Source organism: Tachypleus tridentatus, chromosome 1 (assembly GCF_004210375.1).
Source record: "Tachypleus tridentatus isolate NWPU-2018 chromosome 1, ASM421037v1, whole genome shotgun sequence".
NCBI lineage: Eukaryota > Metazoa > Arthropoda > Merostomata > Xiphosura > Limulidae > Tachypleus > Tachypleus tridentatus.
In genome coordinates, this window is record NC_134825.1 from 25,177,025 (window position 1) to 25,246,593 (window position 69,569).

The 69,569-nt window shown below is 32.1% G+C and overlaps 2 protein-coding genes across 3 annotated transcripts; both read left to right on the top strand.

Moving 5' to 3' along the window:
- Positions 1-9,555: 9,555 nt before the first annotated feature.
- On the top strand, positions 9,556-30,939 carry LOC143244667 (cytochrome P450 3A8-like). Of its 2 annotated transcripts, none has more exons than XM_076489767.1 (14): positions 9,556-9,789; positions 11,624-11,720; positions 12,043-12,095; positions 13,378-13,474; positions 13,939-14,073; positions 15,112-15,352; positions 19,826-19,965; positions 21,034-21,184; positions 21,520-21,583; positions 22,245-22,386; positions 22,647-22,738; positions 26,368-26,508; positions 27,831-27,993; positions 29,793-30,939. In XM_076489767.1, the coding sequence occupies exons 1-14, from the start codon at positions 9,734-9,736 to the stop codon at positions 29,877-29,879; spliced, it is 1,659 nt and encodes a 552-aa protein (XP_076345882.1). In that variant the 5' UTR covers positions 9,556-9,733; the 3' UTR covers positions 29,880-30,939. The 2 variants fall into 2 exon arrangements, with proteins under 2 accessions (XP_076345882.1, XP_076345888.1); XM_076489773.1 differs by having other exon boundaries at positions 22,245-22,350; positions 29,793-30,150.
- Positions 30,940-50,610: 19,671 nt separating this feature from the next.
- LOC143232268 (cytochrome P450 3A19-like) lies at positions 50,611-56,712 on the top strand. Its single transcript, XM_076467459.1, has 7 exons — positions 50,611-50,731; positions 51,067-51,130; positions 51,886-51,991; positions 52,288-52,379; positions 53,085-53,225; positions 54,641-54,803; positions 56,626-56,712. The coding sequence occupies exons 1-7, from the start codon at positions 50,611-50,613 to the stop codon at positions 56,710-56,712; spliced, it is 774 nt and encodes a 257-aa protein (XP_076323574.1).
- Positions 56,713-69,569: the final 12,857 nt, after the last annotated feature.

The following is a 69,569-nucleotide window of genomic DNA, read 5'->3' on the forward strand; positions in this document are numbered from 1 at the left end:
ATAACTTTATTCATCTCGTGAATATTCACAGATGTCTTCTTTAGAACAACTATAAAATACAGTTCTTTTTTCAGAATTTCGTGTGTCCTCAGCTCAAATGCGTATTTACATCCTGATAAAGACTTGACAAACACCACCTGTAACAGTTTATTAAACACGTGTTAACTATCCTTCACAGTTCACAATTACAAAGTTCATTCACACAACATGCAATCAAATTTCATCCTTTTATAAAATAAAAGGGTTGATTAACTTTAAAATAACCTCATTCATTTTCCTTAAGGCTATTTATTGCTCCACAATATCTTCTCAATAGATCAATTGAAAGTTTCAAGGATTATAATACTAAACTACAAGTTTTCATACACTTGGCGTATACAGTACAGACATTCCGTTGTGTGCCCTTCTATTTAACTAGAAACCAACAATGGATTTGGAATACGTGAATCCTGTTTCAGAGTAAGTGGTATTGTCCTAATTTCGTTATGCAGAGCATATTTTAAAATATATCTAGTAGTTTAACAAGCCACATAAACAACTTTGTTTATAATTCCAACAAATAACAACTCTTTTGAGCAACAAAGATCACAACGGTTATTCTACAAAAGAAACATTTAATCAGTTGGTGACCTTACAATCATATGAAAAACGCGTATGTTTCTGTTGATTCTGTCGACAACACAAAAATTAGAAACAATATATTTGTAAAAAAAAAGAAAGTATTAACGCAAGTTTAGAACGAAATATATTTTACTAAATATTTATTTGAATATTTTTGAAGGATTCATAAATACGTCTTACAGTAAATAATATTACATATTTTTTACTTAATTTTTACTGATCTTGCTAATAGAATATTCCATCACACACTTCGATATTTAACGAAAATGTATAATTTGATATGAAATGCTTTTTTCTTCAACCCACAGATAAGAATAAGATGTACATTCACGTGTATTTATTTACAACATATATCCATATTGCGCAGTATTTTAAATTATTTTATTTATAAATATAACTTTCTCTTTTCGTTCCCCAGATGGCACAAATTATGGATGAATCTATAAATGATTTATTAAAAAATATTGAGGAATATTCTAGACAAGAAAATTATCTAGACGTATATAAGCTATTCCAGGCCATGACTATGGACGTTATAGTTAAATGTGCTCTAGGAATTAACGCAAATGTTCAGAAAAATCCGATGGAACACGAGTTAATCCATCATGCCAAAGTAATTTTCGGTACTTCAATATAGTCGTTGCTTTTCCTCATTCACACTAAGAGTTTTGGTATTTTTATGTGTATAATAGTTTTAATAAATTTGTAATAGTGGAGAAAGTGTGTGTATAAAATTGTTTAAATTTTTATCATTTGCTTAACAGTGTTAGGTTTGACACTTGAAACGTACTCTCTACCGAGGGAAGGAAGATGTCGTGAAAGATGAAGAGTCCAAATGTTGTCATTAGATAGAAGGATGTTTGTGACGGTCTTACAAGCGACCATTACTCATACAATACATGTCTCATCATGTTGATAATTAGTTAATTAAAGCATCCTGAAAGGATGCTTAATACTAATTCATTAAATGGTTAAAAATTAATTCGTCCCATACTTTCACATTTTTTTGTACGTTTGAAATTGACAAACGGACAGATACAGTTAGTGAATAATTTATTATTAATTATAAATAAAGAATTTTAACACAATTAAATCTGGACGTTGATAGTTTGTACAAATAATGTTGCTGTATTGTAATTAAATTCGTGTAGAAATAATCGTGATTATGGATATGTAAAAATCCGCCTTTTAAAAATATGTACAAATTATTTTAGCACACATCAGTAAAACTGTTATTGTATAATAAACGTATTGTTGACGTTGTAAAATATTGTATAAAGTCAAAGTATAATTTTAAGTATTGGATGATATTCCTCCTTTCAAGGGCATTTAAATTTTCACACATTTATTGGAAACGCGGAACAAAATGTATTATATTATATTTTATTTTAATAAAGCACAAAGCTACTCGAGGGAATCTGTGCTAGCCGTCCCTAATTTAGCAGTGTTAGACTAGAGGGAAAGCAGCTAGTCATCACCACCCACCGCTAACTCTTAGGCTACTCTTTTACCAATGAATAGTGGTATTGATCGTAACATATAATACCACCACAGCTGAATGGGCGAGGATGTTTGACGCAATGTGGATGCGAATCTGCGTCCCTCAAGTTTGAATTTCGCACAAAGCTAGCCGTCCGTAATTTTGCAGTGTAAGTAAGACCAGAGGGAAGGCAGGCAGTCATCACCACCCACCGTCAACACTTGTCCTACTCTTTTACCAACGAATTGTGGGATTGATCGTCACATTATAACGCTACCACGACGGAAAAAGCGAGTATGTTTGGCGCAACGGGGATGCGAACTCGCATCCTCAGATTACGAGCCGCACGCTTGGTCATGCCAGGCCCCTACATCGTGTTATTCCATCCATCCACGAGTTATAATTAAATATGAAAGTCATTGTTGTCTTACCAATCATACTTGATGTATGAGTGCCATGATCGTTTTAAGAGTCCTGTATCTAATGTGGTATATATAATACTCATTGGACTATCATTTTATACTGGCATTTTCAATAGTATTTTTGTTCAGTGACAGGAAACAATAAAACCTAGATTGTAGATGCTGCCATATACACAGTAATAATTTACATTAAAAGTCAAATATTCATTTTCTTATGACTTATTTTGTCTGCGTTATTTAACGGTTCATTATTCAGAAAATAACGAACTTTTTATATGTATTTTACTTTTTCTTTCTATACAGCTACTGTTCCTATCAAAAATACTTAAATGTTCAATTTCATTAATTTGTAATTCTTTTGCTTTGTTCCTAAATATAACTTCTGTTCCAACATAAAATCTGATATTTATGACGTACTCATTGCAACATAATTTTAAACTACATGAAACTAAATAAGCGAAAAGAAAGAGGTTCATAGAGTCAAAGGTCATTATTATCTGAAGCATTAAACAATCCTTCACGATAATGTTCTGCTAAGTTACTTCTACAAATAGATAGCCCATTGTGTAGCTTTGTGATTAATTACAAACAAACTTCTATAAACACTCACATCTCATGAACACTACAAGTTAGTGTAGTTATCTTTCAGTAAAGCTCGATATTTTACAATAATTGAACAAAACTTACTAGTCAAAATTATCCTTTTTTCATTTCACAGAATGTCCAAGCTTTTAGGGCCCAGCATGGCCAAGAGTGTTCAGGCGTTCTACTCGTAATCCGATGGTCGCGGTTTCAGATCCCAGTCGTACCAAACATGTTCGCCCTTCCAGCCGAGGGGGCGTTATAATGGTACCGTAAATCCCACTATTCGTAGGTAAAGATTAAGCCAAGAGTTGGCGGTGGGTGGTAATGACTAGCTGCCTTCCCTCTAGTCTTACACTGCTAAATTAGGGACACCTGGCGCAGATAGCCTTCGAGTACCTTTTCGCGAAATTAAAACAAACAAACTTCATATTTTATTGCGTAACAAAGCGATTGACCACTTCAAACTGAAAATTATTCAAATAATCAAATATGAAATCAGTGTATTTAAAACATTTAGAGGGATAAAGAAAAGGCTAATTCCACGCAGGAAAGATAGAATTGGGTTAATAGGATCACTACGTTTTCTTGATGGATCTAATTGGAAAATATCCCGACAAATCCAATGATAAAACACAATGTAAAATAAATACCTGGAATAAAACCACAATACTCTGTTATTTCACTACTGAACACACTGTTGGTTGTTTACATGTACCACATACAACCAGTATCACTAATACTAGAATATTTAACATCACGAGCTGTAAGAAATAATATGTATACAATCTGTTACTCAAATAAATTCCCTCATCAGTTCTTAATATAATTGATCACAATTTGGTAAGAGATTTTACAGAAAAAAAACGATATAAATAATATTTTGTAATAAATTTGGCGTTGTTTTAAACTTGATTTGTCAAAACTTCTTACGTTATAGTAATATTTAATGAAACAAATTCAGGTTTCGATTGAAAAAGAAACTTTGTGTAAAAGTTTTGAAACATGATATGTCATTAATTTTGTTTACATTTAAAAAAATTAACGAATATCACACGAGTACAAAACAATCCTTACTGGTCGATTCATAAAATTCATGAAATCTTTAACTTATTTTTGTTTTAACAGGTCGAGATCCATTACCACCAAAACTGGCTTAATTCCAAAAAAGTAGGGCCCGGCACAAGTAGGTGGTTAAGTCGCTCGACTCGTAATCCGAGAATCGTAGGTTCGAACCTCCGTCACACCTAACATGCTCGCTCTTTCAGTCGTGGGGACGTTACAATGTGACGGTCAGTCCCACTGTTCGTTTGTAAAGAGTAGCCCATGAGTTGGCGGTGGGGTAGTTAATTAGTTGCCTTCCTTCTTGTCTTACACTGCGAAATTAGAGATCACAAGCGCAGAAAACCTTTGAGTAGCTTTGCTCGATATTATAAAAACCAACCAAAGAAGTAGCTGGAATACGGAAATCAACATAAAAACTATATGAAATGAAAACAATATAACCGATAATTAGTTTACTTTTTATTATTTTTACCTGTAGATAGAGCTAAAGTGTCATCTCTTTGAAATTCAATACTAGGTGTTAGTTTTGATTTTAGTTTTGTTTTTGAATGACGAACAAAGCCACTCGAGGGTTATCTGCGCTAGCCGTCCCTAAATTAGCAGTGTAAGACTAGAGGGAAGGCAGATAGTCATCACCACCCTCCGCCAACTTTGGGGCTATCTTTTACCAGCGTATAGTGGGATTGACAGTCACATTATAACATGCCCATTCCTTAAAGGGCGAGCATGTTTGGTGCGATGGTGATGCGAACCCGCGACCCTCAGATTACGAGTCGCACGCCTTAACACGCTTGGCCTTGCTGGCCGTCTGAAGATTTGACTAATATATATTTCTTCAATGTAAGGAAAGTTAGTGTAGTCGTACGGCCTGACAGTAAAAAATAAATACAGTCTGATAACACGTTACATTGAAATATTTTGATAGAAATTGTGTATAGTCGGATTATCTGTAGTGTGGGACTATTTCTTACAATACTATTTGGGTAAACTCATCTAAATGTCGCAGTTTTATCTTCATTGTTTGAGGTTCTTTATCAATCAAGCAAATATCTGACACTTCCCATTGGCTCCTAGGTTTCTAATTTCCAGATTGTAGTTTCTGTACCTCGTGATGGCAGGAAAAATACGCAGTTTTTAAGAATTGTTAAGAATCTTAATTAGTTTAACTAATTGATCCCAATGTAAAAAAAATGATTCGTTCAAAAACAAAGTTAATATAACCGTCTAACTGATATATGTTTATTAAACACAGAGTTAAAACCAGTTTAAGGAAGAAATACGTTAATATTAGTCAGGTTCTGGCGAGTGTAAGTGTAGAGTTTCTCTAATCTTTCTATGACCGAAACTAGTTACCAGCTACCTTGAGAAGATGTTTATTTCATAATATCTTATTTACTCCTTAGCCTTACGAAACTCTTAATTGATGGAAGCAATATTGTTAATTAATTTAATTAAATGAGTTTTATGTTTAAAATCCATTAAATAGATAAAAACATAAAATTTTTAAACAAAAATAATTATACACTTTTCCAGACACAGAGAGTACTACAAGACTGTAATGTGTTCTGAGTGAGAAATTAAAATTATAAGCTTAAACGTATGAATTTATTTAAATAATGGACAACAAATTACATATTTACTTCTCACGTGTTTCCAAATAACAAATTAGGTTTAGGTCCTGGTATTCCCAGGTTAACAAACCTGTTGAAATGTTTTCTCCTTCTTCTGTTCTTTAGTAAATAAGACAGATTTGTATCTCAGGTTCCAATGTACTTGTGAAGATTTTTTATGTTACTAAGAAAGTGCAAACTTTAAACCCTAATTATGACAGTTTGTTACGCTGATGTCTGTACTACTTCTAGACCAGGGAAATTAAAATGATGGTTATCTTAACAACTAATATTCAAAATTTAGGAGGTGAAACAACTTTCACACTAAGGTTACGAAATGTTAATATGATATGAAAACTTTCAAACATTTTTGTTTTCTGAAGAATATATATGTACGTCTGTTATAATAATATCTCGAGAGATGAATACCTTTATTAACTCAACAGTCTAGTAGTGAGGGACGGTCACTATATCATAGAATGTTTGTTTGAAATTAAAACCATCCTTATTTTATATTATACTCTGTATCTAGTCCTTTTATTTCAGTTTGTATGGAGTGTGATAACGTATTGTTTTACAAAAATAATTTAATTCAATACATTGCTTTTGTAATATAAGTATGTCCTCAAACAAATATTTATGTATAATAGTTCTGAACTAAGTACACGTGCAATGACGTGGAAATGACAAATATATTTTAACTGTTGTCGTCAGTGAAAATTAAGTATCGTGTGATCAACTGTGTCGTATTGCTTGCTAAAGCATGACACTGAGTTTTTGAACACTTTTCTGTCGAGCAACGAATATTCTTTGTATATCATGAGTATTACACGTTGTTTTGTTATTTTATATCACACATTGAAACTAATCTCAAACTCTCCACGTGTAGTTGTTTCATTTTATATAATACACATCAAAGTAAGTTGAAAATATACCTTTTGAAGTTAACGTTACTTACCTCCAAATGGTTGCATAAAATTTCCTTATTTTCTTTTCATTAATTTTTTCTTCTTTAGTTGGTAAAACAGTCATCTTCCCACAACTGTCTGCAGGCAGTGAAGGGTGATATAGATGTGGGATGTTGTGGGCACCCATATCTCGCTCTCCTAATTTCTATTCATATATTTAATGTTACTCTTGCATTTCTTATGTGAGACTGGCGAATGTAGGTTCAGAGAGATAGACGGTGTATCCCCACCACAAGGTAGGTTTTACTTCCACAGTCCCCTCCAAAATCTAGGAAATATTTTATAATCCCACGTTATTACTTGTATCCTTGAATCTTTTCAATTAGTGAAGCTTTTTTATTTAATTTATTCTTGTTTCGACTTGTTTTATAAGTTATAACAAACTAATATAATTAGTCGGAGGTTTGAATTTCCTGTTTCAAAGCAGTCCTTTCTTGTGATTCTGTTTACTTAACTTCATTAAAATGTAATTACATTCACTCAAATATATATATATTTATTTATTTTTTCAATCTTCCGTACAAATTATACTGTTCTTTTAATTGTGTATTTGTACTTATCTCTCGTAAACAAATGATTTCAAACTATAAACTTAATTATTTTGATGATATACCGTTACCTTATATTGTGAATAAAAATTAGATAGATTTATTAAGTTTCTAATGATAAAAGTACGAATCACTGTACTTTCAATATTTATTTTCACTTTGTCAAAGCATTTCATTTTTCTTCAAGAGAAAACGTTTATTTACAAAAATATCTTGGAATTCCAGGTTTAACTTACTAAAACAATTTTAAGAACTTATATACGAGTGTTCACGTAGGTTTTATGTGTAACGAAAAATTAATTTTATGTAAAAGATTGCAACAGTTTCTTTATTGTTTTTTATATACTTTATCTCCACAACAACTATTTTATTTGATTTTAGCTGATTCTTCTACTTCCTTACAAATTACATTATGATCACCCCTGCGTATGGATTTACAACGCTAAAATCAGGGGTTCGATTCCCCTCAGCAGATAACCGATGTGGCTTTGCTATAAGAAAACACACAAACATCACTACTTCAGTATTGGAAGAGTTTGTTTCCCTTATTAGATACTGCACGTTCTGTAAACGATACTGTCTAGTTTATGTTTAGGATTATTCCAAATATATGTTAACAAAAAACCAAATACACAGACCTTTTATTAAAGTATTTATTTTTAACGTATCGATTTATTGATACGCACTTTCGAGTTATTGGTTTTAATAATCATAAAGTCGTTGGCTACCACAAACTATCATTATGTCGATAAGGTTCAACTATTTATGATAATAGAAGAACACGCATCTTCAAGAAATCAGTGTTAATAGTTCCCCTTGGTGGACTGAGCAGATTGTCTGATGTGGCATAAAACACATCTACACAATTTTAACACAAACACAAGATACCCTGTAACTCCCAGAGTTTTCAAAAGGTGAATGAACCTTTTTTTTTTTTTTTTTACCCAACTATTGTTTGATGTGTGAAGTCTCGACGTTGTGTTGCTCCATAACGGTAATAAGTATCCGTCTTTTCCCTGGCTCATTCGGTGCACCTCAAAGAGGAATACAACAGCGTCAAGACCTTGTTAGAAGCCTTGAAGTATGATGAGTATGAGTGAGAGGTTATCGGATACTTCAATATTGTGACATTCCTGATGGGTCTTCAAGGAGGCTTTAGCAAGTTTCTCTGTTATCTTTACCTTTGGGACAGCATAGAAACCGCAGTGCACTACAACAGGAAGCACTGGTCATAAAGGACCACTTTCTCTCTCAGGAGACATAGTGTCAAGTTTGAGCCACTAGTGGACGTCCAGAAGGTGTTGTTCCCACCATTGTACATAAAGCTGGGTTTTATGAAAAAAAATTTCAAAGCTTTTAATAAGAAATCTGCAGCCTTCAAGTACCTTCAAGACTTCTTCTCCAAACTGTCTGAGGCAAAGTTCAAAGCTCATGTCTTCGTTGGAACACAAATAGAGAAGATACTAAAGTGCACAGAATTTCTCAAGAAGCTCGGTAAGAAGGAATAAAAGCTTGGGGTAGCTTTGTCGCAGTGATTTCGAGTTTCTAGGCAATCACAAGGCCGAAAATTACGTGGAACTGTTTGAGGCTCTGGTAAAAACTACTGTAAAACGGGCAGCAAAATTTCCCTGAAAGTCCATATCCTTGACGCTTATCTTGATAAATTCAAGGAGAACTAGGGAGCACACTCAGAGGAGCAAGGCGAGCGTTTTAAACAAGATTATTGGAATTTGAACGCCACAACGAAGGAGCGTATAACGAAATCATAAAAGTCACAAATCTCGAAAAACAACTAACTTCTGAACTTTTTGAATAAATTCAGTACAAATACATGCAAATATTGATTCAACTGTTCATTTGTTTACACCCTGTGTAAATGAAAATGTGGAAATTTGTCCGTTTTTACATAGAAAATGAGTTAACTTCTAAATTTCATTATCCAAGCCACAAAAGCAAGGTTTGAAGGGAAAAACGGCCATTTACTGTAATTTTACAACATAATCAATTAAAAAACAGCACATACTATCCAGGAACAAAGTTTGTGTTACATAGTGTAATCAGAGAACAATTAATTTTGTGTCAGGTCTTAAACACTATGACCTTAAGAGGCCTGCGTGTACTTGTAGTTGCTATTTTCTCTAAAATGAATTTCATTGGCGACTTTAAACCTTGATTCCTATTGGTTCTAATTACCTGACGACTGGTCTCAAAATCCTTACTTAATGGTATAAAAAGACTCGGCTATCACCTCAAGAAATAGTGAGGAATTGTATAAAATAGTTGTGCCGAAAGTCATATAGAGAAGTCATACTTCCCTTATAAAGTTTAAAGTGTTTAATTTGTCTTATTGCAGACGTGATTGTTTTGTTTCGTTTTTCAGTGACCATAATTATTTTGTTAGTTTATTCAGTTGTTTATTGTTTAGGTTCTGAGCACAATGTTCGGACCAGTAACGATCGTCCTTTTTATAATACTGTTCACAATCTGGATACTGTAAGTAGATTTTTCTGTATTTTAAAGACATTAGAGACATTTTTTGAACATGAAACATCTTTTCTGTACAGGCTACTACTGGTAACACTTGTTGTGAACGATTTCCTTTTTAATAAAATACGTAAAAGTAGGTTTGTTTTCAGTTTTGCCCAAAGCTACACAAGGGCTATCTGCGCTAGCCGTTCCTAAGTTACCAGTGTAAGACTAGAGGGAAGGCAGGTAGATATCACTACCCACCGATAATTCTTGGGCTACACTTTTACCAACAAATAGTGGGATTGACCGTCACATTATAACGCCTACACGGCTGAAATGGCGAGCATGTTTGGTGTGACGTGGATTCAAACGCGAGACCCTCAGATTACGAGTCGAACGCCCTAATCCACCTGGCCATGTCAGCATTAAAGTATGTATACTTCATTCAAAGCTAGCTCTTCAACTCTATTGTCAGACAGTACTGATATGTGTGTGGAATCTTTCTAAAGATACAGCTATATCAACAAGTTGCTGTTTGTTGATGAGATATTTTTGTGTGTTTTTTTTTTACGTGTGTTTTCTGTCAGTAAAGCCACATCGGGTTATCTGCTAAGCCCACCGAAGGGAATCGAACCCCTGATTTTAGCGTTGTAAATACGAATACATACCGCTGTACTAGTGAAGGGCAATGAGATATTTCTAAAAACAAACTCCACCATTAACATTTTATTTAGCAGCTAATAATATGTTATAAAATAAAAGGAAATTTAGTTTTCTCATGTTGTTTTATGTTAATTTCAACATCTATTACAAAATAGTAAAACTTTCTGATGGATTACATAAAATTAGTTTTAATATGTATTACAGAAAGTCAAAATAACATCTCGTGGATAGTCTGAAATTATTTTCAATGTGTGATATAAAGAAGCAAACTAACGTGTAATACACATATAAAACATATAATAATATTTTTGTCCGAGTTGCTACACAGAAAACAGGTGAAAACTAAGTGTTATGCTGACTCCCATTTCCGTGTACAGCAAAAACATTATTTTCGATACTAAAGCAAAACCACAAAGTTGATCACATAAAACTTACGACAACAGTTACAATACATTAGGCAATTTCACATGTTTATCTGTATTTGTCATTTCCACACCCTTGCACATATACTGAGTGCAGAACTATTATATATAAATATTTCGATTGAGGACATACTTATATTACAAAACCAATGTACTGAATTAAATTATTTTTGTAAAAGAATACGTTATCACACTCTATACAAACTGAACTAAAAGGACTAGGTACAGAGTATAATATAAAATAAGGATGGTTTTATTTTGAAATAAACATTCTTTAATATAGCGACGGTCTCTCACTACTAGACTATGAGTTAATAAAGGTATTCATCTCTCGAGATATTATTATAACAGACGTACATATATATTCTTCAGAAAACAAAAATGTTTAAAAGTTTTCATATCATATTAACGTTTCGTAACTTTATTGTGAAAGTTGTTTCACCCCCTAAATTTTGAATATTAGTTGTTAAGATAACCATCATTTTGTTTTCCCTGGTCCAGAGGGAGTTCAGAGATCGGTGTAACAAACTGTCATTATGAGGGTTCAAAGTTTGTACTCTTTTAGCAACATTAAAAATGGTAGATGGATGTTGTTAACTTGTGAATGCATACTTTGTTTGAAGTATGTTGTTAACTTGTGAATGCATACTTTGGTTGAAGTATGTTGTTAACTTATGAATGTATACTTTGGTTGAAGGATGCTGTTTACTTCTAGATGTGTAATTTGGTTGAAGAATGTTGTTAAATCTAACTTTTTATTTTCTAAACATTAGAAGAAGGAGACAACATTTCAACAGTTTTGTCAAGCTAGGAATTCCAGGACCAAAACCTAATTTGTTGTTTGGTAACATGTGGGAAATATACTGGAAGGTATGATTTTATTTTCTTTACTGAAAATATAATTCAATTGTTTAAACTTGTATTTTTATCTTTCACTTTTAAAATATTACAGTCTTGTAGTTCTCTTCGTCTCTGAACATGTGTATAATGATATTTGTTTAAATGTTTAGTGAAATAAACTATACAAGAGGAATTTAAGCAAAAATTTCAAAATTTGTTGCAGTAACAAGTATAACATAAGTGTTTTAAGATGTGTTTGTGTGGTTTAAACGCCTAAATCAGGCAAATGAACAATAAATTAACCGCAATAATATGAAAAGTAACCATTGATATCTTATATCTATAAATACAGGGACCACTTTCTTGTCTTCAAAGTTGGATAGATCAACATGGAAAGGTTTTTATGTAAGTGATACATAATTATTACATACTTATACGAAATGAGTTTGTATTTATATCATATATACTTGTTTTCGTCATCTAACCTCGAAGTAAAACAAAGTTTCTGAATATATACGAGACATCTTATCAATACTTTGTAAAACTTTAGCAAGTTATGTTCAATAACATTCAGTTGAACAGGTCAGGTCGCTAGTCTTTATTAATTAATACTTAATTAAATAATTCATTACTTACATATTTAATTAAACTATTCAGGTCAGTATGTTATCATGTGTTTTCTTTAAGTTATCTCTGAGTTAAATTTCTTGAACAACAATAAACCAGTAAGAGTGGTGCCATTAACTAACCGTTTTATTCAAAATAATGAGTACATAAATTATTGTTAAATAAGCACCAAGATAAACTATTCAGCTACAAATTTCGGTCATTGAAAGTTTAGGGAATCTCTGTACTAACCCTAGCAACTGTCGTGACATTTTTTATATGACGCTGTTTAACCACATTAACTCTGTTTTTGTTTTTTTTAATAATCAGTTGTTTGTCACTGGAATAAATTAATTAAATTCCTTTTTAAACTAGTTAAGATTCTTAATAGTACTTAAAAGTAGCGTTTTATATGAGGAACGTTTCACTTTGTTAATCTAGCATCATTAGGCATAGAAACTACAATCTGGAAATTAGCAACTTAGAAGCCAATGGGAAGTAACAGATATTTGATTGGTTCCTAAAGCAACTCAAACTATGAACATAAATTTCCGACACTTAGCTGAGTTTACCATACTAGTATTGTAATAAATAATCCCACACTATAGATAATCCAGCTATACGCCATGGCTGTCAAAATATTTAAACTTGAAACAGGTATTAATCATGTTTCTTACCAGTAATGACACTTAAAGTCATTCTTTAATACCAAGTAGCAAACCAGCTAACACTGAATATTGAAATTCAAAGAGATGACATTTAAGCTCCATCTGTAGGTAAAAAGAAAAGGTAAGCTAATTATCCTTTATATTTTTTTCTTTTCTGATCAGCTTATTATTAAACAGTTTCAGTTGTACATATCTGACATTAACAATTTGATACAGGACAGTTATTTGGAAAAGAAATAATGATATATTCTCGTCAGCTTTCACATCTTAATTCTAACATATATATGTGTGACTAGGATGCGGTGTAAGACAACACAGTTTCCCTAGTTTGACATGAAGCAACTATGCCTGAAACAAAGGTGTTATTTTATAAAGAACAAGCAATAGTTTTTATGTTGATTTCCGTATTCCAGCTACTTCTTTGGAATGAGACCAGTTTTAGTGGTGATGGATCTCGACCTGTTAAAAGAAATTCAGATTAAGGATTTCATGGATTTTGCAGATCGACCAGTAAGGATTGTTTCTATCCATGTGCCTTTCGTTAAATGTTTATTAAAATGTAAATCTAATTAATGTTATATTATGATTGAAAACTTTTACACAAAGTTTCTGTTTCAATCCAAACCTGACATTGTTTCATTAAATATTTCTATAACATAAGAAGTTTCGACAAACCAAGTTTAAAACAACGCCAAATTGATTACAAAATATAATTTATATCGTTTTCTTCTCTAAAACCTCTCACCAAATTGTGATCAATTATATTAAGAACTGATGAGGAAATTTATTTTTGTAACAGTTTTTATACATATTATTTCTTACAGCTCGTGTTGTTAAATATTCTAGAATTAGTGATACTGGTTGTATGTGGTATATGTAAACAACCAACAGTGTATTCAATAGTAAAATAACTGAATATTGTGGTTTTCTTCAAGGTGTTACTTTTGCATCGTGATTTATCACTGGGTTTTTAGGGTCTTTTTGAATTAGATCCACCAAGAAAACCCGGAGAACCTATTAACGACTTCCTAATTTTCTTGCGTGGAAGTCGCTGGAAGAGAGTTAGAAGTGTAATAACCCCTTCCTTTACTACCATGAAACTTAAAACAGTAAGTATTAATTACTTTATTCAACTCGTGAATATTCACAGATGTCTTTTTTAGAGCAACTATAAAATGCAGTTCTTTTTTCAGAAATTCGTTTGTCCTAAGCTCAAATGCATATTTACACCCAGATAAAGAGTTAACAGACACCACCTGTAACAGCTTATTAAACACATGTTAACTATCCTTCACAGTTCACAATTAGTAAGCTCATTCACACAACGTGCAATCGTGTTTCACCGTTTTATAAAATAAACGGGTTGCATAAAATAATATTAACCCCATTCATGTTCTTTAAGGCTATTCATTGGTCCACAAAATCCTCTCTATTGCTCAACTGTAAGTTTAAAGGATTATAATACTAAACTACAAGTTTTCATACCCTTGGCGTGTACAGTACAGACATTTCGTTGTGTGCCATTCCATATACCCAGAAACCAACAATGGATTTGGAATAAGTTAATGCTGTTTCAGAGAAAGTCGTATTGTCCTAATTTCGTTAATTACTTTAAAATATATCAAGCAGTTTAACAAGCCACATAAACAATTTTGTTTATAATTCTAAAAAAGAACAACTCTTTTGAGCAACAAAGGTTACAACCGTTATTCTGCAAAAGAAACTTTTAATCAGTTGTTAACATTACAATCATATGTAAAACGTGAATTTTTTTATTTATTCTGTCGACAACACGAAGATTAGAAACAATATATTTGTAAAAAAAGAAATTATTAACACAATTATAGAACGAAATATATTTTACTAAATATTTATTTGAATATTTTTGAAGGATTCAAAATCCGTCTTACAGTAAATAATATTACACATTTTTTACTTAATTTTTACTGATGTTCCTTGTAGAATATTCCAACACCCACTTCGATATTTAACGAAAATGTGTAATTTGATATGTAATGTTTTATTCTTCAACCCACAGATAACAATAAGACGAACATTCACGTGTATTTATTAACAACATATAAAATATTGCGCAGTATTTTAAATTATTTTATTTATAAATATAACTTTCTCTTTTCCTTCACTAGATGGCACAAACTATGGATGAAACTATAAATGACTTATTAAGAAATATTGAGGAATATTCCAAACAAGAAAATTATCTAGACGTATATAAGCTATTCCAGGCCATGACTATGGACGTTATAGTTAAATGTGCTCTAGGAATTGATGCACATGTTCAGAAAAATCCCATGGAACACGAGTTAGTCAATCATGCCAAAGTAATTTTCGATACTTCAATACAGTCGTTGCTTTACCTCATTCACAGTGAGTTTTGGTATTTTGGTGCGTATAATAGTTTTAATAAATTTGTTATAGTGGATAAAGTGTGTATAAAATTGTTTCAATTTGCAACATTTGCTTAACAGTGTTAGGTCTGACACTTCAAACGTACTCTCTACCGAGGGAAGGAAGATGTCGTCAAAGATGACGAGTCCAAATGTTGTCATAAGATAGAAGGATGTTTGTGACGGTCTTAGAAGCGACCATTACTCATATAATACATGTCTCATCATGTTGATAATTAGTTAATTAAAGCATTTTGAAAGGATGCTTAATACTAATTCATTAAATGGTTAAATATTAATTCGTCCTAAAAAAATTCTTAACACTAATTCATTTATAAGTTTTTCATTAATTAAATTAATTGCAATGAATTCATCACAGAAAAATAACGCTTAGCTAATTCATGAGTTAATTAATTTTTATGTCCTAAAGAGACTATATCTTTCTCAGTCAGGTTAAAATATTTCAGTGATACACTCAAATGTCAAAACTATATTCAGTGTAACATTGTCGTTAATTTATATATTTTACCCCATGCACTATAGATGTCTGTTCATTTGAACCTCTCTAAAAAGGTGAAAATATCATAGAATATTAAAAAATGACTTCATACAATATTGTACATCGTCAATAAAACGTTTATTATACAATAACACTTTTACCAACTTTTCACAAATAATTTTCACATTTTTTACATGATGAGAAAAGTGTTTCATGTAAGGAAATTACAAAACATTGTTGATTTTTATACATTTGATAAGATGTCAATGAAAGATAATCCATGTTAGGAAAACATGACGAGATAAAACTGTTTTCAAATAGTCGAAGAATAATTACAATGGTAATTGACAACTAAAGTTTTTTTTAAACCGTAATTGACAACTGACGTTTTTGGTATTATGGAGATTGTTTTGATTGATTAATAATGTGATAGAACAAGTATGTACAGCAGTTATTAGAGACAATGGGTAATCTTATATTCAACTGTTGTGTCAATGATTTCGTGACACCCACAGATGAACAGAGAAGTGTCAAAGTGTGACTGAAATGTTATTCTTCAAGCATTCTATTCTTATTTAATGGGTTTCAATAACATAGAATTATGGCTGAATGTTTTTATGTTATTTATTTATATGTTATGATTTAAAATGAATACTCGATAAAAAATTGTAAGTTTTCTTATTTTGAGTATTAGCGAACTAATTGTTGAAAGAATAATATACGACAATCTCCTATATTGTGACAGTACATTTTTCCTAATCATTGATGACGTCATTTAGATAATGATTGATCTTATTATCATTTGCTCATAACATGAGTGACCATATGATCATTTTTAACATATGTTCGAATCGCATTTGTAAGTTATTTTTTAGTGTTTCAGGTACTTTAATAGAAAATATATGAATTACCAGTAAGTCATTCCGTTATTACTTTTACGTGTAGGAATGTTTATATTTTCTTACAGCAAAGCCACATTGGGCTATCTCTTGAGCTTACCGAGGGGAATCGAACCCATGATTTTAGTGCTGTAAATCTGTAGACATACCGCTGTACTCACGGTGGCTTAGATGTAGGAAAAATGAATTACTTGTAAAATAACATAAAGGTGAAAGAGTACGTGTTTGTATACTTAACAGGGTGGCTGGTGTTCCCTGAGATATTTTAGGTAACTAGTATATTCTGTATGCACATCATTAAGTCTGTGGACAGGTTTTAATACTCGTAGTGGGCAGAGCACAGATACCCATTCTCTTGCTTTGTGTTTAACTATAAACAAAGAAACAAATAACGTTGTGTGTAATTCTTATAACATGTGCTTACAAGTGTACCAAGTGCTTACGTAAAGAAAACCTTTGTCCTGTCTTTGATTTAAAAAGTGTCATAAAATAAACTTATCCCTGCTGTTAGGTAGATCAAAACTGGCTTTTTTCAATGACATAAATTTTTATCTAATATGTATCAATAATATTTCTAAACATTATACAATTAAAAATAATAATAAAATCTCACTTATTTGAGTAGAATCGATCATTCATTCAGAAAAATTGTTCTGAGCCGACTGTTACAGTCTGAGAATTTGCTGTATATTGCGCATAGTATGCAATAATTTTACTCTAACAAATATTAAGAATACTCAGTTAGCGTTTTGTATAACTTTGAAGGCAGATTGCGAAAATGTTTCATCATTAATAAGCAAATTTGATAAAAGTACAGTTTAATTAAATACAATAATTGTACTGAACTGACATGCATCACTACATATTGATAGTTTTGTAAAGTGCATCGTATATTTTAAATTTATTAAGTTCACAAGTAACTACAGTCTATTAGAATTGACTTTTATTTTATTAAACATTTTTATAAATATATTATAAAGTTCATACGTTTAAGTATAGTTTTATTCTGAGTTGAATGAAACATGCTGATAGTTTTCAACTACATTATATCATGATCTATGCTAAATAATAAAATAATTATATAAATGTTACGCAAGAACTATATTTGGTGACTCTTAAATTTTAATAGAACCAATTAAAGTGTGGTATACTAATGGAGAACTCATTGCCAAATATATTGTGTATTGATAATTGTTAATGGACTGATTAAATACATTTAGTGATCTGTAAAACTAAATATTATTTAGACATTCTAATTAACATTATATAGTGTTTATAGTAAGATATGTTTTGTGTGTATATATACACACATATGATAAACACTGAACTGTATAATTTATGTTAGCAAAAACTTTGTTTACTTCGTTTTACCACCGAATAGTAGAATTGACCGTACCTTGAAACGCCCCCACGGCTGAAAGGACGAGCAAATTTGGTGTGATGGGGATTTGAACCCAAGACCCTTAGATTACGAGTCGAGTTTCACTACCACTGTCCATGAAAGACCTAACTTATAACAAAAACAACAGCTAGGGATTTGTATATTGTCTGTTTCATGATATAACGTCTGGTGTTGTAGGTGTAGTTTTTAATAAGTCATTCATTTATTATATTTAACTGTTGGACAGTTATTAGTTATGTATGATTTGTAAAACGTTAAGTGTCTTACAGAACATTGTCTTAAAGACTCTATGAACCGTTTAGATGTGTATTTCATACTTTCACATATTTTTCGTACGTTTGAAGTTGACACTCGGTTATTTAAAAAATGGACAGAAACAGTTTCTCCAGATTTGTTACTGTGATGTAAATCACTTTCACGTATTAGCCTCCAAATACAGTCTCCCATATGCTTTCGTTATACGCTACCAGGTTAAGTTTGAAGAGAAAAAAAGGTCTTTTCTTTCTAATTTAGGAAACTCTTTAGGGGCATAAACAGCAACGTTACACATTGACGAAAGTGTGTTAAAGCAAATGGTGCTTACTTTGATTAAACCATGTTTTACAACACTGGTTTATACTCTTCTAAACTTTGCTGTTCAAAAACGACATTTGTTTATGGACAACCAAATACTTTGTTGTAAATCAATAAAAGTGTTATTACATAATAAACGTTTCCTTGACGATGTAAAATGTACAATAAAGTTAAAGTTTTAAACATTGTATGATATCGCATCTTTTAGAGCGATATGAACCTAAAGACATATGTTATGGGTATGTGGTAAAATTCATATAATTGTGATATTGTTACATAAAATATTCCTATTGACATATTATAATATCATTGAAAATCTTTAAGTACTTGAATAAGTTACTGTTCTTATAGGACGCGGAATTTAATTACCTGATAAATTAGGTTTAAGATTTTTTTTACGACAAATTAATTAAAATTGACTTCCTGAATTAATTATGAATGAATGAGACTTAAGTGTCCTTTTTAGGACGAAGTAACTATAACTGATTTAATGAATTACTGTAAAGCATTCTTTTTAAGACGATTTAATTAATTAATTATCGGCATGATGAGACATATATTATAAGACTAACAGCTACCTGTTTTGTTGTCCTATCACCGTGCCCCCAACAATACGCCTTCTAATTAAAACTTTCGACGGCATGACCACTTGTAATGGCGACCTAGTCACAAGTTCCCATTGACGTGCACACTGATGACAACGTTTGGAAATATGATCCTGTTATCCAAAGTGACATCTCCCCTTTACACCCATTTAGCGCCCTGTTTTATATAGTCTGAATTGCTGGCTTTACTATTGTTGCCACTTGATTCATAACAAAAAGTACTATGCATGAAAAAAGGCAGATACTGTGACCTAACAGCATCAAAATAAGGGAAAAATGTGCCACCCATTTATCGTTCAAATGTTCATTAATGATTTTTATATAACTTTACGTCCTAATTATATCTAATTTTTATAAACGCAATTGCAAAAAAAAAAAAAAAACTGGTGAGATAAAATGTTATTTTACGTAGTTTACCACAAACAACATGATTTTTGTCGTATTTCTTTAATACAATTTTATGGTTGTATTTTAGTGTCGTTTCCGGCTTTTGGTTGGTTCACGAGAAATATCAGATATCTTCAGTTAAAATTTTGGAACAAAGGTTCCAATCCATTTCTCGATCTTGTGGAGGTTTGTCGTCAAGTTATGAAATCACGAGTAGCTGATCCAGCGGTATGTGTAAAAATATACTTTGACATCAAGAAGCTAACCCTTATATTAACGCTTATCTTAACAAAACTTTAGAACAAGGTTTAATATAGCCTTTTACGAACTTATTGTGCTGCTAAAACATAATGATTAAAACATTTGACTCATAATCTCTAGTTCGAATCTTCTCACCGATTATACCCGTCTCAACTAAGGAGAAGTGATAATGCGTCAGCCAATCGGCCCGACATGGCCAGGTAGATTAGGGCTTGCGACTTGTAATCTGAGGGTCACGGGTTCGCATCCCCGTCGTGCCATACATGCTCGCCCTTTTAGCCGTCGGGGCGTTATTATGTGACGGTTAAACCCACTATTCGTTGGTAAAAGAGTAGCCCAGGAGTTGGCGGCGGGTGGGGATGACTAGCTGCCTTCCCTCTAGTCTTACACTGCTAAATTAGGGACGGATAGAGCAGATAGACCTCGAGTAGCTTTTCGCGAAATTCAAAAACTTTCTTGTCACCTTTCTTGTAATTTATCATTTCAGCGAATCACTCGAGTAGTTTTCCGTATACTTTATTAACAATCATACAAACGAATATACTACGTTAAGTACTTCAAATGGGATTGATTTTTATATTGGAGAAATTAATGTAAATCAGTACTAATTATTTTTTGAATGAAAGAAAGATAATGTTTTATATATTTGGAAAACCATTTATATATCGTTCTTAGCTTGAATAAATATACCTTTACCAATTAAAACATAATTTTAAAACACTTCAGATTCACACATGGTTCTGATACATTTCGTTCCACCACAACTTTATTTCGACTGTTGTTTTCATGAGATTTTCTGATGTGCATATTTAACCTCATTTCAATATAAATAACTCAAACATCAGAATACTGCTTTTTGTCCACAAACATTTTAAGTATCGGCGAATCATAAGTTAATGACAAAGAGAAACTTTAGGCTAAGAAAATAGATTATGATATAAAAGAAAATACTATAGTTTCTCATATGTGTAATACCAAAACTACTAGAGTGTTGCTAACGGTAACAATGGATTTTTTTTTATTCTTCAAATATAGAAACGACGGAATGATCTTCTCCAGTTAATGATGGACTCTCAGAACATCAGTGTCAACGTCACGAAGGTTACAGAGAGTCAACTAACCGCTGGAGAAGAAAGACGCAAATCAAACCCTGACGAAAGTACACATGTTATCGACCAGTTTAATGGTATTTATTATAACCCGTTATAACACCACGATCATCTTCCTCTTCATGTAGCTGTGATCCAGGCTTTAGCAACTGATAAAGAGGAACATGAAACATTACCACAGACAACAATTTTGTCCATGAAACCCTAAAAACTTCTAACTGTAATTCTTCGTGTAATGTTGTGACCAGTAAAATTAATGTTTACTGAAGTTAAGACAAGAACAAACTCCTGATACGTATTATATGTACTTTGATTTGCAAATATAAGTAAAATAATAATCATTAATAACATAATTTCATAAAAGTATTATATTCATTTGAATACTTATTATATATTTCTTGTATCATTATAGTTTCCAAGAGTGGACTATCTGACAATGAAGTGTTGTATAACGCTATGATGGCTTTAGTAGCAGGGTAACTGTAGTTCTTTTAATGGTCATTTTATCATTAATTACAATATATTGCTGGTTGAAATGGCATATTAATTGCGATTAGTTTAACAGTTCCGTCATTACTAATAATCTACTGTATTAACTTGTAATACTTCAACAGTTAGAAATACTGAGAAATAATAATATTACCCTTAATACATAACTATTATTTTAAAATCACTTCAACTATTACAAATATTTAAGTAATAATAATACTCTTAATACATTACTATTATTTTAAAATCACTTCATCTATTACAAATACTTAAGTAATAATATTACCCTTAACACATTACTATTATTTTAAAACCACTTCAACTATTACAAATGTTTAAGTAATAATAATACCCTTAATACATTAGTATTATTTTAAAATCACTTCAACTATTACAAATACTTAAGTAATAATATTACCCTTAATATATTACTATTATAATTTTAACTTTAGGGCATAACAAAGTTCATATTCCTTTTGAACTTCAATTTTTTCTTCTGTTTCTTGTTTATGTATAACTCATTTCATATTAAAGTTAACCCCTGTGTCTCTGCAGTAAGTTTATTCAATCGAGTTTGGATGCTGATGCTGGGCCGAGCACAGGTTATCCATTGTGCTTAAGGACAACAAACATATATTTTTCTTTCAGCTATGAAACAACTAGTTCTGCTCTTGGTTACACCATACACCTACTGGTGCAGCACCCTAAAGTCCAAGAAAAATTAAGACAAGAGGTAGACGATTTCGTTGGGAAAGTACGTAAATTACAATACAGTTCACCACTTTCGCTTGTTAGTAATATTTTATTTCGAATATTTCAGCTGTTGTAAACAGAGCTTACCCTAAACAGAGTTCAGAAAATACTTTCACAGAACGTATGAATTTACTCACATAATCTAGAAATCTCGAGTAAAGTATTAACTTTATAAATCTAATAATCATTTTTGTATGAAGGATACATCAAACTTAGATTATTCATTTCGTACGATAAGATCGAATTGATGTGTATTTTGTTTAATAAAATAACGTTGACAGAAATGTAATATTTTAGGTAGGAAACTTGGACTACTTGTCTGTCCATAAACTCCGTTATCTGGATCAGGTTTTCAGCGAATGTCTCCGGGTTTATCCACCAGTTTTCCTGTAAGTTTTGAATATTTTTACGTAAATATAAAAATTAAATTATTTTTGGTAGCCATGAAATACGAGGGAAATAGTATAAAATCAAAAATGTCTCATACCAACGATATGGAAAACAAAAGAAAAATAGTAAGTATTTCAGTGATGTCGAGAAACCCACTAGTTGAGAAATTTATATGCAAAAACGGCTTGTTTGGGTGGAGAAAATATTTTACATAGAAGAGCGAACAACGTTTCGACCATTTTCGGTTATCGTCAGGTTCACAAAGAAAGAGGTAACTGACTGGAAGCTGACCACAACCCTGAAAAGGGTTGTGTAACTGTGTGTCGAAATGTAGAGGGCGGTATTAGAAGTTTTAATATATTATTTTATTTATTTTATTGTATTAATATAGGTATAAAGGCGTTCCTTTATATTGGTTTATTTTGGGTTTATGTTGTTGTATAAGTAAGGCTTCTTTAATTTTGCGTTTGTTTATGTTTGTTTCTTTATTTAGTATTTGAGTGTTTTCTATGGTTATGTTGTGTCAATTTGACTTGCAGTGTTCGAAAACGTCTGAAGTTGACTTTTTATGTTCTTTGAATCTGGTTTCCATTTTTCTATTTGTTTCTCCAATATAGAAGTCGTGGCAGTTATCACATTGTATTTTATAAATAATGTTGGTGTGGTGTTTCTCAGTGTAGTTTTTACATGGTATAGACCTCAGTTTTGTGCCTGGTTTTTGAATAAATTTGGTATTAACTGGAATCACATATTTTGTTACTAGTTTTTGCCAAATGTTGGTTATTTGTTTGCTGATGTCAGGAATATATGGTGTACAGCAGTATATGGTTTCGTGATTTTTTGATTCATGAGATATATTTAATTTTGTTAGTTGATTTTGCTTTCTGTCTAGGTGTGTGCGTATAATGTGTTCTACGATTTGTGGAAGAATCTTATTGATGTTGATGAAGTATTGTTTTATTTTGTCTAATTTTCGTTTATTTTATCTAGTGAGCATTGTTTTATGGCTGTGTTTATTTGGTTTCTTAGTATGTTGAGTTTTTGTTTTGTTTCATGTGCTGAGTCCCAAGGAATGTATAGTCCAGATAAAATTAGAAATTTATATTTTCCAGAAACACCTAAAAACAACATCTTAAACGATTTTTTCAAAGTATTTTCCACAAAACCATCAACATAATTTCACAAAACAGAAAACTAAAAAACAATCTTACAAAAAGAGACATTAATTCCATTAAAAACCTAAAACAAGACAAAAACATAAAAATTCTAAAAGCAGATAAAGGGTACGCTATAGTCATAATGAACACGAATAAATACATCCAAAAAATGAATAACATCCTATCAGACACAAACAAATTTTAACCAATACACATAAATCCAACAAAGACACACGAGACGCAACTGAACAAATTACTACTAAAAATGAAAAAAGCTAACACAATTTCACAAACATTTTATTCCTACCTACGTAAAACCGACTCACGCACACCGCAAATATACGGCATCCCCAAACCTCATAAATTAGATTGTCCATTACGACCAATAATGTCCACATATGAATCGTTTAATTACAATCTTGGTAAATACATAGCATGGGCATTCTCCAAATATGTAACATCAGCCAGCTCATTCATCAAAGACTCTTTTAATTTCAAGTCTAATCTAAATCAACTTAATCATAAAGCCTTAATGGCCAGTTTCGATGTTATATCCCTCTTTACAGAAGTTCCACCCACTGAAGCCTGTAAGATAGCCTTAGAACTCTATATCCGAGACCCTAACCCAACTGTAGAAATTCCCAGTAACCAGTTAGCAACCCTCATAGAATTCACCACTATAAGCACAAACTTCATGTTCAACAACCAATACTATGTACAAACAAATGGCGTAAGCATGGACAACCCAGTATAACCAGTTCTAGCCAATATTTGTATGACACAAATTGAAACACAAGCAATTAACATAGCATTACATCCACCACTATACTGGTACAGATATGTAGATGACACGGTTGCGGGATTCAAATCTACAGAACACATACTTAATTTTTTCAATCACATTAACTCTATACATCCCAACATTAACTTCACATGTGAACAGGAAGAAAGCAATCAAATATCATTTCTTAACGTCAAAATTACAAGAACCGTCACACAATTCAAAACAGAAATCCACCGAAAAATCATCCATACTGGACTATACATTCCTTGGGTCTCAGCACATGAAACAAAACAAAATCTCAACATACGAAGAAACCAAATAAACACAGCCATAAAACTATGCTCACCAGATAAAATTAACAATGAATTAGACAAAATAAAACAATACTTCATCAACATCAATAAGTTTCCTCCACAAACGGTAGAAAACATTATACGCACACACCTAGACAGAAAGCAAAATCAACCAACTAAAGTAAATACAGCTCACGAATAAAAAAACCACGAAACCATATACTGCTGCATACCATATATTCCTGACATCAGCAAACAAATAACCAACATTTGACAAAAACTAGTAACAAAATATAACATTACAGTTAATACCAAATTTATTCAAAAACCAGGCACAAAACTGAGGTCTATACCATGTAAAAACTACACTGAGAAACACCACACCAACATTATTTATAAAATACAATGTGATAACTGCCACGACTTCTATATTGGAGAAACAAGTAGTAAAATGGAAACCAGATTCAAAGAACATGAAAAGTCACCTTCATACGTTTTCGAACACTGCAAGTCAAATTGACACAACATAACCATAGAAAACACTCAAATACTAAATAAAGAAACAAACATAAACAAACGCAAAATTAAAGAAGCCTTACTTATACAACAACATAAACCCAAAATAAACCAATATAAAGGAACGCCTTTATACCTATATTAATACAATAAAATAAATAAAATAATATATTAAAACATCTAATACTGCTCTCTACATTTCGACACACAGCTACACAACCCCTTAAAAACATGTGGTCAGCTTCCGGTCAGTTACCTCTTTCTTTGTGAACCTGACGATAACCGAAGAAGGTCGAAACGTTGTTCGCTCTTCTATGTAAAATATTTTCTCAACCCAAACGAGCCGTTTTTACATATAGATTTACTATATTATATTATATAGAACACATTAAAATATGTAGTACATGGTGTTTTCTGCTTTCATTTTCCTTTATTGGGTTAATTGAAACTGTAAACAACTAGAGGTTTTTGAGGGTCATAAACTTCGTTAGTTTGACTAAGTAGTTGTAAACAATGTGACTATAAATCAAAGGTGGTCATATCTAAAGATTATACCAATACAGAAGGAACTAGAGGATCACTCAGTAGAGTTCATACACGTTATTCAGCTTTGATCATATTCAGCTCTAAAAAATACGAAAATGTCTCCGTACGTCGTTTGTTATCAACTGATTTGGATCATTCTTGGCAGGAGATAAATGAATAATATTCTAAACATGTTTCATCAAAATGTGGTCAATTTGACTGAATGATAGAGCAAATAATAACATAAAAGAACAAATAATGTATCGGTTAACATGCTACAATCTCATTGGAATTTTGGTTTTTGTCTGGGAATTACGGTTGTGCTATGATTATTCGTGATTTTATATTAATAGGTTTGTTAATCGTGAGGCAAATAGAGATATAACATATGGATCCATTCGAATTCCGAAAGGAACGGCTGTACAGGTTCCTGTTTACCACCTTCATCACGACCCAGGTTTATGGCCAGACCATGAAACGTTTGATCCAGAAAGGTAATTACAACATATACATATATTGTGTTTGCTTTGTTTCTTTTCACCTTGCCTGACCTTGCAGCTATTAACGCACTATATTCTCTTCTTGAAGTTATAGGTCACGCAGTATAATAGTGTAAAATAAAGTCAAAATGACTTTCCAATAATGCGAGATATCTAATTGCCAGCCTAATGGCGTTTTTATTGAAAGGTTCAAGATACGAGTGGTGAAATGGCGTTTAATTCAATCACACTTTTAAGTGTGTAAGATTATAACAATGACAATCTAGTTAATAGGAGTCCACCACTGGTTCAGCAGAAAGTCTACGGATTTACTACGCTAAAATCAGGGGTTCGATGGACTCAGCAGATGGCCCAATGTGGCTTTGCTGAGAGAAAAAAACACACACGAACACACTCGTTAATAGGGTAAAATTACTTGAATAGTAAGTGCTGATTATTCAACCTCATCATTTACATGAGGGCACTTGACAAGTTTATTACCGAAGATAATTATCACAGTTCTTGTTTCTTCGATATTTCGCGTGTTGAAAAAGATTTTAGTTTTATATAAAGCTTGCAACTTTCGATAGACTTCTTCTTTGTTTCTATCTATTACTTTATTAAAATAGCAAAATATATGCTTATGTTTACAGAAAAAGCCTTTGGGTTGGCTTTAAAAATATTTTCGTTTTAAAAAGTTGTTTGCTTTTGTTCTATAAGTAGCATTCGTTCGAAAGGGTTAAACTATGTCTTATAACCGAAAATTTTACGATGACAAGAGTAAACTAGGGAAAGGTCGAGAAACTGCCATAAATTAATTTGTACAGCTTACAAAATCTTCGTTCATTGTTCCATAACTTGTATCTATAGCGATACGAAGGAAAATTAAAATATTGAAAGCATTTTAAAAAATGGCTAACTAACTCTACTTAAACAGTTGCGAAATGCTGGTTCCCAGTTCTATTGGTTTTCTAGTAATTAAAAATAAATAAATTTAAAATTCCTGCTTATTAAATGCTAGGTTATGCTATTTATTAGTTATAGAAAAATGAAAATATGTGGTAATTAAGACATTATTACAGGAAACTTATAACGGGACATCGCATATCAGTTATGTATAATATCATTTATAAACTTGTGTTAGACAATCAATTCAGTATTTAATACGCTTTCGAATATTTTGCTCAAAATAGAAGAAAAGTTCCTTAGTTTCTTAAATTGAACGAACGCAACTTTATATATATATATATTCTATATACGAGTGTCTATACAGTGTTGTTGTTTTAACAACTTTACCAACACTTTACCCCCAAATTTTAACTTTATATATATTTCAGATTTTCTGTTGATAATCACGACCACCATCCACTTGCTTGGCAACCATTTGGTCATGGACCTAGAAACTGTATTGGGATGAGATTCGCTCAGCTAGAAGCCAAGATGGCCATATCTAGAATAGTTCAGAAGTACTATTTGATGCCTTGTGAGAAAACAGAAAAGGTAACAATAACAGAATATATATTTATCACGTCCAACCAAACACACACCTACGTATATATATGTATATATAATAAGATACTGTTGAAAATGTGTATGTTCTTTTTAAATTTTATATAAACTTTATGTGGGTAATCTACATTTTCTTCTTGCTATGCTATATTGACTGTTTTAACAAGTGTCAAATATAGAGGCAGCCATTAAAAACAACATATTACATTCTGTGTATCTGTAACAGTGCAACTCAGCTTTCATTTCAACTTTAGATTTCGAAGACAATAATAATGATGTTTTCAGGAAATGAAGCCCCGGCATGGCCAGGTGAATAAGGCACTCAACTCGTAATATGAGGGTCGTCAGCTCAAATCCCCGTCACACTAAACATGCTAGACCTTACAGCCGTGGAGGCGTTATAATGTTACAGTCAATCCCACTGTTCGTTGGTAAAAGAGTAGCCCAAGAGTTGGCGATGGGTAGTGATAAACTAGCTGCCTTACACTGCTAAATTAGGGTCCGCTAGCGCAGATAGCCCTCGTGCAGCTTTGCGCGAAATTATAAACAAACCAAAAAAGGACAAATTCTAATCTTGTCTAACAATCGTGAAATTCTTTCTTTTGCTTATTGTCAATGCTCGGATGATCTCAGCTATCTAAAAGGAAGGTTTGGAGTGCTGTTTCAAGAAGATTGTTTTTAAGGTCATTTTTGCCCGGAATTTATAATAAAGGTTTTAACAATTCCAGTACGATCTATAGAGCGAACAACTACAGTGGCTTATGGCTTTAATTATTGTTACATTATTTCTTATCTTTTCAGGTATGATATGCTACCGCAGTGAGAAAAATGTAGTATAAATATGATATATGTAGTAATACACAAATAAATCATTATTATTTTTTCATATATATATATAGGAGTAATACACACATTGATTAGTATATTTGTGTGATTTACATGTAGTACTACACACAGATCAGTATTATTATGTAATATGTATAGTAATACAGAGATATATTAGTATTATTTTGTCATATATACGGCCCCGGCATGGCCAAGCGTGTTAAGGCGTGGGACTCATAATTTGAGGGTCGCGGGTTCCCATCCACGTCGATATGACGGTCAATCCCACTATTCGTTGGTAAAAGAGTAGCCCAGGAGTTGGCGGTAGGTGGTGATGACTAGCTGCCTTCCCTCTAGTCTTACACAGATAAATTTGGGAAGGCGAGCACAGATAGCCCACGAGTAGCTTTCTGTAAAATTCAAAAAACAAACAAACAATCACATGTATGTAGGATGCTTGTTAATTTTTCTAATCTTTGGTGTTTCTTCGTTTTCAGTGTATTGGAATTTACGTTCAAATAAATATAAGTTTCCTTTTAAAACTTGTAATTGTACACTTTAATGATAATTAATTTTAAGCAAGGTCTTCATAGAGATAAAGGTCAAGGTGATATAACCTTCTTGGAAAATATTTATTTGAGAACTGCTCATGTCTCAAGTTAAAATGTTTTTATATGAATTTTGAGACATATAATTTTCCTTTTTTCAAGATATTCGTCGAGTATATGCGTTTAATCAAATGAATGTTTCTTAACTTTGACTTCACTACATTAAATCTCTCATAATTTACAACTGATTTTGCGTAATCCACTCATAAACCTTTGATTGCAAATCATCTGAATTCTGCAGTAGAATAACTTTTGTTTTTTAACTATTCGCGCACAAAATGTATGTAGGGAAACTGATTTAAAGTTAAATTACAATTCTTTATAATAATGTTTTTGTTGTTCTTTTCTTTATATCAGAAACTGACCATCAAAATCGGTATGACTGTTATGAATCCTGCAAAAGGAGTTTTTGTAAAATTTGTCCCAAGAAATTCCCCGAAATGACGTATTAAAACACCAACATAACCTTTCTTAATCTACTCCACAACTGTATGTTCAATAAGCAGTGTAAAGATGTTTTAAATAGGATTGAATATTGAGTTTGTGGTACACTTTCACGTATATATTTGTCAAAGTGCGTATCTCTTTAATATCTTTGAAATACTTCGTACCTTCCAATATTCAATATTCAAATAAGAAATGATGTGTATTACGTTGTACCTTAATCAATAAAAGTTCTCCAAACAGATATTTTTGAAACTAAATGACTTAGAAAAATAAGACTTAAAACTTTCAGTGGTATTATACTGCAATTATAGCTTTATTATATTACTTCAATAATTCAGAGAATAATAGTTGTGAAGCGAAAATGCATTCTGGGGTTATATTTTATTAAAACACCAAACACATTGTGGTGTTAGCTATTTGTGAAGAAATGTGTGAGTAGTTAATGCACTTATTGCCCGGCACGGCACCAGAGGGTGTAACATGCACGTCCATGTTGAGAAGAGAGGTGGAGAAAATGGAATTATAGAACCCACAAACAATGAAGTCATCAGAAAATATGACGTCATAGTTCCAGGAAGTACCGTCAGAGGGCGAATTGCTATTAAAGATTGAAGACAGAGAGAGTGTTGATATACGTGCCACCATAGTTCATCGAAATAGAGCCATACAATAATGCCACCAGAGATGATGACGACACTTGTCTTAACGTCAGAGCCTGCACTGTTTCTATGAGTGACCTTTGTACTTCCTAACAAGTAACAGTCTTGACGTCAGACAGAGGTTTATCTCAAAGTTTTACGAGAAATACATCAAGTGAATGATAAATATTGTTATTTTAAGTAACAGCGAAGACAAACAGGACATCATTCTTTTGTCATATTTATTTGTAACAAAATGAAAACACACATGGAAGTTAAATTAGCATTTTTCAGAATATAAAATGTATAAAGTAAATTACTAAATATAATATATGAATTTTTTAAAATAATGTAAAGTTAAACAGCAGGTATATTATAATCCTTCAGAATACTGTGTGCCCCAAAGTAACAGTATCCTGGGTAACGATAACATCTTCCACACATATAAATACTATTAAAATTATGTAAGTGAAATTAATTTCTTCAAGAACAATAAAAAATTATTCTTATATTGATAGAATTATCAGAAACGAAAGAAAACACAGGATAGTTAAATAGGTATCCTTTTTATGATAAATGTTGTAAAAAAGTGTTCTTGAGTAAGGAAACTAGAAGCTGTAATCAGTCTATAGAAACTTTATCAGCCTTTGTGAGACATATGTAATACACAAATAACAATTCGAAACATAAGATAAAAATCTATATGCAATCCTGAAGAATATTATAACACTTGAAAACCACATGTAATATAATCAACTATATAAATGAAAAAAAAAGATCTGTATGTAAACCTACGTGACTGTCAAACTTTGTGAATTGTACTTACTTTTTTTATTTATAAAGTGAAACAAAAAATGGATATCACACATGATATGGCCATATGGCTGAAGTAAAGCCCCATTAACATTGTGAGCTTACGGAATCTTCATAAAACCATTCCCTTTAAAACTTATTAATGCAATCCACCTAATAGCATCATTCGCCTGTAGTAAGACTATTCAAGTTCTAAAAACTATAAAATTATAAAATAACATGTATCACATACATTATTTTATCAAGAACAATAGAAGTCAATTACGAACAGCATAAAGACAAAATAGTGAGAGATAAAATAATCTTTAGGGAGAAAATGGACTTGGTTCATATTAGTTATCGCATCCAAAACTAAAACTGAAAATATTAAATTCAGCTCTTGCTATTTATATATCTATCAAGTTTTCTTTTGAACTCACTCAAATTTACTGTTTTCACAAAATTCGAAAACAACTCATTCCATAGGCGACCAAGTGTATTCGAAAAATAGACCCCCCCGCAGTCGTTCAGCGGTATGTCTGCGGACTTACAACGCTAAAAACCATGTTTCGATACCCGTGGTGGGCAGACACAGGAAGCCCATTGAGTAGTTTTGTGCTAAATTCCAAACGACAAAACAATGACATTTTTCATTATTCAATATTTCTGTAAATATAATTTAAAATCCTATTTACCCTACCACTAGCAAAAGCACACTTCTTGGATGGCTTCAAGAAAAACAATCATTACTCCAAAATCCTTTCTTTAATAATAAAGATGAGGTTATTCTCTTGCAAATATAATTATTCAATCATGATACCCCACATACAAAGTCTTCCAATTATTATAATTAAAGCCACCCGTCATTTCTTTTTGGAACTCATTAAATGATCTAACTTGTTTTCTAACACAGCGACATTCTCTTCACAGCCAGCAACACCTAGAACATTATCATCACCTTTGAATAATTTATTAATTATTCCCTCATCTATGTAATTAATGTAAATCAAAAGAACAATGGTTAGAAAACTGAGCCCTGAGATACACCACTTGCAACACTGATCTAGTCTGACTAAACTCCACTTATAACAACCCTCTGCTTTCTTCCATACCGCCACTCTTTTATCAATTTATTTGTCTTATCCGTCACATTTACAGAGATAAGTTTTATGTGACACTTTATCAAATGCTTACGAAAATACAGATGCATCAAATCCACACCTTTACTCTCGTCTACATATGCAGTAACATTTTGAAAACATATCAGAGATTTGTAAAGAAACATTTTGGCTGTCTGATGAAATTTTAAACTTTAACAGCTGAAATCTAAATCTCATTGTAAAGTTTCTCAATAATTTCATCAGGTTCTGTAACAAATTCCTGCTAAGAGAGTTTGCCTTTAATATTCACTTATAGAAACCCACGTGGTTTTAGTCTTCCTGCTATTACTTGTAAAAATATTGTCAACTTCAACAGGATATAACTCACACTTTACACATAGAGACACTATTTTCCCTCTCTCGACTGTTCAGTTCCTATTAAGTAACTTATAACCATGCATTTCCAAGAAATTCCTGTCATCAAAATAATTTATATTTAGTTATTCCTGTTATATCAAAATTTTCTATTTTTACCAGTGTTCTAAAGTCATCCATTTTTTCTTATAATTCTAGCATTACAATAGCAACACTTAAGTCTTTTGTTATGACTATTTTTATTCTGATTTTTTTACTTAATGGATAATTTGTACTTAAGCAGAAACGTATATTTGCAAAAATTTGGCTTACAACTGAGTTAATAATCTTTGCAAACATACTTTTCTGCTTAACTATAAACCATTCGTTCAAAATGTCATACCTGATTAATAGACCAGTCATGGCCAAGCGTGTTAAAGCGTTCGACTCGTAATCCGAGGGTCGCGGGTTCGAATCCGGGTCGCGCCAAACAGGCTTTCCATTTCAGCCGTGAGGGCGTTAAAATGTTACCGTCAATTCCACTATTCATTGGTAAAAAATTATCCCGAAAGTTGCCTGTGTGTGGTGATAACTAGTTGCTTTTTTTATGGTTTCACACTGTTAAAGTAGGGAAGGCTAGCGCAGATAGCCCTCCAATAGCTTTGCGCGAAAAACAAACAAACAGAATTAATTTATGTCCTTTATCTTTAAATTTTTAATAGCTCCTTGCACTTACCAATTAGATCCTTTACTTACTCTTCCCTGGAACACTGTCAGTCACCTTCATCATATCTCTTGTTCTGACAGTTGGGTCTTCCACCTGTGTCTCTAGGTAGCATAATCTAACTCTTTTCTTTAAATAAGCGTCGTTTTCAATATAAGTGATTTATATATAAAAGAGCAGGAAATATAAAGAGCATGGTTGACTACAGAACTAATGATTTAGTAACATGTTTTATACATAAAGTAATTATGTTGTTTTTAGACCATCACAAACTTCTTCATTACTCTCTTTGTGTTCGACGCATCTTCGTAATATGTCCTTTTCGACACATTGTGGAAATACGACGTCATCATCGCCATCCCATTCACATGCATGAGATCAGAACGCGAGCGACGGATTGCAGGGGGAAAAGTTCTCCAACTACTTGTGTGTGGCTGATGAGGAGAGAAAGAACAAAATAAGGAGTTTATATAGAGATCAGGAGAATGAGACATACAGGACTGTGGATAAACATCTGATTTCATATTCTAAAACAAGGGTTAAACACAACTTATCATTCAGTTCACCACTTGTCACCGAGTTATAGTGGTTTCAAGGAATCCTCCTCTCGACAGTAATCGTGGAAAACGAAACATAAAACAAACGAACATTGCAGATCATATTTCTTTTAGTCACTCAGTTATTACATAGTTCCATTTTTCCTGTCTAACTGATAATGAATGCAATTCATCGAAAGCAGCATAATTAGAGACAAATGGTAAAATGAATAATACATTAGGCTTTACATTAATTTTTTAGTAATTTAAACATATATTCTATCTGAATTATTCACAAAAAAATATTAATAACTTCTGGCTATCCATTCAAAAAATTTGGTAAAATTTCTGCACTCCATTTAAACAAAAAAAAAATCAAACATCCCTAAAACTCACATGTAATATCCTTTAATTGTTATTGGTCTACATTCAGTCACCTGATGTACATTCTTAATCAGTAATGACGCAACCAGGCTATTTTCTACAACATCCCTACAGAATCGTTTATACTCCGGCTTTAGACCTGAAGACAAGGATTTCAGAATGTAGCCTTTACCCATCTAAAAGGACTAACACATACTTAAGTTCTTAAAACATTTTATCAACACAATTTTGATAAACTACATACATAAACAACATGAAAATACTGATGTAATACATGTGAATAACAATATATTTTACATTAGTTATGGAAAACTGAATTCATGGTTATTTCAATCAATTCATTCTTTCGTCATTCACAACATACAACAGGGATTATAATCCATTCTTGTCACAGTTCCGACACTTCATTTATCGTCTCATTCTAAACATAACACATAGGTGCTGATACTCTTTGTTAGGCCCACATTGAACAGGTGGTTTAAGGCATTCGACTCGTAATCTGAGGGTCAAGGGTTTGAATCCCCGTCGCACCAAAAATGCTCGCCTTTTCAGCCGTGGTGGCGTTCTTATGTGACGGACAATTCCATTATTCGTTGGTAAAATAGTAGCCCAAGAGTTTGCGGTAGGTGGTGATGACTAACTATTTCCCTCTAGTCTTACACTGCAAAATTAGAAACAGCTAGCGCAGATAGCCGTTGACTAGTTACGCGCGAAAATCAAAAACAGGAAACATACTTTTTGTCACAGCTTACTATGATTTATCACAATAAATGTTGATATTTTCATCTTCTATAATTACGGATATTTCATTTTTCTTGTGTTGTTTGTCATTAGTTCGGCCTCTTTAGAGTAACATTATTTCCATCAGCTCTCAAATCTTATCACGAATTCATGATAATATTTTGTTTTGATTTACTACATCATTTAGTGATACGTCCATATCTCTAGAGATATGTCTTTCTTGGCTTAAGTGAGGAATGTCGTACTCCGAATAAGATGTTTTTTTTTAATTATTATTTGTGTTTATACAGGAATTTACATTATGGAGTGTTCGAGACATTAACTCAGAGTCGGAAGTGAGGATACAATACTTCAGTTTAAAACTGTATAATTTTATGTTTATATCGTACTCACTAGGAGTGTGAATTACTTTCATTTCATCATTGATTGCTACTATTGTTAGGACTGGAGTGCAAATTGGATATTTTGAAAACACATTGAATGTATGTCCAAAGAGGATATAATTTCATTGTATAGGTCCACTAGTTTGGCCATATATGGAAAATTGTGTTTAATCTTTTACTTTTTATCTCAAGAAGAACATTGAATAAACTCGTGGGATGTTGATGAAAAGGAGTCTCCATTTTAAAAGAAGAAATTTGATTTTTTAACTAAAAGCTAAACAGCAAAGTATTGACCATAACCAGATGACAGCATGCTAAGTGACAGGGAATTTATCAGGAGAAAGAAAAAAAGGAAGAGACCTATAGAAGCTTTACAAAAAAGTAAACAAGGTGTATAACATTAGTGTTGGACAGATCTATAATACAAAATACTAAACAATAAAATCATTTTTAATATAAATTGAACTTAAACATTTATAACTTAAAATGTAATACTGACTGTGGACTAAGTAACTTGTAAATATTTTTGTTGACATTTTGAGATCAACAAGGGAATTATAACCTTATTTGTTGCTTTATCTGTCTAGTGTCCATTTGTGTGCAGTTTAAACACTAAAAATGCCTACATTAGTATATTGTGGAGTTTGAATAACAGATAAAATTATGTGACCACATTCTCATAAATACGAACAGCAAAATTCATAGTTATAAGAAAAACGCTGATTGATCTTTAACATTAAAGGAGATTTTACAAGAGAATATCAGGATAATTGTGGTTTTGTTGCATATCAGAATTATGAACACTGAATTTATTGCTTATGAATATGCACGAACTTTTAGGTTTTGTGACGAACAGACATTTGATCATTATGATTAGTCTTAAATGTAAAAATTGATAGGAGCAGTAATTTTTATAACATTTGTGAAATCTGTTAGACACTCTGGTCTACACTTCCATTCTCCTATCTGTAACAAACAAGTGGAATGTTTCCTCTAATACAGTGAAATTTTGCTGTTAACCTGAGTCCTATCAAAATTTTGTTTTATAGGTATATGATTGGTAAATAAATATATTTGTAATATTTATTTACTTTGGTTTTCATATTTTTACCCTAGGTGTGATTTAACTTACATTTGATGTGTCAAAGAAAAGTGCTTAATTTTTTCCATAACATATATTATTTTGATTATTTTAAAGCAATGTGTGTTAAACAGACAATTAAACTAAAAATTGCACGATTGTATTCTTACTTCGCTTTTGTTTGGTTTCCGTTCTGTAGATGAACATAAAGACATATACCCAAATATTAGGGGCAGGTAACTATCACATTGCATCAGCTAGTAAAATATATTGTTTGAATATACTCATTTTTACTGACCAATCATTCAAGCCCCCTAGTGGAACAGCAGTATGTCTGTGGACTCCTACAGCTAGAAACCGGGTTTCGATACCCGTGGTGAGGAAAGAGCCCAGATTGCACGCTGTATAGCTTTGTGCTTAATTCACAGAACATAAACATTCTTAAAATTAAACAATATATGAACTAACAACACATAGAAACTTATTTAACAGTTTTGATGTCAATAATTAACCAATCATGGCCCGGCATGGCCAATTGTGTTAGGGCGTCCGATTCGTAATCCGAGGATCGCGGGTTTGAATCCCGATCGCCCCAAACATGCTCGCCTTTTGAGCCGTAAGGGCGTTATAATGTGACGGCCAACCCCACTATTCGTTGGTAACAGAGCAGTCCAAGAGTTGGCGGTGGGTGGTGATGACTAGCTGCATTCCCTCTAGTCTTATACTGCTAAATTAGGGACGGCTAGTGCAGATAGCCCTCGAGTAGCTTTGCACGAAAATTCAAAACAAACAAACAAACAAACAAAATTCACCAATCAGAGCATGTTGAGAGATGGTAAATATGTTTCCATGTGTTGTTAAGTCATTTATTGTTTAAATTTAAGATGTTTAAGGTCTGTGAAATGTTGTATATCTTCTCTTTTTACAGTTTAACATAAGGCATGTCGGCTGAGAGAAAAGTGGGTCAAGTAAGTCTCAGTACTGATAGAATTTCACTCTTTGTCAAAGTACGAGTCATTGCTGTGCCTAACTCACTAGGCAAATCAAACCACAGCACGTTGAAAGATGGTTAGTTACTGACATCAAAACAGCTGTCAGAGGTTGGTAGGATTTATAAATAATAGATCTGTAGTCTCCTATGATATATAATTATTGGATCACTTCCAATTTAATAAAGGTTTCTGGATCATTTTAGGCACTGACTAAAGGTGAAATATATTTTAAATGAACTAAAGATTGTGATCATGGATTTCAATCACTAAGTTAAAGTGTTATTTTAACCATGATAATTCATTCGAGCTGGATACTGATAATAAAATTCAAACTATATTTGTCTCTGCTTATTTCAATCACTAAATTAAAGTGTTATTTCAACCATGATATTCCATTCCAGTTGAATACTGATAATAATATTGAAACTATATTTGTCTCTGTTCATTTGAATCATTAAGTTAAAGTGTTGTTTCTAATGCTATTAGTTGTGATACCTAGATTTGGTTATTGTAACTGTAAGTTATTACGAAGGTTTCTAATATACTTTTATACGGAAAGGACTTTGTGATTCTTAATTTACGAGATAATTATATAAGAATTTCATCTGATATGACTTGTTTATATGAAGATAAGGGTATTCAGTATAATTTACACCTACATGTCATTCCCATGTACAGTGAACTGTTGTACTTTCTTCCACAAATAATATGAATTATGCAATTATAAATCTTTATTAAAATTCATTGTGTAAAGATGACATCATAATTATTACGTTCGCTGAATCGTTTGTAATATAAGTATGTCCTCAATACAAATATTTATGTATAATAGTTCCGCACTCAGTACACGTGCAAGGACGTGGAAATGACAAATATATTTTAACTGTTGTGGTCAATGAAAATTAAGTATCGTGTAATCAACTGTGTCGTATTGCTTTAGCAACGAAAATAATTTTGTCGTTGCACAAATATATAGGTAAGCGTGACACTGAGTTTTTGAACACTTTTCTGTCTAGCAACGAATATTCTTTGTATATCATCAGTATTACACGTTGCTTTGTTATTTTATATCACACATTTAAACTAATCTCAAACTCTCCACGTGTAGTTGTTTGATTTTATATAATACACATTAAAGTAAGTTGAAAATATACCTCTTGAAGTTAACGTTACTTACCACCAAATGGTTGTATTATATTTCTTTATTTTCTTTTAATTAATTTTTTCTTCTTTTATTGGTAAAACAGTCACCTTCCCACAACTGTCTGCAGGCAGTGAAGGGTGATATAGATGTGGGATGTTGTGGGCACCCATATCTCGCTCTCCTAATTTATATTCATATATTTAATGTTACTCTTGCATTTCTTATGTGAGACTGGCGAATGTAGGTTCAGACAGATAGACGGTGTATCCCCACCAAAATGTAGGTTTTAGTTCCACAGTCCCCTCCAAAACCTTGGATATATTTTATAATCCCACGTTATTATTAGTATCTTTGAATCTTTTCAATTAGTGAAGCTTTTTTATTTAATTTATTCTTGTCTCGACTTGTTTTATAAGTTATAACAAACTAATATAATTAGTCAGAGGTTTGAATTTGCTGTTTTAAAGCAGTCTTTTCTTGTGATTTTGTTTACTTAACTTCATTAAAATGTAATTACATTCAATCAAATATATATATATTTATATATGTTATTAATCATCCGTACAAATTATACTGTTCTTTTAATTGTGTATTTGTTCTTATCTCTAGTAAACAAATAATTTCAAACTATAAACTTAATTATTTTGTAAGATCATATACCGTTACCTTATATTGTGAGTAAAAATTAGATAGATTTATTAAGTTTCTGATGATAAAAGTACGAATCACTGTACTTTCAATATTTATTTTCACTTTGTGAAAGTATTGATTTTTTCTTCAAGACAAAACGTTTATTTACAAAAATATCTTGGAACTCCAGGTTTAACTTACTAAAACAATTACAAGAACTTATATACGAGTAATCACGTATGTTTTATGTGTAATGAAAAATTATTTTTATGTAAAAGATTGCAACAGTTTCTTTATTGTTTTTTTATATATTTTATCTTCACAACAACTATATTATTTGACTTTAGCTGATTCTTCTACTTTCTTACAAATTAAATTATGATCACCCCTGCGTATGGATTTACAACGCTAAAATCAAGGATTCGATTCCACTAAGCAGATAACCGATGTGGCTTTGCTATAAGAAAACACGCAAACATCACTACTTCAGTATTGGAAGAGTTTATTTCCTTCCTTAAATATTGCAGGTTCTGGTACTGTCTAGTTTATGTTTAGGATTATTCCAGATATATGTTAACACAACAAATACACAGACCTTTTAGTAAGGTATTTATTTTTAACGTATCGATTTATTCATACGCACTTTCGAGTTATCGGTTTTCAATAACCATAAAGCCGTTGGTAACCACAAACTATCATCATGTCTCATAAGGTTTAACTACTTATGATAATAGAAAAACACGCGTCTTCAAGAAATCAGTGTTAATAGTTCCCCTTGGTGGACTGAACAGATTGCCTGATGTGGCATAAAACACATCTTCACAATTTTAACATAAACACAAGATACCCTGTAACTCCCAGAGTTTTCAAAAGGTGAAAGAACTTTTTTTTTCTTACCCAACAATTGTTTGATGTGTGAAGTCTCGAAGTTGTGTTGCTCCATAACGGTAATAAGTATCCGTCTCTTTCCTGGCTCATTCGGTGCACCTCAAAGAGGAATACACCAGCGTCAAGACCTTGTTAGAAGCCTTGAAGTATGATGAGTATGAGTGAGAGGTTATCGGATACTTCAATATTGTGACATTCCTGATGGGTCTTCAAGGAGGCTTTACCAAGTTTCTCTGTTATCTTTACCTTTGGGACAGCATAGAACCCGCAGCGCAGTACAACAGGAAGCAATGGTCTCAACGGACACATTTCTCTGAAAGGAGGCATAATGTGAAGTTTGAGCCACTAGTGGACTTCAAGAAGGTGTTATTCCCACCATTGTACATAAAACTGGGTTTTATGAAACAATTTTCATAGCTCTTGATAACAAATCTGCAGCCTTCAAGTACCTTCACGACTTCTTCTCTAAACTGTCTGAGGCAAAGGTAAAAGCTGGTGTCTTCGTTGGACCACAGAGAAAGAAGACACTAGAGTGCATTCCTCAAGAAGCTCAGTGGCAAGGGAAAAATGTTTGGGGTAGCTTTGTCGCAGTGATTTGAGGCTTCTTGGGCAATCACAAGGCCGAAAATTACGTGGATCTGTTTGAGGCTCTGGTGAAGAACTTCTGCTAAATGGATTGCAGGATGTCTCCTGAAAGTTCATTTCCTTGACGCTCATCTTGATAAATTCAAGGAGAACAAGGGAACATACTCAGAGGAGCAAGGCGAGCGTTTACAACAAGATTATTGGAATTTGAACGCCACAACCAATGAGCGTATAACGAAATCATAAAAGTCACAAATCTCGAAAAACTACTAACTTCTAAACATTTTGTGTAACTTCAGTACAAATACATGCAAATATTGATTCAACTGTTGTTTTGTTTGCACACCGTATAAATGAAAATGTGGAAATTTGTCCGTTTTTACATAGAAAATAAGTTAATTTCAAAATTTCATTATCCAATCCACAAAAGTAACGTTTGAAGGAAATAATGGCCAGTTACTGTACTTTTACAACATAAGCAATTAAAAAACAACACATACTATCGAGGAACAAAGTTTGTGTTACATAGTGTAATCAGAGAACAATTAATTTTGTGTCAAGTCTTGAACACTTTGACCTTGTGAGGCCTGCGTGTACTTCTTGTTGCTATCTTTTCTAAAATGAATTTCATTGGCGAATTTAAACGTTGATTCTGATTGGTTCTAATTACTGGACGGCTGGTCTCATAATCCTTACTTAATGGTATAAAAAGACCCGGCTATCACCGGAACAAATAGTGACGAATTGTACAGAATAGTTGTGCTGAAAGTCATATAGAGAAGTCATACTTCCCTGTATAAAGTTTAAAGTGTTTAATTTGTCTTATTGCAAACGTGATTGTTTTGTTTCGTTTTTCAGTGACCATAATTATTTTGTTAGTTTATTCAGTAGTTTATTGTTTACATACTGAACACAATGTTCGGACCAGTAACGATCGTTCTTTTCATAACACTGTTCACAATCTGGATACTGTAAGTAGATTTTTCTATATTATAGAGATATTAGAGACATTTTTTCAACATGAAACATCTTTTCTGTGGAAGCTACTACTGGTTTCACTTGTTGTGAACATTTTCCTTTTTAATAAAATACGTAAAAGTAGGTTTGTTTTCAGTTTTGCCCAAAGCTACACAAGGGCTATCTGCGCCAGCCGTTCCTCAGTCAGCAGTGTAAGACTAGAGGGAAGGCAGGTAGATATCACTACCCACCGATAATTCTTGGGCTACTCTTTTACCAACAAATAGTGGGATTGTCCGTCACATTATAACGCCTACACGGCTGAAATGGCGAGCATGTTTGGTGTGACGTGGATTCAAACGCGTGACCCTCAGATTACGAGTCGAACGCCCTAATCCACCTGGCCATGTCGGCATTAAAGTATGTATACTTCATTCAAAGCTAGCTCTTCAACTCTATTGCCAGACAGTAGTGATATGTGTGTGGAATATTTCTAAAGGTACAGCCATATCAACAAGTTGCTGTTTGTTAATGAGATATTTTTGTGTGTTTTTTTTTTACGTGTGTTTTCTTTCAGTAAAGCCAATTCGGGCTATTTGCTGAGCTCACCGAGGTGAAACGAACCCCTGATTTTAGCGTTGAAATCCGAAGACATACTGCTGTACTAGTGGGGGGGCAATGAGATATTTCTAAAAACAAACTCCTCCATTAACATTTTATTTAGCAGCTTATAATATATTATAAAAAAAAGGGAAATTTAGTTTTCTCATGTTGTTTTATGTTAATTTCAACATCTATTACAAAATAGTAAAACTTTCTGATGGATTACATAAAATTAGTTTCAATATGTATTACAGAAAGTCAAAATAACCCTTCGTGGATAGTTTGAAATTATTTTCAATGTGTGATATAAAGAAGCAAACTAACGTGTAATACTCATATAAAACATATAATAATATTTGTGTCCGAGTTGCTACACAGAAAACACGTGAAAACTAAGTGTTAAGCTAACCTCCATATCCGTGTACAGCTACAACATTATTTTCGGTGCTAAAGCAATACGACACAGTTGATCACACGATACTTAATTTTCACTGACGACAACATTTAAAATATATTTGTCATTTCCACACCCTTGCATGTGTACTGAGTGCAGAACTTTGTACATAAATCAGTGATGACGAGAAACCCACTTGTTGAGAAATTTATATGCAAAAACGGCTCGTTTGGGCTGAGAAAACACTTTACATAGAAGAGCGAACAACGTTTCGACCTTTTTCAGTCATCGTCAGGTTCACAAAGAAAGAGGTAACTGACCGGAAGCTGACTACATGTTTGAAAGGGGTTGTGTAACTGTGTGTCGAAATGTCTAATACCGCCCTCTACATTTTATTAAAATAATCAGTTGTTTGACACTGGAATAAATAAATTAATTTTTTTGTTAAACTTGTTAATATTCTTAATAATACTTAAAAGCAGCGTATTATATGCGGAACGTTTCACTTTGTTTACATAGCATTATTAGGTATAGAAACTACAATCTGGAAATTAGCTACTTAGAAGCCAATGGAAAGTAGCAGCTATTTGATTGATTCGTAAAGCAACTGAATCTATGAATATAAAATTGCGACGATTACCTGAGTTTACCCAACTAGTATTGTAAGAAATAGTCCCACACTATAGATAATCCAACTATACGCCACTGCTATCAAAATATTTCAACTTGAAACATGATTTTAATTATATTTTGTATCAATAATGATACTTAAGGTCATTCTTTAATACTTAGTAGCAAATCAGCTAACACTGAATATTGAAATTCAAAGAGATGACACTTCAGCTTCATCTGTTGGTAAAAAGAAAACGTAAACTAATTATCGGTTATATTGTTTTCCTTTCTGATACGCTTATTACAGTTGTACATATCTGATATTAACAAATTGATACAGGACAGTTATTTGGAAAAGAAATAATGATATATTCTCATCAACTTTCATGTCTTAATTCCAACATATATATATGTGAATAGCATGCGGTGTAAGACAACACAGTTTCCCTAGTTTGACTTCAAGCAACTACGCCTGAAACAATAGTGTTATCTTATAAAAACAACAAGCTGTAGTTTTCATGTTGATTTCCGTATTCCAGCTGCTTCTTTGGAATGAGACTAGTTTTAGTGGTGATGGATCTCGACCTGTTAAAAGAAATTCAGATTAAGGATTTCATGGATTTTGCAGATTGACCAGTAAGGATTGTTTCTGTCCATGTTCCTTTCGTTAAATGTTTATTAAAATGTAAATTTAATTATTGTTATATCGTGTTTGAACTCCTTTACTCAAAGTTTCTCTTTCAATCAAAACCTGACATGGTTTCAATAAATATTACTATAACATAAGAGGTTTTGACAAACCAAGTTTAAAACAACGCCAAATTTATTACAAAATATAATTTATATCGTTTTTCTCTGTAAAATCTTTTACCAAATTGTGATAAATTATATTAAAAAATGAAGAGGAAATTTATTTGAGTAACAGTTTGTATACATATTATTTCTTACAGCTCGTGTTGTTAAATATTCTAGTATTTGTGATACTGGTTATATGTGGCGATATGTAAAGAACCAACAGTGTATTCAGTAGTGAAATAACTGAAAATTGTGGTTTTCGTCAAGGTGTTACTTTTGCATCGTGTTTCATCACTGTGTTTTTAAGGTCTTTTTGAATTAGATCCTCCAAAGAAACCCGGAGAACCTATTAACGACTTCCTAATTTTCCTTCGTGGAACTCGCTGGAAGAGAGTTAGAAGTGTAATTACCCCTTCCTTCACTACCATGAAACTTAAAACAGTGAGTATTAAAAACTTTATTCAACTTGTGAATATCCGCAGATGTTTTCTTTAGAACAACTATAAAATACAGTTCTTTTTTAAGAAGTTCGTGTGTCCTTAGCTCAAATGCATATTTACATCCAGACAAAGACTTGACAAACACCACCTGTAACAGTTTATTAAACACGTGTTAACTATCCTTCACAGTTCACAATTAGAAAGTTCATTCACATAACATGCAATCAAATTTCACCCTTTTATAAAATTAAACGGTTGCTTAACATTAAAATAACCTCATTCATTTTCCTTAAGGCTATTCATTGCTCCACAATATCTTCTCAATAGATCAATTAAAAGTTTCAAGTATTATAATACTAAACTACAAGTTTTCATACCCTTGGTGTATACAGTACGGATATTCCGTTGTGTGCCCTTCTATTTAACTAGAAATCAACAATGGATTTGGAATAAGTTAATGCTGTTTCAGAGGAAGTAATATTGTCCTAATTTCGTTATCCTCAGCATACTTTAAAATATATCAAGTAGTTTAACAAGCCACATAAACAACTTTGTTTATTATTCCAACAAAGAACAACTCTTTTGAGCAACAAAGGTTACAACCGTTATTCTACAAAAGTAACTTTTAATCAGTTGTTAACATTACAATCATATGAAAAACGTGAATATTTTTGTTTATTCTGTCGACCAAACAAAGATTAGAAACAATATATTTGTAAAAAAAAAAGAAAGTATTCAGGCAAATGTAGAACGAAATATATTTTACTAAATATTTATTTGAATATTTTTGAGCGATTCATAAATCCGTCTTACAGTAAATTATATTACATATTTTTTCACTTAATTTTTACTGATCTTGGTAATAGAATATTCCAACACCCACTTTGATATTTAACGAAAATGTATAATTTGATATGAAATGCTTTTTTCTTCAACCCACAGATAAGAATAAGATGTACATTCACGTGTATTTATTTACAACATATATCCATATTGTGTAGTATTTTGAATTATTTTATTTATAAATATAACTTTCTCTTTTCGTTCACCAGATGGCACAAACTATGGATGAATCTATAAATGATTTATTAAAAAATATTGAGGAATATTCTAGACAAAATACTTATCTAGACGTATATAAGCTATTCCAGGCCATGACTATGGACGTTATAGTTAAATGTGGTCTAGGAATTGACGCACATGTTCAGAAAAATCCGATGGAACACGAGTTAATCCATCATGCCAAAGTAATTTTCGGTACTTCAATACAGTCGTTGCTTTTCCTCATTCACAGTAAGAGTTTTGGTATTTTGGTGTGTATAATAGTTTTAATAAATTTGTTATAGTGAAGAAATTGTTTATAAAATTGTTTCAATTTGCAACATTTGCTTAACAGTGTTAGGTCTGACACTTCAAACGTATTCTCTACCGAGGAAAGGAAGATGTCGTCAAAGAAGACGAGTCTAAATGTTGTCATAAGATAGAAGGATGTTTGTGACGGTCTTACAAGCGACCATTATTCATACAATACATGTCACATGATGTTGATAATTAGTTAATTAAAGCATCTTGAAAGGATGCTTAATACTAATTCATTAAATGGTTAAAAATTAATTCGTCCCATACTTTCACATTTTTTTGTACGTTTGAAATTGACAAACGGACAGATACAGTTAGTGAATAATTTATTATTAATTATAAATAAAGAATTTTAACACAATTAAATCTGGACGTTGATAGTTTGTACAAATAATGTTGCTGTATTGTAGTTAAATTCGTTAGAAATAATCGTGATTATGGATATGTGAAAATCCGCCTTTTAAAAATATGTACAAATTGTTTTGGCACACATCAGTAAAACTGTTATTGTATAATAAACGTATTGTTGACGATGTAAAATATTGTATAAAGTCAAAGTATAATTTTAAGTATTGCATGATATTGCTTCTTTTAAGGGCATTTAAATTTCAGACATTTATTGCAAACGCGGAACAAAATGTATCATATTACATTTTATTTTAATAAAGCACAAAGCTATTCGAGGGCATCTGTGCTAGCCATCCCTAATTTAGCAGTGTAAGACTAGAGGGAAAGCAGCTAGTCATCATCACCCACCGCCACCTCTTGGGCTACTCTTTTAGCAACGAATAGTGGGATTGATCGTAACAATATAATACCACCACAGCTGAAAGGGCGAGTATGTTTGACGCGATGTGGATGCGACCCTGCGTCCCTCAGATTACGAGTCGCATGCCTCAACACGCTTGGCCATGCCGGGACGATATTACATTAAATAAAACTATGTAACACAACTTTTGTTCCTTGATAATAAGTATTATTTCTCAATTGCTTATGTTGTACAAGTACAGAAAATGGCCATTATTCCCTTCAAACTTTGCTTTTGTGATCTGGATAATGAACTTTAGAAATTAACCTATTTTCTACGTAAAAACGGGCAAATTTGCATATTTTCATTAACATAAGGTGTAAACAAAACAACAGATTTACATGTATTTACACTAAAGTTATACAAAAATGTTAAGAAGTGAAGAGTTTTTCCAGATTTGTTACTGTAATGTGAAACACATTCACGTATCACCCCATAAATGTAGTATCCCATCATGCTTTCGTTATACGTTCCCAGGTTAAAAAAACAAAGTTTGAAGAGAAAAATAGGTCTTTTCCAGTTAAGTTAGGCATAAGCAATTGGGAAATAACACTTTCTGTCCGGGAATAATGAAAAGTAAAAATTTTTTTACATAGTGTAATATATGATGTCTTTGGCTTGATGTCCATATGATGTAAAACATTTGATTGATAATTAAAAGAATAAATTTCATTTAATATTACATCATTTTACGAAATAAAAATAGTAAGCAAATTTCATATAATAATTAATACTTCTCATTGAATAAAGTAAGATGTGTAAGTTATTAGGTTGTCCAGAAATAAATGTTGGAATTCGCACGATGATATTTACAAGCTGAATATTGAGTGACTTATCATTGGTTGGTTTAATCCAACGTTTGTCGCTCATAAGGCGTCTTAATTGTCTGCTGTTTGAACTCTACTCAGAATAAGTTTCCCAATCCCCAAGGCAACAAAAACAAGAATGACTTTTGTCTGATTTTCCTCTATTAATTCAAACTTAGACGAAAAGCTATCGAAACTACCTGGAACATCAGCCTGACTTTCGGTTATGGTTCTCTTACTGACCGTAGAGGTTTCGACATGTAGATTAGAATCTTAAAGACCACAATGGTCATGAAAGGAAGCTATTTTTAATGAAAATACATTAAGGGAAGCCCTTCAAACAACAGTACGTCAGCTTGCAGAAAAGCAAGGCACAAACAAATCAAGCATTCTCAATTACCTGAGTGCGATTGGAAAAACTAAAATGTTGGATAAGTGGGTTCTGCATGAGTTGATTGAAAATCAACAAAACCGGCATTATAAGACCTGTCAAGGATGACGCTCCAAATATTGAACGAATTGGGAATCGAGGTTCTACCTCATCCACCTTATTCCCGAAATCTTTCCTCTACATATTTTCATTTTTTTTCAAGTACTTTGACAACTTTTAGAACAACAAACACTTTCAAAACAAGGCAGCTTACTTTGATTAAATCATGTTTTACAACACTGCTTTATACTCTTCTAAACTTTGTAGTTTAAAAACGACATTTATTTATGGACAACCAAATACTTTGTTGTAATTCAATAAAAGTGTTATTACATAATAAACGTTTCCTTGGCGATGTAAAAGGTATAATAAAGTTAAAGTTTTAAACATTGTATGATATCGCATCTTTTAGAGTCATATAAACCAAAAGACATGTTATGGGTATGTGGTAAAATGCATATAACAGTGATATTGTTACATTAAATATTGCTATTGACAAGTTATAATATCATTGAAAATCTTTAAGCACTTGAGTGAGGTACTGTTCTTATAGGACACGGAATTTAATTACCTGATGAATTAGGGGTAGAATCCTTTTTTACGACAAATTAATTAAAATTGACTTCCGGAATTAATTATAAATGAATGAGAGTTAAGCGTCCTTTTTAGGACGAAGTAAATATAATTGATTTAATGAATTACTGTTAAGCATTCTTTTTAGGACGATTTAGTTAATTAATTATCGGCATGATGAGACATATATTATAGATTAACGGCTGCCTGTTTTGTTGTCCTATCAACGTGCCCCCAACAACACGCCTTATAATTAACACTTTTGACGGCATGACCCCCTGTAATGGTGATCTAGTCACAAGTTCCCATTGACGTACACACTGATGACAACGTTTGGAAATATGATCTCGTCATCTAAAGTGACATCTTCCTTTTGCACCCATCTAGCGACCTCTTTTATTCAGTCTGAATTGCTGGATTTACTACTGCTGCCTTTTGATTCATAACAAAAAGTACTATGCATGAAAAAAGGCAGATAATGTGCCCTAACAGCATCAAAATAAGCGAAAAAGGTGCCACCTATTTATCGTTTCAAATGTTTATTAATGATTTTTATATAATTTTACGTCCTAATTATACCTAATTTTTATAAACGCAATTGAAAAATAAAACTGATTAGATAAAATGTCATTTAAATAGTTTACCACAAACAACATCATTTTTGTCGCATATCTTTAATACAATTTTATGGTTGTGTTTTAGTGTCGTTTCCGGCTTTTGGTTGGTTCACGAGAAATATCAGATATCTTCAGTATAAATTTTGGAACAATGGTTCCAATCCATTTCTCGATCTTGTGGAGGTATGTCGTCAAGTTATGAAATCACGAGCAGCTGATCCAGCATTATGTGTAAAAATATACTTTGCCATCAAATAGCTAACCCTTATATTAACGCTTATATTAACAAAACATTAGAACTAGGTTTAATATAGCCTTTTACGAATTTATTGTACTGCTAAGACATAGTGATTAAAACATTTGACTCGTACTCTCTGGTTCGAATCTTCTCACCGATTATACCCGTGTCAACCATTGAGAAATGATAATGCGTCAGCCAATCGGCCCGACATGGCCAGGTAGATTAGGGCTTGCGATTCGTAATCTGAGGATCACGGGTTTACATCCCCGTCGCGCCAAACATGCTCGCCCTTTTAGCCGTGGGGGCGTTATAATGTGACCGTCAATCCCACTATTCGTTGGTGAAAGAGTAACCGAGGAGTTAGCGGCGGGTGGTGATGACAAGCTGACTTTCCTCTAGTCGTACACTGTTAAATTAGGGACGGCTAGCGCAGGTAGCACTCGATTAGCTTTTCGCGAAATCCAAAAATAAACAAAACGCCAGGTAATCTGTGTTTTCATTGGCAGTGAACGGTGTTTTCTTGTTGCCTTTCTTGTAATCTATCATTTTAGCGAATGACTCTAATAGCTTTGCGTATAATTTATTAACAATCATACAAACGAATATACTACGTTAACTACTATAAATGGAGGAATTAATGTAAATCAGTACTAATTATTTTTTGAATAAAACAAAGATAAGGTTTTATATATATGGAAAACCATTTATATATCGTTCTTATCTTGAATAAATATACCTTACATACAAACAAAAAATTAAAACATAATATGAAAACATTTCAGCTTCACCAATGGTTCTGATACATCCCGTTCCACCACAACTTTATTTCGACTGTTGTTTTCATGAGATTTTCTGATATGCTTATTTTAATTCGTTTCAATATAAATAACTTAAACCTTAGAACAGTGATCTTTGTCCGAAAACGTTTTAAGTATCTGCGAATCATAAGTTAATGGCAAAGAAAAACTTTAGGCTAAGAAAATAGATTATGATATAAAAGAAAATACTATAGTTTCTTATATGTGTTGTGCCTAAACTACTAGAGTGTTGCTGACGGTAACAATGGATTGTTTTTTATTGTTCTGATATAGAAACGACGGAATGATCTTCTCCAGTTAATGATGGACTCTCAGAACATCAGTGTCAACGTTACGAAGGTTACAGGGAGTCAACTAACCGCTGGACAAGAAACACACAAATCAAACCCTGACGAAAGTACACATGTTATCCACCAGTTTAATGGTATTTATTATAACCCGTTATAACACCATGATCATCTTCCTCTCCATGTAGCTGTGATCCAGTCTTTAGCAACTGATAAAGAGGAACTTCAAACATTATCACAGACAACAATTATGTCCTTGAAACCCTAAAAACTTCTAACTGTAATTCTTCGGGTAATGTTGTGACCAGTAAAATTAATGTTTACTGAGGTTAAGACAAGAACAAACTCCTGATACGTGTTATATGTACATTGATTTGCAGATATAAGTAAAATAATATTCATTAATAACATAATTTCATAAAAGTATTATATTCATTTGAATACTTATTATACATTTCTTGTATCATTATAGTTTCCAAGAGTGGACTATCTGACAATGAAGTGTTGTACAACGCTATGTTGGCTTTAATAGCAGGGTAACTGTAGTTCTTTTAATGGTCATTTTATCATTAATTACAATATATTGCTGGTTGTAATGGCATTTTAATTGCGATTAGTTTAACAGTTCCGTCATTACAAATAATCTAGTATATTAACTTGTAATATATATTTTATCATTAACTAAGTTACTTCAACAGTTATAAATACTCAGAAGTAATAATATTACCCTTAATACATTACTATTATTTTAAAATCACTTCAACTATTACAAATACTTAAGTAATAATACTACCCTTAATGCATTAGTATTATTTTAAAATCACTTCAACTATTACAAATTCTTAAGTAATAATACTACCCTTAACACATTACTATTATTTTAAAATCACTTCAACTATTACAAATACTTAAGTAATAATACTACCCTTAATACATTACAACTTTTTAAAAATTACTTCCACAGTTACAAATATTTAGAAGTAATAATATTACCCTTAATATAATACTATTATTTTATAATTATTTCAACCGTTACAAATACTTAGAAGTAATAATATTACCCTTAATATATTACTATTATAATTTTAACTTTAGGGCATAACAAAGTTCTTATTCCTAATGAACTTCAATTTTTTATTCTGTTTCTTGATTATGTATAACTCATTTCATATTAAAGTTAACCCCTGCGTCTCTGCAGTAAAATTATTCAATCGAGTTTGGATACTGATGCTCGGCCGAGCACAGGTTATCCATTGTGCTTAAGGACAACACACATATATTTTTCTTTCAGCTATGAAACAACTAGTTCTGCTCTTGGTTACACCATACACCTACTGGTGCAGCACCCTAAAGTCCAAGAAAAATTAAGACAAGAGGTAGACGAGCTCGTTGGGAAAGTACGTAAATTACAATACAGTTCACCACTTTGGCTTGTTAGTGATATATCATTTTGAAAGTTTCAGCTGTTGTAAACAGTGCTTACCTTAAACAGAGTTCAGAAAATACTTTCACAAAACTTATGAATTTACTCACATAATCTAGAAATCTCGAGTAAAGTATTAACTTTATAAATCTAATAATCATTTTTCTATGAAGGATACATCAAACTTAGATTATTCATTTCGTTCGATAAGATCGAATTGATGTGTATTTTGTTTAATAAAATACCGTTCACAGAAATGTAATATATTAGGGAGAAAACTTGGATTACTTGTCTGTCCATAAACTCCGTTATCTGGATCAGGTTTTCAGCGAATGTCTCCGGGTTTATCCACCAGTTTACCTGTAAGTTTTGAATATTTTTACGTAAACATAAAAATCACAATATTTCTGGTAGCCAACAAATACGAGAAAAATACTATAAAATGAAAAATGTCTTATACCAACGATATGGAAAACAAAAGAAAAATAGTAGGTATTTCTAAGCGATTTACTACATTAAATTATATAGAACACATTAAATTATAGAGAACATGGTGTTTTCTGCTTTCATTTTCCTTTATTGGGTTAATTGAAACTGTAAAAAACTAGAGGTTCACAAAGGGTAATAAATTTCGTCAGTTTGACGAAATAGTTGTGCAGTGAAATTTACAGTCTGGGAGAAATAGTGACATAAATGTAGACAGTGTGACTATAAGTCAGGGGTGGTCAAATGTAGTGTTTATACAAATACAGAACGAACTAGAAGGTCACTCAGTAGAGTTCATACACGTTACTCAGCTTTCGTCATATTCAGCTCTCAAAAAATACGAAAATGTGTCCGTACGTCGTTTGTTATCAACGGACTTGGATCATTCTTGGCAGGAGAATAAGGAATAATATTCTAAACATGTTTTATCAAAATGTGGTCAAGTTGACTGAATTATACGGCAAATAATAACGTAAAAGAACGAATAATGTATCGGTTACCATGCTAGAATCTCAGTGGGATTTCGGTTTTGTCTGGAAATTACAGTTGTGCTGTAATAATTCGTTATTTTATATTAATAGGTTTGTTAATCGTGAGGCAAATAGAGATGTAACATATGGATCCATTCAAATTCCAAAAGGAACGGCTGTACAGGTTCCTGTTTACTACCTTCATCATAACCCAGCTCTGTGGCCAGACCATGAAACGTTTGATCCAGAAAGGTAATTACAACATATATACATATATTGAGTTTGCTTTGTTTCTTTTCACCTTGGCTGACCTTGCACCTATTAACGCACTATATTCTTTTCTTGAAGTTATAGGTCACGCAGTATAATAGTGCAAAATAAAGACAAAATGATTTTCCAATAATGCCGAAATATCTAATTGCCAGCCTAATGGCGTTTTTATTAAAAGGTTCAAGATACGAGTGGTGAAATGGCGTTTAATTCAATCACACTTTTAAGTGTGTAAGATTATAACTATGACAATCTAGTTAATAGGAGTCCACCACTGGTACAGCAGTAAGTTTACGGATTTACTACGCTAAAATCTGGGGTTCGATGGACTCAGCAGATGGTCCAATGTGGCTTTGCTATAAGAAAAACACACACGCACACACTCCTTAATAAGGTAAAATTACTTGAATAGCAAGTGCTAATTATTCAACATCATCATTCACATGAGGGCACTTGACAAGTTTATTCCCGAAGATAATTATCACTGTTCTTGTTTCTTCGATATTTCGCGTGATGAAAAATATTTTAGTTTTATATAAAGCTTGCTACTTTCAATCGACTTCTTTTCTTTGTTTCTATTTATTACTTTATTAAAATAGCAAAATATATGCTTATGTTTATAGAAATAGCCTTTGAGTTGGAAGGTCCTCTTTCGTGACCATTTTACGGATGAGGTTGTTTTTGTCTTCGGAGCCATTTGCTGTTCTAAACATTCCGTTGTAACAGTTTCCTTCACTTCATTATTTAATATTTTCACTTTTATATGTTGTCTGGTTTTGTTCTATCAGTAGCATTCGTTCGAAAGGGTTAAAATATGTCTTTCAACGGAAAATATAACCATGACAACAGTAAACTGGCGAATGGTCGAGAAACTGCCATAAAATAGTTTGTACAGCTGACAAACACTTGGTTTGTCATAACTTGTATCTATAGCGATACGAAGGAAACTATTGAAATCATTTTAAAAAATGGTGAACTAACTCTACTTAAACAGTTGCGAAATGCTCGTTACTAGTTCTAATGGTTTTCTAGTAAGTAAAAATATTTTATTCAAAATTCCTGCTTATTAATATGTTACGTTATGCTATTTATTATTTCAAGTTATAGAAAAATGAAAATATGTAGTAATTACGCAATTATTACAAGAAACTTATAATGGGACATCGCATATCAGTTATGTTTAATATCATTTATAAACTTGTGTTAGACAATCGATTCTGTATTTAGTAAGCTATCGAATATTTTACTCAAAATAGAAGAAAAATTCCATAGTTTCTCAAATTGAGCGAACGTAACTTTAGATATATATATTCTTTATAGGAGTATCTATAAAGTGTTATTGTTTTAACAACTTTACCGACACTTTACCCCAAATTTTAACTTTATATATATTTCAGATTTTCTGTTGATAATCACGACCACCATCCACTTGCTTGGCAACCATTTGGACATGGACCTAGAAACTGTATTGGGATGAGATTCGCTCAGCTAGAAGCCAAGATGGCCATATTTAGAACAGTTCAGAAGTACTATTTGATGCCTTGTGAGAAAACAGAAAAGGTAATCATAACAGAATATATATTTATCACGTCCAACTAAACTCACACCTACCTATATATATATGTATATAATAAGATACTGTTGAAAAAGTGTATGTTCTTTTTAAATTTTATATAAACTTTATGTGGGTAATCTACATTTTCTTCTTGCTGTGCTATATTGACTGTTTTAACAAGTGTCAAATATAGAAGCAGCCATTAAAAACAACATATTACATTCTGTGTATCTGTAACAGTGTAACTCAGCTTTCATTTCAACTTAATATTTCGAAGACAATAATAATGATGTTTTCAGAAAATGGGTCGGCATGGCCAGGTGAATAAGGCACTCGACTCGTAATATGATGGTCGTGAGTTCGAATCACTCTCACACTAACATGCTAGTGGAGACATTATAATGTGACAATCAATCCCACTGTTCGTTCGTAAAAAAGTCGCCCAAGAGTTGGCGGTGGGTGGTGATGACTAGCTGCCTTCCCTCTAGTCTTACAGTGCTAAATTAGGGACGTCTAGCGCAGATAGTTCTCGTGCAGCTTTGCGCGAAATTAAAAACAAACCAAAAAAGGACAAATTCTAATCTTGTCTAACAATCGTGAAATTCTTTCTTTTGCTTGTTGTCAATGCTCGGATGGTCTCAGCTATCGAAAAGGAAGGTTTTGAGTGCTATTTCAAGAAGTCTGTTTTTTAGGTTATTTTTGCCCGAAATTTATAATACAGGTTTTAACAAATTCCAGTACGATCTATAGAGCGAACAACTACAGTGGCTTATGGCTTTAATTATTATTACATTATTTCTTATCTTTTCAGGCATGATATGCTATCGCAGTTAAATAAATATTATCATGTTATATATGAAGTAATACACAGATAATTCAGTATTATTTTTTCATATATATATATAGGAGTAATACAAATATAGATCAGTATTATTTCGTGAAATATATATGTTGTAATATACACATTGATAAGTATTATTCTGTGATTTATATGTAGTACCACACACAGATCAGTATTATTTTGTAATATGTACGGGCCCGGCATGGCCAAGTGTGTCTTAAGGCGTGCAACTCGTAATCTGAATGCCGCGGGTTCGCATACCCGTCGCACCAAACATGCTTGCCTTCCCAGCTGTGTGGGCGTTATAATGTGACGGTTAATCTCACTATTTGTTGGTAAAAGAGAAGCCCAGGAGATGGCGGTGGGTGGTGATGACTAGCTGCCTTTTTCCTAGTCTTACACTACTAAATTAGGGACGGCGAGCACAGATAGCTCTCAAGTAACTCTGCGCGAAATTTAAAAAACAAACAATCACATGTATGTAGCATGCTCGTGAATTTTTCTAATCTTTGGTGTTTCTTCGTTTTTTAGCGTATTGGAATTTACGTTCAAATAAAATAAGTTTCTTTTAAAAACTTGTAATTGTACACTTTAGTTATAATTAATTTTAAGCAACGTGTCCATAGAAGGTGATATAACCTTCTTGGAAAATATTTTTTTGGAAACTGGCCAACTCCTGAGTTAAAATGGTTTTATTTGAATGTTGACATATATAATTTTACATTTTTGATGATATTCGTCGAGTATATTCGTTTAATCAAATAAATATATGTTAACTTTGACTTCATTACATTAAACCTCTCATAATTTACAACTGATTTTGCGTAATACACTCATAAACCTTTGATTGCAAATTATCTGAATTCTGCAGTAGAATAACTTTTGTTTTCTTAACTCTTCACGCACAGAATATATATAGAGAAACTGATTTTAAAGTTAAATTCCAATTCTTTATAATAATGTTTTTGTTCTTTTTTTTCTATTAGAAACTGACCATCAAACTCGGTATGAATATTATGAATCCTGCAAATGGAGTTTTTGTAAAATTTATCCCAAGAAATTCCCCGAAATGATGTATGAAAACACCAACATAACCTTTCTTAAGCCAGACCACAACTGGATGCTCAATAAGCAGTGTAAAAATGTTTTAAATAGGATTGAATATTGAGTTTGTGGTACACTTTCACGTATATTTTTGTCAAAGTGCGTATCTCTTTAATATCTTTGAAATACTTCGTACCTTCCAATATTGGATATTCAAATAAGAAATGATGTGTTTTACCTTAATCAATAAAAGTTCTCAAAACTGATATTTTTGAAACTAAATGACTTAGAAAAATAAGACTTAAAACTTTCAGTAGTATTATACTGCAATTATAGCTTTATTATATTACTTCAATAATTCAGAGAATAATAGTTGTGAAACGAAAATGCATTTTGGGGTTATATTTTATTAAAACACCAAACACATTGTGGTGTTAGCTATTTGGCTAGAAATGTGTGAGAAGATATGGCACTTATTCTCCGGCACGACGGCAGAGGGTGTTACATGAACGTCCATCTTATATGTTAGGAAGAGAGGTGGAGAAAATGGAATTATAGACCCCACAAAGAATGAAGTCATCAGAAAAAATGACGTCATAATTCCAGGAAGTATCGTCAGATGGTGTTTTGCTATTAAAGATTGAAGACAGAGAGAGTGTTGATATACGTGCCACCATAGTTCATCGAAGTGAAGCCAAACATAAATGCCACCAGAGATGATTACGACATTTGTTTTAACGTCAGTGCCTGCACTGTTTCTATGAGTGACCACATGAGTGACCTTTGTACTTCTTAACAAGCAACAATCTTAACGTCAGACAGAGGTTTATCTCAAAGTTCTATGAGAAATACATCAAGTGAATGATAAATATTGTTATTTTAAATAACAGTGAAGTCAAACAGCACATCAGTATTATCAATTCCTCTTACAGTCTTAAACACTTATATCAAACCCCCTATCTTTATTTTTCCAAGAGAAAACAATTTAAGTGTCTTAATCTTTCTTCCTATGTTAACCACTCCACTCCAAGTACCATTTCAATTACCCTTCTCTGAACCTTTTCCAATAATTCTGTGTCTTTCATATGATAAGAAGCCCTGAACTGAACACAATTCTTCATGTTTGATCTAACCAACGACCTATACAACTAAATCATACACATTTTTACACTTGTATTCAATATTTCTGTAAATATAATTTAAAATCCAATTTGCCCTACCACTAGCAAAATCACACTTCTTAGATGGCTTCAAGAAAAAACAATCATACCCCAAAATCCTTTCTTTAATACCACAGTTAAGGTTATTCTCCTACAAATACAATTATTCAATCATGATACCCCACATACAGGGTCTTCCATTCATTATAATGAAAACCATCCGTCATTTATTTGTGGAACTCATTAAATGACCTAACTTATTTTCTTACACAGTAATATTCTCTTCACAGCCAACAACACGTAAAACCTTGATATCATTATCACATTTAAATAATTTATTAATTATTTCCTCATCTATGTAATTAATGTAAATCAAAAGAACAATGGTTAGAAAACTGAGCGCTGAGATACACCACTTGCAACACTGATCTAGTCTGACTAAACTCCACTTATAACAACCCTCTGCTTTCTTCCATCAAGACACTATTTTATCCATTTAGTTAACTTATCCGTCACATTAACAGAGATAAATTCTATGTGACACTTTTTAAATGCTTACGAAATAACAGATGCACCAAATCCAAACCTTTTCCCTCTTCTACACATTGAGTAACATTTTGAAAACATATCAGAGATTTGTAAGGAAATATTTTTCCTTATTGAAAATATTTGCTGTCTGATGAGACTGTAAATTTTATTCATTGACTTTGAAAGTACTTTTTCTCAGACTTTTCAAAACGTTCCCACAACTGTCGCAAGAATAATAATACTATAATTCATGGAATACATTTGTGAAGAGAGGACCGACATTAGCTAATTTTCAATCTGTTGACACTTGCCCACTATTCAAGGACTGACGAAAATTTTGGCAAGTGGTTCACATATATAATCCTTGATCTCCTTTCAAACCCAAGGAGAGATATTACCTCGCCGAGAAGTCTAAACATTCTTTAAACTCTCAAATTTTATTGTAGTAAGCTCAGAATTTATGCAACTGTCTTATTCAACTTCGTTTTCATTCATCAGTTCTTCAATATGAGGAATACTGCTTAAGTCTTCATTAATAAAAGCTGGAATTAAATAACCCAGCCATTTCATAGCCATCAGATAAAAGCCTCTTTTATCGCCTCTCAAAGGTTCTATCCACTGTATTTATTCCTGACACACTTTTCTTAAAAACATTCTTAATATTGTATCTTATGTTATTAGCCAAATAATTTCATACATCACTTTAGGTGTTTTAAGTTTCTGTTTCGCCAATTTATTTGATCTTTTATTATTCGAAATCTTCTATAATACGAGTTAACTTGTCCTCCAGTGGCTCAGCAGTATGTCTGCGGACTTACAAGGCTAAAATCCGGGTTTCGATACACGTGATGGGCAGAGCACAGATAGCCCATTGTGTATCTTTGTGCGTAATTGAAAACAATAACAACCAGTTACCTTAAATTACTTATATATGTAATATTTTTTTTTATTCCTACACCCTTTGTATGTTTTTTACTTTCAGCTACCAGTTTTGTGTATGGAATATATTTCTGTTGAATATTAAAAATGTTTGTATGGAATATACTTCAATTGAATATTAAAAAATGTTTGTATGGAATATATTTCTCTTGAATATTTAAAAATGTTTGTATGGAATATATCGCTGTTGAGTATTAAAAAATGTTTGTATGGAATACATTTCTGTTGAATATTAAAAAAAACGCTTGCATGGAATATATTTCCGTGGATTATTAAAAAATGTTTCTATGGAATATATTTTTGTTGATTATTAAAAAATATTTATAAACTTTTTTTATTTCTGTTATAAATATTTCTGTTGAAATATATCTCTGTTGAGTATTAAAAATGTTTGTATGGAATATATTTCTATTGAATATTTAAAACGTGTTTGTATGGAATATATTTCTTTTGAATATTAAAAAATGTTTGCATGGAATATATTTTTGTTAAATATTTAAAAAATATTTCTTTAAAAAATTCACATTTGTTCGCTGTCTTCAGTTAAGTCAGCTTACCACATTACAACAGATAATTCTTGTTGCATCACTTCAACATTTATTTTTTTTTTAAATTTGAGACCAAAATATCGTTAATCCTGATTTCCGTATGCAGAAAAACAGCTAATCCAATACAGCAATGTACCTTAGTGTTACCCCAATTTTTACGTTCTCAAACCATTTTTATATTGGAAGTTACCAATAAATCTTAAATATGATTATTTCTAGTACGTCCTTTGAACAATTTTTTGAAGAAATCCACCTTTAACAGTTCCTAGAAAACTTTCTTCATCATGGTTTGACTCTAGCATTTCCCAGTGGACATGATTGAAATTAAAATCACCCATAATTAAGTTTTCATTAACAGCTGAAATCTAAATCTCACTGTAAAGTTTCTCAATAGTTTCATCAGGTTCATCTGGTATCTGTAACAAATTCCTGCTAAGATATTTTACCTTTAATATCCACTAATAGATACCCAACTGGTTTCAGTCTTTCTGCTGTTACTTGTGATAATATTTTCAACTTCAACAGGATATAACTCACACTTTACATATAGAGACACTATTTTCCCTCTCTCGACTTCTCAGTTCCTTTTTAGTAACTTATAACCATGCATTTCAAATGCAAATAATTTCAAATTATTTTCTTTGGCAAACTCACTTTGTCTCTGATCTGTATTTTCTAAGTCACTTTCCTTTAATCTATAGTTTTTGTTGAATAACTACGGTCCCTTTCTCCCTCAGTAGCTCAGCGGAATGTCTGCGGAATTACAACGCCAAAAACCGGGTTTCGATACCCGTGGTGGGCAGAGCACAGATAGTCCATTGTACAGTCTTGTGCTTAATTCAAAACCACAACAACACTTCCCTCTAATGTACAATTCATGTTGACTGACTCACGTCTGATATATATTATTTCTTGTCTAACACATTTCTCTCTAATCTATATATTCTGTTGACTAAGTTCCTTCTCTTTAATCTATACTTTCTATTGACTAACTCACTCTCTCTAATCTATGTTTTCTTTTGAGTAACTCACTTCCCTCTCATCTATATTTTGTGTTGTCTAGCGTCAATCTCTCTAACCTGTATTTTCTATTTAATAACTATTTTCCCTTTTATATGCATTTTCTGTTGACTAACTTCCTTCCCTTTAATTTATATTTTGTGTTGACAAACTATCTTTTCCTCTGATCTGTATTTGCTATTGAGTAACTCACTTTCCTCTCACCTATATTTTCTGTTGACTAAATCCGTTCTCTCTAATCTATATTGTCTGTGAACTAACTCACTTCCCTCTTATCCGTATCTTCAATTGACTAATCCACTTTTCTTTAGTCTCTATTTTTTGTTGACGAATTCCCTTCCCTTTAATCTGTATTTTCTGTTGACTATCTTCTTTCTAATCTATATTCACTCTAATTTTTGCTATGCATCTGTTTTCACTGGTTACACATAGTCCAATCTCTTAGTCTACATAATATCACAATAAGTTGCAAGCCTTCCATTATTGTAACTCAATTTGATACTCTGAACTTAAAACAGCATTTTCCTTTCTTATTTCCATGCACATATTTTCACTTCACTGGATCAAATAAGTTCATTTTAATAAAATTATTTCAAAATTTCTTTTGCTTAATTTTACTTTTTACTCGTAAGGTTTCTTTCCTTTACATTATTATCCACTGTAGAATCGGGCAGTAACAAATATCATAAAAAAACATATATTACATTGGTTTTGGGGTTTTAAATACTCTAGTCTAAATTATTACATAGATGTTTGATCTTAAATTTCTTCAACTGGACACTTGTCTGTCATTTGGTACATGGCTGTTTATCTTATGCTTGAGATCAGTGGTAGTCTTTTTTCTGTCCTGAAGGCTGCATAAAGATACTTAACATCAGTATCATTGAGTTTAGATGTTCTGCCTACTCCTATCTCATTGTCAAATTTACCTGTTTCTGTCTCACAGTCTAGAGTGTGCTTGACAGTGTTAAGGAAGCATTTCAATTCTCTAGTAGATTGTTGGAGAGTCGAACTAGTATCACGTAAAGCATTTATATGAACTCTCTGCTATACTTAGAAATAATTCTATACTGTACGTAAAATATAGATAAATAGTCTACTTATGTATAAAATTAATTTGTGGAAAGTGTCTACTTATAAGTGCCTGAAAGAGGCATTAATATCTTATATATTTTGAGCTGTGAAATAACAACAAAACTTAATATGCATATTGTTAAACACTGTTTACATCAAAGTTTATCTGTAGAGCGCTATAAAATTGATTTATTTTAGAATATACTAGCTCATTGCTAGCTTCTTTCTATATAATTAAGACGGCTATATCAGATTCTAAATTTGATCACTATGTTCATTGAAGCAGAATCCTTAGTACACGTATATTGGAGTTCTAAAGAACGGTATGTATTCTCACTCTGGTTCACTCATCAGAGATCAGTGATACATTGTCATAGTATTAAAATTTATATTTTCAAATGACATTTAAGAATTCGACCCATGGAATGAAAAGAGTGAAAAATATTCTCTTGTCTGTCCTAACACTTTTGCATAGTACTGTAATTTGAGAAAGAAAGTTTCAAAAATTTAGTTTTCAATGTACCACAGACAAGTATTTATGTAGCTTTCTACTTAATAATAAACAACAATCCTCTCTCGTCTCAGAAAAATTATAGATCAGTCAAATATAAGTTTAAGGACTTAAGATGTATCTATGTTGTTGAGGTAATTCTATACGTTTAAGGACTTAAGATGTATATATGTTGTTGAGGTAATTCTGTAAGTTTAAGGACTTAAGATGTGTCTATGTTGTTGAGGTAATTCTATAAGTTTAAGGACTTAAGATGTATCTATGTTGTTGAGGTAATTCTATAAGTTTAAGGACTTAAGATGTATCTATGCTGTTGAGATAATTTTATGTTGAGAGAAAGTGAACAAATTATTATTACAGACACATTGCTTCATGAAAACCATTATGATCAAACAAGATATTTTAGACCATAAACACTGGAAAACTAATAATTAATTATCAAAACTAAAAGATATAAATATACCGAAGGAAACATACAAACTGAGAGTATAGTTTTACCACAACTGAAAGCAAAAATGACCAATACGTATTCTTTAAATTTGATAGCAAAGAAAACTTTTATTTGTCTTCCACGAATTATGGAATTTATGTCGTCATGATTTCTAGTTAAAATTAGCAGACGGCTCGAATATGGATCAGGAAAGAAAACTTATTACAAGTAACTATTGTACAACGTTTTGACACGCTTTCATTATTATCAGGTATTGATGCACAATGAAGATGAAATAATAGGTTTTGCAACAATAACTCACCAGACAGGTAACAAAGTCTGTGCAATTTTGTTATTATAGGTACAAGCCATCAACAAGCCAATCTGTGCATCATTTCTAGAATAAATAATATACGGTGTGTGCCCAACGATTTCTTGATGTAAAACTTAATCTGTTGCGTTTCAATAGCACATCATTAGATACATATATTCCTGAAAGGGTTTCGTTTGGTTGTTATCAATCACAAAGTTACAAGATAGCTTATCTGTGACGTGTCTTCCGCGACTGCAAAAACCCAACTGAAAAAGAGAAATTTCAAACTCACAACAATATAAATTTGATAACAAATACTTTTTTCATACACAAAATACGATTTTTAACTTACTTCTTCAGCAAACAGAAATTAGAGTCAGACCATTAATACATCAAGGTTCTCGAAAATCAAAATTAACCTCCGAGAGATGTTTACTTCCACTCGTTTGACATCATATTAACATAACATAATTTTAATACACAAGATTACAGCAATAAACATTGCAATTATATCGTAGCTGTTGTAGACCACTCAAATAATGAAGACAGTTATGAAATCTGAGTTCTTGTTTTCTCTAAGTGTCTCAAAAGAAATATCACTTTACAGTTACAAGATGTTATTTACAGTGATAATGTTATAAAATACTAGTTTGGCTTATATGGCCAGAAGGTTAGAGACCTCGACTTTCAATCTGTAGATATTGTACTACAATTACTAAAACAAACAAAAGTTTACAACAACTGCAAGGGCATTACAGTATCTGAGATGCCACTAGAAATTTTGGAACTCTTTAAAATTATTACGGAATGAATGAGTAGATGTGCGTGTTTTCTTATAGCAAAGCCACATCGAAGGTTAGAGGTATCGACTATCAATCTGTAGGTCGCAAGTTCGAATCCCCATCTTATAATTCATGCTCCTCCTTTCTTTCATGTATGTTTGTTATGATGTGACGATCAATACAACAATTCGTTGGTAAAGAGTAGACGAAGAGTTGGCAGTAGCTGGTGATGACTAACTGCTTTCCCTCTAGTGTTTCGTTGCTAAATTATGGAGGGCAAGTGCAGATATCTCTCGTGTAGCTTTACGCAAAATTTAAATCAGACCAAATATAGGTTTCGTTTAATAGTTATTGTTCAGAATAAGGTAAACGAACAGAGACATCATCCTATAACGAGAACGTATTGGACAAGTTCTTGAGTCGAATATTATATTTTTGTTTCAAGAGAAAACTTAATTAATTTTACTGATCTCATATTATTTGTTTAATAAATAATTGTTTTGTTAAGTATTCAAAATAACCAAATACTTCAAGACAATATTTTCAGTGTTTTTTTGTTTTTTTTCTAACTCCCTCTGTGATAAATCACTTTTGGAATGTTATAGGATTAGTCAGAAGTACATTAGTTCTCACCAATGACATCCTGCCATCTAGTGTTAACTTTAGTAATGATCCTAGTCGTTGTGAAATAGAGATTGTACTAAAATTACTAAAATAAACAAATGTTTACTACAACTGCAAGGGCATTACAGTTTGTGAGATGCCTCTAGAAATTTAGGAATTCTTTATAATTATTACGAAATGAATGAGAAGATGAGAGTGTGTTTTCTTATAGCAAAGCCACATCGAATCCCCATGTGTCAGATAAGTTAATTTATAAGTTATTTTATAAGTATAATATCGACAGGAATAACCTTAACAATGTCGTGATGTAAATGTATCAGTAGGTCTCATAAGTCATCTAAACAATATGTTATTGCCAGTGCTACTGACTTACCTACCAATAAATTTTCCTTTAAGTAACATTTATTTATCATCAGGTCAGTTGTCCTCATCAAAAGGGGATTTGTCAGTGGCACAAATAGCATTATTCCAACTGGCAGAGACTAAAGAGACCGTGGTTTTTGCCAAGACTACAGACAATGTGTTTTTTACCAGGATTACTTGTCTTGAGACAAAGACAGAATTTAATGTATTCCTTTCTGAAAAGTCTAGTTAACTGTGCTCGTCATATTCTTTGTGTTATTGTCACTTCTTTCACAAAAAAATATCTCTTACGGGTAGCCATATATGGAGCATTGTGTTCAATCTTTTACTCGTTATCTTAGGAAGAACATTGAATTTTGGAAAACAGTTTACAAAATCGTAATTGAAGTGGAAAAGTTGTCCTACCATGACGATTCGTGGAAGTGTTTGTGGTTAAAGGCACTTTGATTGAGTTGCATAAGATTGTTAAGAAGATAGGTAGTGTTAATGTAGTGATAAGACTAACGGATACAAATATAAACTCACAGAAGAGCTGGAGTAATCTTCAGCTAAGACAATTTTGTTTTTTGTAAGATAAATGTTAGTTTTTGGATTGGGTTACCTTCAGATATGGTGGAAGCAGTAAGTTTAAGTGAGTTTAAACAATAGTTCTCAGATTTTCTTAAGGCTTTGTATGTAACCTGCAATAAGCTCATGGGATGTTGATGAAAAGGTCTACATTTTAAAAGTAGAAATTTGATATTTTAACTAAAAGCTAAACAGCAAGATTTGGCCATAACTGGATGATAGCATGCTAAGTGACAGAGAATTTTATCAGGAGAAAGAAAAAAGGAAGAGACCTATAGAAGCTTTACAAAAAAGTAAACAAGGTGCATAACATTAGTGTTGGACAAATCTATAATACAAAATACTAAACAATTAAATCATTTTTTATATAAATTGAACTTAAACATTTATGTCTTGATATGTAATACTGACTGTGGACTAAGAAACTTGTGAATATTTTTATTTGTTGCTTTATTTGTCTAGTGTTCATTTTTGTGCAGTTTAAACACTAAAAATGCCTACATTATTATTTTGTGGAGTTTGAATAAAAGATAAAATTATGTGACCACATTCTCATAAATACGAAGAGCAAAATTCATAATTAAAAGGAAAACGCTGATTGATCTTTAACATTTAAGTAGATTTTACAGGAGAATATCAGGATAATGGTGGTTTTGTTGCATATCAGAATTAATTTATTGCTTATGAATATGCATGAACTTTTAGGCTTTTGGACTAACAGATATTTGATCATTATGAATAGTCTTAAATGTAAAAATTGACAGGAGTAGTAATATTTATAACATTTGTGGAATCTGTCAAGCACTCTGGTCTACACTTCCATTCTCCTATCTGAAATGTTTCCTTTAATACAGTGATTTTTTTTGCTGTTTACTTGAGTCCTATCAGGACTTTGTTTTATAGGTATATGATTGGTAAATAAATATATTTGTAATATTTATTTACTTTGGTTTTCGTATTTTTACACTAGGTGTGGTTTAACTTACATTTGATGTGTCAAAGAAAAGTGCTTTATTGTTACCATAACATTTTTTATTTTGATTATTATAAAGCAATGTGTGTTAAACAGACAATTAAATTAAAAATTACACGATTGTATGCTTAATTCGTTTTTGTTTGGTTTCCGTTCTGTTGAAGAACAAAAAGACATATACCGAAATATTAGGAGCAGGTAACTATCGCAATGCATCAGCTAGTCAAATATGTTGTTTGAATATACTCATTTTTACAGACCACATACCCGTGGTGAGCAGAGAGCACAGACTGCTCATTCTATAGCTTTGTGCTTAATTTACAGACCATAAACATTCTTAAAATAAAACAAGAAATGAACTAACAACACAGAGAAACTTATTTAACAGTTTTGATGTCAATAATTAAACAGTCATGGCCCGGTATGGCCAATTGTGTTAAGGCGTTCGATACGTAATCCGAAGATCGCGGGTTCGAATCCCGGTCGCACCAAACATGCTCGCCCTTTAAGCCGTGGGGACGTTATAGTGTGACGGCCAATCCCGTTATTCGTTGGAAACAGAGCAGCCCAAGAGTTGGCGGTGGGTGGTGATGACTAGCAGCATTCCCTCTAGTCTTACACTGCTAAATTAGGGACGACTAGCGCAGATAGCCCTCGAGTAACTTTGAGTCTAAAATTCAAAACAAACAAACAAAATTAACCAATTATACAAATCACAGCACGTTGAGAGATGGTAAATAATTTTTAATGTGTTGTTAACTCATTTATTGTTTAATTTTAAGAATGTTTAAGGTCTGTGAAATGTTGTATATCTTCTCTTTTGACAGTGCAACATAATGCATGTGGGCTGGGAGAAAAGTGGGTCAAGTAAGTTCCAGTACTGATAGAATTTCACTCTTTGTCAAAGTACGAGTCATTGCTGTGCCTAACTCACTAGGGAAATCAAACCACAGCACGTTGAGAGATGGTTAGTTACTGACATTACAACAGCTGTCAGAGGTTGGTAGGATTTATAAATGATAGATCTGTAGTCTCCTAGGTTATATAATTATTGGATCACATCCAATTTATTAACACTCCCACGAAAATTGGGGCCTAATAGGCCCCTGAGCAACTTGAAAGGTTATTAATATTAGGCTAATAATTTTCTATTTAAATGAAATTGCCATTAACTGACCCTATCCCTTTATATTTTAAGGAGCAATAATATTTTGACTTTTCAGACATTTGCGAAATAATATTTAAAAAAAAATTTTAAAACATCCACTAAGGGTATTTTGGGGCCTATTAGGCCCTAGATCAGAAACATAAAAATGACTTTATTTATTTCCTGAATAATTCTAGAACAGGCCTGAGCAACCGAAAAAAGCAAATTATAGTAAAAATATATTAATTTTACAACTTCTTTTCAAAAGATGGATATTTAGGATAATAACTCTACTCCAACAATAATTTTAGACGGTCCTGATTATTGCCTAGCTTGCCCACGCCTGTTCTAGAACATTCTAGAAACTTTACAGAAGTATTTAGAATAATCTAGAATATTCTTGAAGCTTGTAGAATATTTTAGAAGAATCCACAAATCCTATATATATAGGAGCTGAAATCTTCAAACCGTGTCAAAAATGATATCTCTTGATGAAGCTGTACATTTACTGACAAAACCATCCGACGATGAAAGTGAACATGATAATGTCGAAGACTACTCTGAAAGTTGTGATGATGATCCTTCTGAAGCCGAAAATGATGAACAAATCGCGCCGTACCCTTCTGAAAGTGAAGAAAGTAATCAAGAAGATCTTACTACGATGCCAGTGAACGAACTTTTGTCCAAAGATAAGAATTTTAGTTATTCAACAACACCTTCAAGGATCAACAGGAGAACCGCAGCTATCAATATATTCATTGGGAACCCAGGCATTACAAGGCAAGCTGCTCCAAGAGTCTCTACATGATTCGAAACATTCAAAATTTTCGTTTCTGATAATGTGATGGAACAGATCATTCACTCAACAAGCACCGTTATGAAAGAACCAATTTTTCAAGAAGACTTCTGGAAATGGATCGCAGCTAATCTTTTCCTTGGAATAAGCAAATCCAAAATTGCATCGAGAGACGAACTGTTTTCAACCGAATTCGGTTTGCCATTTATGCAAAAACTGATTACACAAGACAAATTTAAAAAAAAATGTGCTCAAAAATCATATTTGACATCCACTTTCAAAGAAATAGAGAAATCAAAGATGCCGCCATCTCTGGAGTCTGGAATTTTTTAGTGGATGTAAATATTTTTTTCGTAGGAGTGTTAAAGATTTCTGGATCATTTTGGGCACTGACTAAAGATGAAATACATTTTAACTGAACTGAAGATTGTGATCATGAATTTCAATCATTAAGTTAAAGTGTTATTTCAACCATGATAATCCATTCCAGTTGGATACTGATAATAAAATTGAAACTATATTTGTCTCTGTTCATTTCAATCACTAAGTTAAAGTGTTAGTTCTAATACTATCAGTTGTAATACCTAGATTTCGTCATTGTAACTGTAAGTTATTACGAAGGTTTCTATTATACTGTTATACGGAAAGGACTTTGTGATTCTTAATTTACGAGATAATTATATAAGAATTTCATCTGATACAACTTGTTTATATAAAGATAAGGATATTTAGTATAATTTACACCTACATGTCATTCCCATGTACAGTGAACTGTTGTCCTTTCTTACACAAATAATATGAATTATGCAATTATAAATCTTTATTTAAATTCATTGTGTAAAGATAACATCATAATTATTACGTTGGCTGAATCTTGCATACAGTTATATGTTATATAATGTCGAAGGAGAGAGTGAATCACAATTATCACCTTGCATGCGTTGGTATGGTAACCGAAAGATTGACTATCGAGATATAAGCGATGCAAATGGTAACTTAGGTTTCCTTTGTTATCGTGTAGAAGCTCTTAGTTAGCTCATTAAATGTATAACCACATGTCTTAATAATTGAATGCAATGCTATGTATAGGATTATACATCTCTTAGCAAAC

Bases quoted from the DNA above. Each gene is read 5' to 3' on its own strand.
- LOC143244667 (XM_076489767.1), top strand. From the start codon at position 9,734: ATGTTCGGACCAGTAACGATCGTCCTTTTTATAATACTGTTCACAATC. The intron at 11,721-12,042 runs GTATGATTTTAT...CTATAAATACAG, and splicing joins TGTGGGAAATATACTGGAAG to GGACCACTTTCTTGTCTTCA. The intron at 22,387-22,646 runs GTTAGTAATATT...GTAATATTTTAG, and splicing joins ACAGTTCACCACTTTCGCTT to GTAGGAAACTTGGACTACTT.
- LOC143232268 (XM_076467459.1), top strand. From the start codon at position 50,611: ATGGACTCTCAGAACATCAGTGTCAACGTTACGAAGGTTACAGGGAGT. The intron at 50,732-51,066 runs GTATTTATTATA...GTATCATTATAG, and splicing joins TGTTATCCACCAGTTTAATG to TTTCCAAGAGTGGACTATCT. The intron at 54,804-56,625 runs GTAATCATAACA...TTTTTCTATTAG, and splicing joins CTTGTGAGAAAACAGAAAAG to AAACTGACCATCAAACTCGG.